At 37.5% G+C, this 72089-nt stretch overlaps 1 protein-coding gene and 1 long non-coding RNA gene across 4 annotated transcripts in view; both read left to right on the top strand.

Annotated features, from left to right (window-relative positions):
• Nucleotides 1-21299: 21299 nt before the first annotated feature.
• Nucleotides 21300-48191, top strand: LOC103473982 (uncharacterized). 2 transcript variants are annotated; one of them, XR_014090353.1, is made up of 5 exons: nt 21300-21541; nt 22448-22547; nt 25322-25431; nt 31764-31879; nt 47432-48191. It is a non-coding gene; the product is annotated as an uncharacterized LOC103473982 (long non-coding RNA). The 2 variants fall into 2 exon arrangements; XR_535100.2 differs by lacking the exon at nt 47432-48191 and adding an exon at nt 33796-34273 and having other exon boundaries at nt 21302-21541.
• Nucleotides 48192-61339: 13148 nt separating this feature from the next.
• LOC103473983 (leucine-rich repeat transmembrane neuronal protein 4) overlaps nt 61340-72089 on the top strand; it is a 263387-nt gene continuing 252637 nt past the window's right edge. Inside the window, exon 1 of one of the 2 annotated variants that reach the window (XM_081613631.1) lies at nt 61340-62196. In XM_081613631.1, the coding sequence (XP_081469757.1) occupies nt 62193-62196 (4 nt within the window). In that variant the 5' untranslated portion in view covers nt 61340-62192. The remainder of the gene's footprint in view (nt 62197-72089) is intronic. The other variant, XM_008424681.3, reaches the window with a different exon arrangement.

The raw sequence follows: 72089 nt of genomic DNA, 5'->3' as shown, positions 1-72089 counted from the left end.
TACTTTTCATCTGACTTAGCGAGCAAACTGTCACTTCACTCTCTTCAGTTGAGTATAAAGCACTTTTTGATCATGGTGCAATATCATGTAACAAGGCAGGGAGCACATGGCTGTACTTCCAACACCGAGTGAACCATTGACAGCTTTTGTCACTTTGTATTTGTTATGGTCTGGTCATTGTCAGCTGCAGGCCAGGTCTAAAAAAAACGAACATTTTGTGTTTTTTTATGTGTTGCTTCATTTTGTCTTATTCTGGAACACAGAAGAGAAAGTGTGCCAAATTGCCATAAGATAATAACAGATCTGCTTCGAAATAATTTTTTTTTCAAATTAGGAAATCCATCTTTCATATACTACATCCAGATACTTACAAAAAAAATGCAACAGTAAAGACTTCTACAAATGACATGACTGTAAACATCTTTTATACAGGCTAGCCTACGTTTAATTTCTCGATCTGATTATAGGTTGAAATGTAGACACATCTTTACAAAGCCATATATTATGTATGCCTTCATAATTAGGCCAAAGTCCAAAACCACAATGACAACAAAAAAAAAACGCTCTGAATGCAACATTTCAAAGAGGCTCAAAGATCAACAATCCTCTTTGTGGTGAGTTATTAACTCTCAAATATATTGGAGGTTTAGAAATTCTTCCAGCAAAAGTTTCTCTTGCCCATTTGAACTTGATTTGAACTTGATGTTGAGTGTGCATCAGAAAGTGTTTTCTGTAACACTTTATTAGAAGGGGTGTGCATAAGACTGACATAACATCTGTAATGAAAATAAAGAAGTCTTTATGAATGTATATGACAGTTGTCATGAAGTGTCAAACGGTAAATAATGTCACTTTTAATGCAAAGTTGCTGTGAAAGTTGCATTAAAAGTCCATTAAAAATGCCAACTTTGCATGATTTTGTAAATGATGATAATTTAATGGAAAGTTGGCATTTTTAATGGACTTTCAATGCAACTTTTAGAGCAACTTTGCATTAAAAGTGTCATTATTTACCAAATGACACTTCATGACAACAGTCATAAAGTCTTCTTTATGTTCATGACAGATGTTATGTCATGTTTATGAGTGTCATGTCAGTCTTATGCACACCCCTTCAAATAAAGTGTTACCATGTTTTCCTGGCAAAAGTGTTCAAACTCAATCTTAATGGACATGTCTTTAGATATTCTACACTAAAGTATGACTGATTAAAGTAATGCATTAAAATGTTGATTTCATTTGGCCTTTTCTTTGACAGTCCTTTTACTATAGTGTTTTTGCTAATGTTTGACATTTTGTACCCATTTCAAGTGGCAAGATTTTATACTTTTCTGCCATTTTACCTGCATTTTTCTGATTTTTATTTCAACAACACATCCACATCCCACTAAGGATGGATGTGATTTTTTTTTCTTTTTAATATCTGGTTCTACATAAACAAAACCTACAGTGGGCTACATCAAAGTTTTAAAATGGAACGAAGGCAAGAGCAATAAAGAAAGTCTGAGTGAAATCTCACAGAGAAGTAACTGTCAGCTCTTATCCTGGTGGAGAGTGGACCATGTTGAGGAGCATTAGGTCTGATGTTTAAGAGAACACTGACCTGACACATTGTGGTGAGTAACTGTGATCTGCTGAGCTTGATAAATTTAAGAGCAGAATTTGTGCTGGTAGAGATAAAGGCCCTGAACTTGCTCTCTGTATCTATCCTAGTCTCCTGTGGCTTTTATGAATCCTTGGTATCTCAGATATGATCTGATTTAATCTGTTTTATTTAATATACTGAGGTAAAATATCCATTCTTGCTGTGACAATAAACCTTAATGGAAAACCTTAAACTTTACTTCTTGGCTTCTTGGCTTGATGTTGTTTTGACATATGGTTTACTTCCTAAAATCCTTTCCTTGTCCTTTTCCTTTTATTGTGTTTCAAGAAGGACTTTGTGCTCCTGCACTCTACAAGAAAAAAAAAAACAGCAGAAAGAAGGATAAGAACCCAACATGCAAACCTATTTAGTACCAGGATACTGTAAGCAACCGAGTTATCAAGTCATCATTTACCTACTTTACACTGAAGATGTGTTGGAAATGTGTTAGCTATATATTACATGCGTAATTAAAAGTAAAAGCTGTAAATTAAAATTTAAAGTCATGTGGTAAAATTATGTTTCAGCATTTAGTCTATGCCAGATGTGTGATGTATTTATATATCTGGTGTATAGTATGTATATTTATTTAACGTACAAGCATTAGACAAATACACAAAAGGTCCCATCTTACACTTAACTGGCAGACAAAGTTTAAGATTATGTCCAAGCTGCAGGGTTTATGCATTGAAGTTCATGTTGCAATGGAAGTAAAGCATTCATGATATCAGGGAGGCATTTTGATGCAGTGAAATGCCTGCCTGACAATCAAAAGTCAACTTTTGATTGTCAGCTAACGATGCTTCTTAAGTCCCCAAAGAAAAAAAAAAAACACTACAATTTAAATTAATCTTTGAACTAAATAGGACTAGTGCAACATTGGAAATTAAGGTGATTCTGCTCATTTAAAAAAAAATAAAAGAAAAAAGAATGAGATAATTTTTTACTTATTCCACATAACTTATATTTATATTTTTAGGAAAGCAGATGGTGTGTTTTCCCACTGCTGGTGTTGTACAAAGACCGATTAATTGTGTGAGGATTGTCAAAGGTATCATTTGTAAGACAACTTAGCAGAGAGATGCAGGAACTGTAAAATAGATACAAAATGAGTTTTAGGTTGAAGGGTTGTTTTAGTACAGCAAAACCTAACCGGTTTATTACTGTGGACATTTTGGGTCAAATTCAGTATGTTTGAATATACAAGAACCAGAACAGCTCCAATCTAATACAACCCACTTTGTGCACAACAACTGAGGTCGCAAAATGGACAGATATAAACAGGTGAGAGTCAAATAATTTTTGTCTGTTACCTTCTTTCCACTTGATTTTTACAACAAAAGAAACACATACCACTGGTGCAAAAAAGCCTGTCAGTGAAAGAAATCCTTACACTTTCTGACCATATACGGAAGAGATGCTGTAAATAGTCTAACATGCTCTGATGCAAACTGATGAACAAACAGTTTAAAGAGGAAATCTCTTTGTTGTGTCATTTTGCATGATTATAACATTAAACTTAATGCATGTGTGGGGTGACACAAATTGTAGTTTGCTTTTTTTTTTTCTTTTACACAATTATCTATAAAACATACAGTAAAATTTTCCACCTCTTGCTAGAACATGCATTAACAAAAAATAAATACAAAAATGTAGAAAATGCATGAGATGTGTCAGTAAACAGAAGTTATTGTTATGGTGGGAGAATTCAAGTAAGATAAAATGTGTATTTGCAATATTACAATGGTATTAGTTTTTACTTTTAGTAAAGTAAAAACTAAATGCTCTAATTATGGGCTGTTTTTGTGAATTGTCACATCACCTGCAGAGCATCTGTAGTTCACAACGTTACACAAGATGACAGAACCCTCGAGTCTTCTTGGAACATTTTTTCAGCACATGTGAGTAAAATGTCTGTGAGGATCACATGAATGCCACGGTCAATACTGATCCAGCAATATTAACATTATTTTCACAGGCAATAAAAGGAAATGCCACCGGAATACTTCAGATGTACTCAATAACTTTCGTAAGCGTCGCACAACTCTTCAAATGCTATAAAGAAACGCAGCCCTGACAATTACCTTAACCACCACTTTCAGAGCAAATGTCAGCTTGTGGCAGAAAACTGATCACATACTTACTTAGTCACAAAATAGTTTGCAAAAAAAATGTGTTGAAACCCTAGTAATTATGAACAGTTTATGACAAAATAAAATGTAACTAGAAACCTCAATTCAACTTTGCAGAGATGGAAATCTGAACCTCATCTTTTTGTTCTGTTCCCAAACTTTAACTTTTGTTACTATGGGATATGGTGTTCACCAAAGACCTTAAACACAATGTGTTTGAATAAAAATTGCTTTAATTGTCCGTTCTTCTTTCCAAAACAAAGAGCACTTGTCCCAGCATCATTAACTACCACTTAATTTATATCCTCCGGCATGGAAATAATCAGAGTCAAAGATCCTATCTTTAAAGACTCGTACATTTGACATATTTGCGAGATTGGAAGAGTTGCAAAGTGTGTTCCGATGAAAGGCGAATGACTTTTAGCTCAAAAACAGTGATTAAAATATGCATATTTAAATATTTTGAAGACAACAGCTGTGGTATGGTCACATATGTACCCATGTTCTGTCCGCCTGTGAAATATTACCCAAAACCTGCAGAGATTCAAAAACTGCTAGATGTCTTAATTAGCTTTCAGTATAAAAAGTCTTGCATGAGATAGTCACTGCTCAACGTAGACAAATTTAATGTTTTCCATCTCACCAATTCTAACTGTTTGAAATCTAACAAGGCAAATGTAATTTTTTATTAACTCACTGTAGGCCGGTTATTGGGGTGAAGGCACACTGTTGGTGAGGGATTTAAAAACGAAAGATGTCTACTAAAAAGAAAATGTTCTCTGTTGATACAAGTTTAGTTTATTTGACAACTTATCTATATTTCTATAGTAAATCAACATTGTTAAACATCTTTTTAAATAAAAACCTAAAAAGATCAAGTGGATAAAGGTGGAAAAACAAGTTCAATCCTCTAAGTCATCAAATGGCTCATGCTTTTCTGAAATATATATATTTTTATATATATATCATGTATTTTTAAGACTTTTTTAGGCTGACGGTTGCAAATATAGAGTTGAAAACCTTCAAAACTTCTGCTCTGATAACATACAAACAAGTTGATCCACATGGGCTTAAATGTCTATTAAAGATAACATCCTCCCCTGTGATCTGTGTGGTTGTAACTGGTGTGTGTGCATAAACAGTCAGTATGATTCTGCATTCCTGATAGATCCTTGCATATTTCATTTAGTGGATAAAACATGCTGGATTCGGAGCTAAGAATCATCAAAGGACCCGCAGAAGAAGATTGTTAAACTTTACGAAAAAAAAGTACAAAAATATATATATATAAAAATATATCCAGACTTTAAAATGTCAGTCAGCAATATTCAACCTCTAATGAAGACGTAAAAGCATAGAGACTATGTTGAAGCAACAAAGATTTCAGCAACAACTGTCCACAAAATAGTTCTGAATCCAAAGAAAGCCCCACAAATAACTTCAGCTAGAATCTAACTTTCTGAAAAAAGAAAGTGTTACAAAATGGATGACAATGAAACACAAGGCCACATCTACCTGTCAGTGCGTACAGCAGGAAAAAGTGAGGGTTCTGGAATCACCATCTTAGTATTAAGAGCTCAGCATCACTGAGCCACTTTGGGGAGAACTCAGTTAATGCTCCACAGCTTAAGAATGAACTGGAACTCGAGGCTTTTTACCCAGTACAATGTGCAGCTCAATACCTGGAAAAATAAAAAATAAAAAAATGCCTCCACTGCAGCCACCACAAAAGATGTAATTTAACAGCAATGAAAGCAACAATGAAAAAACTGGAATTTCCCAGGGTATGTAAACTTATGAACACAAATGTAAGCTCATAAAATATGTTGCCGGCCAAACAGTTTAAGATTTATGCAGCTTATATTGATTGTTTTGTATTTGCTTAGTTTGACATTTACTTTGTAAATGGTTTAATGATTAGAGCCATTTTGCTGGTGCAATTTGACCTTTTATGTGAGTAAAAGTACATGATTTCTAATCACTTCTTCAGTTAGCCACACTCCTACTGTCACACAGTGAAGAACTAACACTTTCTCTTAGCTTCCCATTCTACTATCCATACTATCCATTCAGTGTGTCTTCTGAGTTTTCTTTAGGCTACAATTTATTTTCACTCTTAATTTACCATAATTATCTCGGGCAGTCCAGCTCAGCACATTCTGGAGTCGACCAGGTTCATATTAAAGATGGAAAGATACTTGAGGCTATGTGCGATTAAGTTCTAGTTGGGGGACTGGTGTCATGTGTAAAGCACATGGTGTAAGAGAAACAATGTTCTCTGACACAGTGATATATATATATATATATATATATATATATATATATATATATATATATATATATATATATATATATATATATGTGTGTTCTTTTTATTTACGTTGAAGGATTTGGAAAACGTTTATCACTCAGAGTTTTGATTGCAATAGTTGAGTGTAACAAATATTGCTACTAACAGACGTCCTGTGTCTGTTATTGTTTTGTAACCATTAAGCCTATTTATTATCTAGATGAATAAAAATAAAACTCCTGTGACTGTAGCAAAATCGTTACTGCATTTGGATTTAAATTGGACCTAATCATGGGTAATGGTCAGAGATTACATTTTGCTGCAAGTTGGCATGGCGGTGTCTTGCAGAAGTCTAAATACCACTCTTTCAATTTCGTTACATCACAAGCTTTTTAAGGGATGCCCATGCTTTTCCAAACTTTTTAAATCTAAAGTCTGACGTGTGATTATGCTTTGATCTAAACCATTTTATCGTCGCTCTGGCTGAATGTTTCTGGTGGTTGCACCACTAGAAGGTCAAACACGTTTTTTTTCTCCATCTCAAACATTTTAAACAGTTTATTATTGTATTCCTTCTTCTAATGAAAGACTAATTTTTGTTGGTTTACTAGAAAATCCTTTGAAAAAATCAGTTTGGTTTTGCAAATAAAGGTAAATTAATAAACTAAACTGAAAGAAATGGATGTTTAATTCATTTACTTGTATTACGATTTCATGTAGTTAAGTAAATAGTAAATTAAATACCTTCATCTACTAAGGATATAGTATGTGTAGTCATGTTTGTACAAAATTACACACACATATTATAAATGGAGTACATTATGACTGTTACTCTGGTTTAATTGTCTCTGCAACACATTTGAATCACCTCATGATTTTTCGCCATCAAGCTAAATACAACTTTATCTAAAATCTTAAATGACTTGCTGCATGACAAACACAACAGGCTATTTAATTTGTTTAACACATAAGAACACCAGCTGCTGTTTTCACCATTTACCTATCAGTGTTTGTTTGGCTTTGTGAACTTCAAAGAATTCAAACATATGCATGGTTATGTAACTTATGCAGTGACTCAGACATGTTCAGTTAGGTCAGGGTGTGTTTGTTGTGTTTTTTCTGCTGTACATGTGACAGTTCCACAGAGAAGTAATTAGTCTACCTTGTCTCGTCAGCTCTGCTTTACGTCCCTCTGTGCCTTATCGAGGTGGCGGCTTTCTGGTAAATTGCTTTTTTTTAAAGTAACTGAATGTCTCAGCGGACTCTTTATAGTCATATCCAAGTTTTAATCTGGACTCACCAGGTTTCTGGTCTTTCTTTTTTTAGCACCGGTGCTAAAGAATCAGTTGTAATGTGGAGGGATTGCAAACAGTTAGAGTAGAGGGCAATTTAAAGAAGAGAAAAAGTGTACAACGGAAAAAAAAACAAAAACATTTGTATAAAATTATATCAAGAGAAAAAGCTCATCGATATATTTGAATTTTTAGGGGGGTAAACATGTCAATACTTGGTGCACACAAGAGTTTTGACGTGGTAAATGGGGCAACTGAATATTTGCAATAAATTTCTAACTTTGTTATTAATAAACAATTTTGTACCAAATATCCATCTTGCATTTGCCCTTAGGCTGGATGGAAATAGTAACTCAATACAAAGCCAGTGTATTTGACACACACGGTCCTTCTCTCCCCAGCATATTCTGAATCTGCTAACCGTCGCCATTTGCTTAAATCAATATTTGCCCTCTGTTCATCTTCCAGCCCTTGACCCAAACTTTTTGAATTTGCTAAATGTTTGCATAACCAAGAGACTTGCTGACATTTTGTAATGGTCGCCCTCACTGAATTGTCAAGCAGAACAAGATTATATTAGTGACCATGACCCAGTCACCTGGACCAGCCTTGAATGGTAATACTTTGAAATATCATGTTTTTAATTGCCAATTAGTGCGAGAAACCAACAGCAAGGGTTTTTTTGTTAAATGAATTTTACTTTGCAGCAACACAAAGAAACAAATAATGTTTCACAAATTGTGGCAATCATTTTTATTCAGCTGCTTTTAATCAGACACTCCTAATAAAATGTCTTCAGAAGTCACCTATTCACTAAAATACAATGCCCATACTGCATGTAGTTTAGTCACTGCACATGGGTTAAAGCTCAAAGATTTGTTAATGTCAGTGGTCAAACAGTAACTCAAGCAGGAGGTAACTATTGTTTATCCACACTATAAAGATGGTCTTTGTGGAAAAGTATCAAAAAGACAGTCATTGCTCAAAGTAAGATGTAAGAAGTTCATTTCATAGTTTGCCCTAGAGAAAAAGGTGCTTTGATCAAAGGAATCAAAAAATAAACTCTTTGGTCTACGCACATAATCTAATCTCATGGTGACATGAATGGTGGCAGTAATATGCTGTTTGATGCTTTCATTCCTGAGGGAGAGGGAAACATACAGCTTGAAAATATAGAGCAATCATGAAACAAAAATCTTTTGAAAGCTGCAAAAATCTTGGGACTGGCGCAGAAGTTCACCAAGAAACCGACGCTAAACGTACGACTAGACTTGTAAAGAAATGGTTTTAAGTTAAAACATGGGCAGTCCAGAAGGAATACAGTTCAAAATTGAATTGAATATATGGCAAGATTTAAATATGTGATCTCATGTTTTCTTTTCTGTTTTTTTTTGCAAAATAAATTTTAAGTAAAGCAACATTTTAATTCATCTAAAAAAATAATGATCTATGTCTATAAACCATATTGTAGTTTGCCATTGTATCATGAAAAAATGTGACCAAGAACAAGTAAATGGTACAACTTCCAAGTCCCTTTAGATATATTTGCTTTTGGCTTTACTCTTTGTTGTTTAGTATGCAGTTATAACGTTAAAACTTTTGCAATACAGAATGTCTGAATTTTAGGATATAACTAAATGCTTTTTTTCTCAAAGTTGTTTTCCACTCTCCTAGTGTCCATGTAATCAATTTTAGTATTCTTGTTTACAAGCGTTTCAGCCTTTAAAGTCACTTGGTACATGCTTCTTCATACAAGTCTTTTATCTTTTCTGGAGGAAATGATAACTGACAGAGTGTTATCATTAGAGCAACAGAAAGCCATAGAGTAATCAGCATCAAATTACCCATCTGAAGTGGCAATTGCCTTTCAGAGACTTGAAGAAAGCACAAAGTTTGGGGAGCCTCAAGCATGTGTTGCTGTGTTGAACTTTTTTTCTTGCTATGTTCTCTGTACAAGCAAGCGTTGGATTAAAGGGATTTATATCCTAAAGCAAGAGCATCTCTGTTAAAAGTTAAAAATGACTCAGCCTTTATTGCATCCTGCCTGAAGAGTGTGTAAACATCAGAGGCAGGACTGAAGTGTTTAATGGAGGCTCCCTTTAAACAGCTCAAACCAATTTTGCTCCTTTCACATAAAGTGCTTCATCTAATTTACCGTCTCATCACACAGATGGAGATTCTTTCCACTGGACCCTTATTGACTCTTTTTATTAAACTGCTGGGTTTTTGCCACAGACTTGGTTTGCATTCCTAGCGTGCCTGGTTGTGTCAAGCGTTTCAATTTTCAGGCTATGTACTCGAATTTCTTTTTTTTTAGTATTTGTTGAGAGATGTTGTCCTTAAATATAATAATGGATTAATTTCTTCCCTCATTTTCTTTTTCTTCTATTAAGGTTCAGTGTATTTTATTGAGATTTCTTGTGATGGAACAACACAAAGAAAGGAGTTGTACGCATTCTCTTGCTTAGTGGTTGCTGGAAATAGACACCGGCTTTTCTTCAACACTGCAAGGATGGATGGATGGATGGATGGATGGATGGATGGATGGATGGATGGATGGATGGATGGATGGATGGATGGATGGATGGATGGATGGATGGATGGATGGATGGATGGATGGATGGATGGATGGATGGATGGATGGATGGATGGATGGATGGAAATGTTTTTTCTGATTATTTGAAAAAAAAAAAAGCTAAACCATGAATCTTTTTTTTTTTTTAATCAATTTCACAGTTATTCTCATTCTCTCATGTTGTATTTTTTCACAAAAAATCCTATTAAATTATACCAAACTTTGTAGTTGTAATATGACAAAATCAGAAAAGGATATTTGGCCTCAAATATGAATAGGTAAGAAATATTGCTGATTACATTCGGCCATTTCCTTTTTTCCTAATTCACTTCAGAACACGTCTTTGACTTTGAAAGAAATTGAAATTAAAGTATTCAGATCAAAATGAATTTCTTCTAATCCAGTAACTTTGAATTTTCGTCATACCTTGCTCATCCCTAAACTTCATTATTCATACCTGCAAGCTTTTAACATGCTCTTAGGTAATAAGGAAAAAGGGTGTAATTCTAGTCATTAACATTGCCGCTGCTTCGTCCTCCTTGCTGATTGTGTTGAGGAGGCAAAGTCATTTCAATAAACGCTGCTCTCTCCTTGTGCGCCTGATGAAGATTTCCCTGCCTCTTTATATTGTTCTTTCAGGAGTTCACTCTCCCCTCTGTCCCATAATTAAGTCAATATATGAGCCGTAAAGACTAAACTCTGAAATAAACCCTGAGAATTTTTCACCATCTGCTCCACTCGCCTCCCTCGACACTGTGGGCTCCAGTCATCACAGGGCTGGCCACCCTTGCAAAACTCCTTCCCACACATCTACAGGAGGGAAAACAAATGTGTTGGCCACAAAAAGTGCTTATTTTGTGCATTGTGCACAGGTAGGGCTGTAAGAAAATGGATGTCGTATCTTTTTTTTAATAAAAAACTCTGTCCATCCTAATGTACCTTCCAATTGTGCTTGTAGAAATTGTTTTTTTATCACCTCGAGCAACAAAGAAAAAAAGAGAACAAAACTGACAAAAGTGCTGTCGGCTTAATAGTCTGTATTCATTAATTAATCATTCTCTTCATTTCAAACCATTGAGTGCAAACCAAGTGCATTACAGAAGGTGTCAAGGGAGCTTGCTTTGGGTGGCCTATTTCATTCTAACACTTTAATTTTAATACCCTTGCACTTTCTGTGGGGATCCTAACAGGAATTAATTCCGTGTATCTGCATTGCCACAGTCAGATGTCACACCCCTACATATTGCCATGTGGGAAGGGGAGGCACCAAAAACAGGACAAGGGCGTTAAACAAAATCATAACGCAAATAGATAACAACGTGAAGGTTGGGTGTTTGGAAACCAAAAAGGAGGCAGTAGGAGAGACGGGTACCGTATTTATTCAATTTATCTGATGAGACACAGTTGGAAGCAACAAAAGCAATGACAGAAGGAGCCAACTAGTCGGGACTGGGATAAATCACAACCTGACGCAGCACAGAAGCTTAAATCAGAATAAAACCACTGAAATGAAATTTAAGGCTTTCAAGAGGCTTTCAATGTCCATCTGGCTAACAAAATATGATTCATGATTTGAGACGATACCCAATATTGGGTTCAAAAGTTAAAATGTTAGCAGTTTTTTTTTGTAAAGCTAAGAATCCTCAAGAAGTACTGCTAGTTTCACATAAACTCTTTTGAAGAATCATCCAGTCCCGTTTTAACCAGTCTACATTTTGATGTTTTATGCACCAGGCCTCAGCCCCCACGGCCTCTGGTCCATCCACCGTACCATGGATGCCAGAGAAACACACTCCCACGCTACGCACAAGCAGCCACCTCATTGGGAGCCAGATCAGGCCCCGAGCCACCCATGGACCCAGCCCCAAACCCACCCACACCAGCTGGAAGCGGCAGCAGGCCGGACAAGACGGTACAGTGGTCCACGGTCCAAAGCTGCCCCAGTGCCAGTAGCCGCTGCACCCCCACCCTACCTCCACACCTCCACTGCCATCCCAAGGCATCACTCAAATACCCAAAAATTCAGAACCTCCCTGGTGCCAACATTACGCTACCTCTTGGCCCCAGGAGCCAAAACGGCAAAGCTCACAAGCCGTATGCCACAATGAGACATGTTTTATTGTCAAAGACCAAACCATTTCTCCTGTTGCTTTTTCTTACAAGCAAACATTTGTTCAATAGAGAGAAAATCTGAAAAAAAGATGGAAATTTAAACTCTTTTTATCTTCCATTTCTTAAGTATTATATTCTTAAGAATCTCCTTAATTATGTTTCCATTCATTGAAAGAAAACAATGGAGATTCAACTTTAAGAAATGGGTTAATTTGTTACACGACAACTTAATAAACTAAATATATTAAGTTGGATGGTCTTTATTAGATTACTTGTAACCAATTAACTCCATTTTTTAAAGTTGGATCACTTGTTTCCTTTTCTCATTGTTCTTCTGCTGTGGAAGAACCATGAACATCCCCGCAGCAGGATTCAAACACCGTCCACAAGATTACCACAACAACAAAAAGTGATGACGAGTTGTTCGATTGCACTTCTATGCTGAGTTTCTCTCAGGCAATGCTGCTACGATTTTTATTTTTCATCATGCATCTAAGCTGATGCCTCCCTCGAATGTCTTTGTTGCTTACTCTTAGCCTGGCTATACGTTTTGTCAGGAGTTTCGCTTATCATTGATGTTGCAGAGATGAGTCCACAGTTGCCTTTATGAGGGTAAAAGTAGTACAAAGTGAAAAAGCCTTTATTCTGAGGGTGAAGGCTGAGCTCTTTGTACTGCTGCTGCTGCAGATTTCTCCAGTATCACTTTTGTGAAAAAATAAAATTTTATAGACCAGCCCTTTGATGACGACTGTAAAGAAGATGAAAATGAAAAAAGGAAAAGCTAATTAAAGTGCAGACTTTGTTTCTGACAATACTGTCCCCCTACCGCCTCATGCAAATGCCTTTTGTTTGCCTGCAGAGATAAATAAGAATATTTTGGGTGTGGGTCGGGATTTGGGAGGGTAGCACTGTCCTGCAACCTTCAGATATGCCCCAATCCAGCTGAATCAAATGGCTAAATTACCTCATTAACATGCAATCACATTCCACAGGGTTCTGCTAATAACCAAATGATTTAACTTTGGTATGTTGGAACAAAGACACAACTAAGAGTTGCTGGAAATCGGCTCCCAAAGACTGGCCGGTGACACACCTGGTGAAGACATGTATTAACGTCTAACACCGTTGTATCCTACTAACTATTAGCCTCCAGCTGCTCTAAGGATTTCTTCACTCTTCTGCAAATTCAAATGTCATCAGGTAAGGAAACTTTTAACTAATTATAACTTCAAAGAGCCTCATAAATTCTGAACTATTGGTTTTAGTACATATCAAAAAGTGCTTTTTAATCATAAGCTGTTCCAGTGAGGGACAGAAATGTTCCTTGATTTGGAGGGGAAAAAATAGAAATCCCTTTGTACTTCGGATTCTAAGAATGAATTTGTTTTAAAGATTTTGACAGTTTTCTCATTAGTTCCTTTCATCACAATAGTTACTGGAATCTATCCATCCATTGTCCGTACCCAATTTCTCTTGCAGAATTGCAGGAGGGCTGGTGGCTCATCTCCAGGGATCCTTAGGTGAGAGGCGGGGTACAGGCTGGGCAGGTTGCCATTCCAGCACATGGCAACACAACAACAGGCTTATAAGGACAATTATTCAGAAACCAATTGTCTAACAGTCTAGTTTTTGGACTGTGGGAAGAAGCAGAAACACCTTGGAAAAAAACTATGTTTGCATGAAGAGAACATACAAACTAAACTGTGCTCAGAACATCAATCCAATTAAATCTAAGCACATGTATGCTATTCGGACTTTTCTTCATAACATTCAAAACTGCGGCTTCCATTGATAGTCACACCCATTCATTCATGTTCAGTGGAAGGTCAGTATGAGTACGGATGTTCTTTGAAGGCTTTCGAGGTTTGCTAGAAAACTTTAATAAACAAGCGGCATCATAAAAGCCTGGGAACACATCAGAGGTCAGGAATAAAGCTGTGGTTTTGTTCTAAAAATAACATCCAAACTTCCAACATCATACATAGGACCACTCAGTCCATCCAAAGACAACCTCAGAATTTGATCAGGCCAGAATGAAAGAGATACTAAAGTATTTAGCAAAATTTATTCCACAAGTGAACTTTTGTGTGGACAACATTGTGCCCCTCAAGAAGGTACAGTGTGTCTCCAGTACTGAGCCCTGGATCAAACCGAAAAAAAAAGGGGGGGAAGGTCTCCCTAAGGAGAGGAAGAAAACCTTTAGTACAGGAAGCAAGGAAAAGCTGAGAGCTGTGTAGAAGGGAATGAGAAGGAAGATCAGCGACAAAGAAAAAAATAAAATAAAAACATCAGAGGAATGTAGAAAAACCTGAAAACAATTAAAGGTCACAAACTTAAATTGGGGTGTGGGAACTTTGCTTTCCACAACTTCAAGTCTCTCAGCTCCACAACCGCTCCTTCTTCAGAGGGATCCATCCCACAGCACCGCTACCCCACCACTATCCTGTCCCTTTCAACACTCAATGTGAGAAACACGCTACTAAAGTTCAAACTGCGACAGGCGGCAAGACAACAGAAGCTTGAAATTCGAGAAGCTACCACAGCTGAGGACGATCTACTTTGTGATACCAGTCCTGGAGACCACAAATGTGATACCAGTGCTGAAGACCACAAATTATGTCATTGGCATGTGCAGGCAGCAGATGCCATCATCTGCTGCCTGCACTGAGCTCGGACTTGCCTGGAAAAACCTGAAAGATCCAGGTAGAACAACGAGGTCCAGTTCAAAACTGTTTTTACCCATTCCAACATCTAAATTTGAATCTTGAGCCTTTTCTATGGCCGGTCCCTGATTTTGTAGTAGACTGCCTTTAAGCATTAGACCTGCACAGAGTTTTAAAATCTCACTGGAATAAACTATTTTTTTCCTTACAGCTGTTTAGTTTTTGTTTGGTTAACGTTCTTTTGAATATGATTGTACTATTTCCATGTATTTGACTTACTTTTAAATGCATCTACCTTGTGAAGAACTTTGCAGTTGAAAATGTGCCGGATAGATAAATTTGACATCGACAAATACTCCAATTTGACTGAGCTTGAGCAAGTTATCAAAAAATAGAATGGGTAAGGATTTATCTCTGTAGGCTGGTACAGACATCCTCTGTGTTTGTAGGGCTGTTTTACAAGTATTGACTCAAGGTCTGAATATAAGGCACCCCACAATTTTCAACCTTTTATTTTATTTTTTAAAAATGGATGATATACTGCACCTATGCTCCACTACTTTGTGCTGGTGTATCACAGTAACCCATAAAATATAAATATAACTGAAGTCATGATATGTGAAAAAGCACAAGGAGCATTCACACTTTTACGAGGCACTTTAAAAGTCTCCATATTTAAGGATTTTTCATATTTAAACACAAATTACCAAACTTTTCACATAAACCAATAATTGCCATCCCTGCAGCTCATTTGATTGAAACTTAGATATTTCTACTCCCTTTGCATTATGCTAAAGAGCTCCAATATGATATGAATTGATTTACAGTTGAAGCAAATACATAGGAGGAGGAGTGGTGGCACTTATGCATAAGTATGGAGAGCACGCTCAAAAGGCAATCGAATGATTCACAAATCATGAAAGTTCATTTTTTATGTTGTCAATATGCGATATGCTGCTGTATATTTCCACATGGTCTCCAGTGCCCTGCTAAAATGTCCTCAGCCTTGACTTGCATTTGCAGTTTAAATGCAGTTAAAAGTAAAGAATGTATTCAGTGGTAAATAATATGTAGAGTAAATAGGCCATGCAGCAAAAAGTCTTCTCATGAGAGCCTTCCTGTGTGTCTGAACTTGTTCAGCTTTCTCAAGATTCTAAGCTTCAGTTTGGAGCGTTTCCTTCTTCCCAGATGAAGCTGTTTCATCCATGATACTACGTCGAAGGCGAACAACTGCCCAAGAAGTCCACATGGATTCATGTTCAGAGGCAAACAAGTAACCAAATGTCTTACAGTCTTACACAGACACTTTCACACAGATCCCAGATGCAAAGGAGCTGGAGTTTCTCACAGACCAGGCTTGATCTGTGATAAAATAAGTTCTAATTTAATCTTATTTCCTTGTAAAGAAATTGTGTCTCTACTTCGACAATAATCTCTACAATTTTGGACTTATTCAAGCTTAATTTCTAACAAAATATCAAAACATATTGTATTTTAGAGATTTGTTTTGCATTCGTTTGTAATACTAGATTAATTTCAGACAGAAGTCTTAACTCCCCAAATTATCTTTCTTATGTAAATTTACTTTGTTTAATCTTTTTGATCCTTTTCATCATATGCATGTGAAACCACAGAGTGATTAAGAGTTGTTTTTGCCAGAAAAAAAAATCTAAAATGTTGAAAAAAAACCCAAAAATGTTTCACCTGTTTTATTACTCACACACTGATATTTTTCCAGCCACTTCTAGCTAATGAAAACTATAAATCCACTCTCTGAAGAAAGTATATTACATAGGCTCAAGAAATATATATATATTTCTAAGACAGGAACATAAGCTTAAAAGTGAAAAGTATGTCCATGTACTGAACAGCATGTGCAGTTATAACTTTTTCAGGTCTCTTTTGTGCATGAATCTGTGGCATAACAGCAGTCAGACAATGGCCCTCCTGAGGTGTTAATGAAGCCCAGGTTACTTTAATAGCCGACCATTATTGGCTCTGGTCTCTTTCTCCTTGACAAAACTCTATAGATTCTCTGTGGGGTTCGGGTCAGGTCAGTTTGCTGACCTAAGCATAGTGATACCCAGTCATTAAAGTAACCACTGGAACTTTTGGCAGTGTGGGAAAGTACTGTAAAAAAATACTGCCCAATATTAAACAAAAATGTAGCTACATCCTGTTCAGTTGCTTTTATTGTCACACCAAACTTGCCTGGCATATGCACATCACTATGTGTGTAAAAGATCTATATGTGGGATATTATAAACAAAATTCAAATAAAGTGCAACTTTCGCAATAGCAGAAGATAATTAATGCCTTTAGTATAAGATATATTTGCCATAAGGATACTTTATGGTTTGGGACTCCTCAATTTCAAAAGTTGTCATTCCACCACAATCCTCTCCTACAGCAAAACAGAAGCTCAACACAACAAGCTCGCACAAAAACATACCTACAATTTCTGAATGTGGTTATCAAAAATGCATAGGTGAAAAGAGACAAAAAATAAATTCACCAGTTTGCCTCCCCAGAGGTTTTTAGCTTCAGATTGAAGGAAGGTCAAACAAGTCAAAGTCTAAACTTAAATTTAAGTGAAAGAACTAAAAGCCTTGATAAAGTCAAATATATGATGTGAAGTGTAGAGTAAAGTTTGTTCAAACGTAATTAGATGAATGATTTCAATACAATTAAGCAACATCTTGTTCATACTCACTGACGTGCTTAAAGTAACTTAATAATTTTGTTTTGACTTGTATGAAAAATAGTTCAGTCTTCTCTAATCATCTAATACATAACAAACACCACATGCTAATTACTGTCCCCAAAGTTGCTGTTTTTTATTGACACTTATACACACATATCTTAAAAAATATTTTGCATGGGTACAAAGGTGACAAATAAAGAGCATTTTGTTAAACAATCTGTTATACCTGTGGAGCATTTATGCACCTTATTCTCAAGAAATGTCTACTGTGTATAAAAGCTCACTCTAACCAATTTTGAAGAGCTCTATCATTTTTGAAAATAGAAAAGATTAATTCTCCAGCCACAATTATGCTAACAGAAATGGCTATTGTTGGCCACAAAAAGTGTGTTTTATTTTCAGCTTGCAGTGGGAATGGTTTTTGAGCCACTGTGTGTGTAATCTTTACCCTTTTCAAATAACAAAAAATCAACAGTGAATTAAAACTCAGGCAATTCATTTGAAACATTTATTTTAATTTTGTATATTTTCAATCACAGTACTTAGAAGAAAGGTTTGAAATGCAACAATAGTAGCAAAAAGAAGTAACAAGAGAATGAGTGGATGTAAGTGTCTCGAGAAAACTGAAGTAGTTTAATTAACAGCAAAGCACTGTAACATCAAAATAAGCTATTTTTTTAATTATCCTTGACTGTGACTAGATAAGCATCAGAATAATGATGATCACAAATATACAACAAAAAAACAATTTCATGTTGTGCAAATGGAAGAAACCCAGCTTAATGCATTGTCTTTATCTACAGAAGAGTAAGAAAATATCCTTTTTCTGGCTAACTCAAATCCTGTGACAAACCGCAGTGCTAATGTTTCAAAGTAATTCTGTTTCTCAACTTTAACGTAAATGACTCAATGAATTGATCTCCCGCCCCCTAAGAGAACTAGGGGAATCTGGCACTACAGCAAGAATGGATCCAAAAAATTACACTGCTGGTTGAAAACATGACACACCAGTCCTTACAATAAAAGAACTTGTTGACTCACGCAGACGAGCCGGAGCCGGGCAGTGTTGTTGGAGATGGAGGATAAGGGGCTTGTCTGTAGATAGAGGAGGCGTCAGACAAACATAGACAGGTCATTTCCCATCCATGCAGGGGGCCAGAGTTGTGGACTCAGCAATCTTGGATTCAGATGATGATGACAGCTATGGATGCACCCGGTTGGCTCCTCTGCAAGGCCATTCTTCCTCATCAGCCTCTCAGAGGGAGAGTTCAGCCGAGTCAGCACAGCATAGATGAAAGTGTTGCTGTGTGGCCTCCTCTCACTGCCTCTTTTTTTCCCCTCTTTCATTCTCCTTTGTGAAGCAAGCCATTGTGTGCACACAGGAGAAAATCGGAATGGTACAAAAATAAAAAGACAGAAGAAGAATAACAGAACAGGAAGTCTATTGCGGTGGAAGTCATCCCTATTCTATCTGTCTCAGTGTTTTGCAGCTCCTGTTGCAAGAGGGTCCCTGGCATTGGATTGCATTTCCAATTTTCTTCCAACCAATATTTTCAAGAAACGCTGGTCACAGCGTGAGGCAGTAATGGAATTCAAATGACAATGAACCACACAGAGTATTTCTATGGTTGCACTTATGAATTCACGTCTCAACCTGTGCAGTCAATCACATTTACTCCACAAAAGCTCCTTCCTCAGAGCTCCCCAGTCAAGCCTGTTTGATTAAAGACAGCTTATTGAAGGCTTAATTTAGTTCAGTTTCAATAGGATAAACTTGAATATATATTTTTTTCTGAATATTAATTTTGTTGATAGCTTTGACAAGAAAACTGTTCCCACCAGTGGCAATTCGAGCATAAATTGCCGCTGGAGTGATTCTGAAAACCAAGACTCCTTTTTGTTTTCTTCTGACTAAAGATTCCACTAATCATAAAGTGTGGTATAAATGATTCAGAATCAACGTAAAATAATTTAGTTCACCTTTGACCAAAATAGATATTGCAATATTCATGCTAGTCGTACACTAAAGTGGTCCTGATGCCTTTGGATTCAGTACAACAAAGGTGTCATAAATTACTGTTTTTTAAGAATGTCTGTTGTGTTTAGAAAGTATGTTTTTTTTTCAACTTTGACCAGTCCAAGTAATTCAGATTTTGAAGAATATTTGATCAAATATGGCAATAGGCCTTTTCTGAAGCTGAGAAGCTAAAAATTCGGCACCCTCTTTACCATCACTAGCCTTATTAGTCATTAATTGGTAATTTTTGTTCCTCTGGTATTTTTTTCTGCTGTGTACCCAACAATGTTGCTACACTGAACATGTTAAAAAATTCTGGAGAACTTTTTCCTTAACTGTTGATTACATCAGAAAACAGGGCAGCAACCAAATTACCTTTCTTACTTTTAAACTAGTGCAAACATTAGTTTAAAAGTTTGAACTTTTAAACTAATAACATTGGCATATAGTAATAGCTTGGACTTGTATCACAAGAAAACGTCACATGATGACATCATCTGGACATCATCTTTATTATTGAATTAATTTAAAAAAAAAACTGTGCATAACCATCGTTCATCATGGTCTGTTTCCATTGCTCTGATCTGATTATTGTGTTTGTTTCATTTTATGGTGATTTGTCAGCTGAGATCTCTCCTAACAGAAATACTAGACCTAGAAGCACTCCTGTCGGAGGTGAATAATGTTGGCTCAGTATTGACTGAGCTTGTCACATCCTTTGATGTCTCACGTTAAAGCGTTTTTTTTTGTGTATTTTTTACTAAAGGTATTGGTGAAGACGTGTCACTCACTGAGCGTTTCTACTCCCCTGGTCCTGGTGGCGGACCTGCTTTCGACAGGAAGAATCAACCCATTATCTTTTTACTTTTATTGATAGGATGCTGGACGAGAGCTAAATGGAGGTTAGCCAATCATAGCTATTAAGGTCAAGCACATAAATATACACTTCTCTGACATGCTGATAGGCAGTGCATGGGGCCAGATTTTATTCCCAACTGGTCTCACATGGGGATCAAAGCATTTCACTCTCTGATTGATCTAGTCTTATTGAGAAAACTAGTCTTTTGATGTCAGGAGACAAAGATGAGGACAGCTCAGGGAGAATATTTGGCAGTGCACACGAGTGAGTGGAAAACCCCATTTATAAAAGTTGACAGTCTGCCATTGTACTGAGATCTGTGATGAGTCAAGTTCACTGCAGGGTGCCCCGCTCTGCTTATTGAAGCAGCTGATATACAATTTAACCTTGCTCTTAGATTTCTCTAATTTTATTCCATTTCTAATTACCGCCCTCACAATTTTTTATTTTTTTTAAGATTGAAAAATGCAGCGGCTAAAAGATGAAAATTCTACGCTACACAACCACTTTGCATTTTGGAATAATAAACTTGGTTCATACTTCCAGATTTGTCCCTTATTATATTCACAAGTATTATAATAAGAAACATTTCAATTTAAATGTTTACTTTACATAAATTAGCTACCCAATTTTCAATGAAAAAATAATTTTTACAATTCATATTTTTTCATGTATTGTGGTCTATATAACCAGTCAAAAAAAATAAAAATAAAAAAAAATCAATCACTGCAGCCACTTGCATTCTGACTATCATTCTCATTCTGAAGCTGCAACTTGGTGGATAGAGATGGATGGAGTGGCGCTTGAACCAGCAAACCCACCGATTACAGGACACATTTCTGCCACCAACACAACCATTATAATGTATCACCCATAAATATGTGTAATACCATCACACATGTGGTGATGGTATCTGATATGTTTTGTTTCGACTGGTTTATTTAGTCTTTAATTTAATGCAACAACAAATGGGTTTGTACTTTGGTTGTTTTTTTGCTACCAGAAACCGCCAGTAGGTGGCCCAGATGTTTACACTCTGTGGTTTACACACAACAACAACAATAACAAAAAGAGTAGAAGAAGTAGGCGTAGCTGGCTGCAGCATAGGTTGTGCTAAGCTATTTCATTTTCAGAAAAACAAAGAAAGCATGTTATATGATAAACGCTCATAAATCCCAGTCATGATTAATGGAAGAGAAGATAAGTGATCTGACCCTTGCAGTTAGATCTGTTTCTGCTGTGATTTTTTCTGGTGAGTGATAAATGTTTGCAAACTGAAATGAAGCTAATGCTAACTTGTGCTTGGAATAAAACCAACGGAGAAATGTGTAACTTTTGAAACATAGGTTTTCACTGTATTTCACTGTTTTTTGTTTTGTACAACTTTATAGTGGTCATGGAAAGTGTGGTAAATATAGTTTGTGCTTATTATCCTCCTTTTTGAATTTTTGAATTTACTTAAACTACAACATTTGTCTGACAACGAAATTTCTCTGCGTACTTGCTTAGTTACACATATTGGTCATAGTTTTACTGCAGATTATCTTGCTGCTGCATTGGTAACTTTTGTGCAATCTATACCTTTCCTGAGATCTATTATTAAGTTTCTGCTTGACAAAACATCCTGGAACCATCTGTAAATTTTTCATGACTCAAACTTTCAAATAACTTTACAAACTGTGTCAGGCATTTCAAGACCTCCAGAGATTGTCTTGTGAGGATTCTGGATGTAATATTTTCTGCTAATAGATTTTCTTTTTCTGTTTCACCTCGACAGCGGTGCTGTAATATTGGACAACAAAGCTCCTTGTTTCCAGTATTTTCCTGAACATTGGTTCTGTTCTGAAACGATGGCCTTTCTCTTGTTGCTCAATAACTACCTGTTGGTTGTGGTTATAGGAACCCGCTGGCAGTTTTCTGTATAAAGCCCAAAGAATGTGATTAGATTTTATGTTTACGATGCCATATTGGAGGTTGGTATCGAGACTAATTGAAGAAATTAGTGCATAATGTTACATGGAAAAATGTTTTTGACAGAAAACATTTTGGTTGGGTCTTTTTTTTTTTAATGATTTCCAGAAAGTTTTTTGCCCTTAACTTGACTTCATGATCTCTGATAAAGAATAAATAAAGACAAATAACTTTCTGACTTTAACAGATGGCCCATTGTCTCCAGAACCCCTTCGTGTCCCAGTTGCATGTTACAGTATAGGCAGATGGCAGGGGACAAAGTTCCATCAAGCAGAAAATGATACAAGGTATTTCACATAGTAGCTACAAACAGATGTTTTGCACTGTTGTCACCAGCAATGACCTCCTCATGCACATTATCATTAGATGCCCGCTCTTCTGACTGTGGTTGCCATCTTGAATTAGTGATGGCCGAGTGTGCGCAGGGCCTTCCTGTCTCCCTGTCATCTCTATGGAGACTTAGGAAGTGTATCTCGCCCACAGCTTGTGCCCACATTTCACATCTACTCAGCTTCATGACACACCATTCCTGTAGGCTGCCACAGAGCACTATTCAGCACATGAAGCCAGGCAGACTTAATAAACATGATCAACCCTCTCATTCCTCTTTATTTAGAGATTTAAAAGTCCTCTGTTGCTCAAAGTACGACAGCGGGGGAAGCTATTTTCCTCAATATGACATTTTAAATTGAGGTGCAAGTGCAGGCCAGCATATTTGTAATTCAAATTTCAGAGGATTGCACAGAACATTTCTTAAGCTGTTAACTGGCATGCTGCAAAAGTCAAGTAATGGGAAACTGAGTGCCCCCCCCCCACCCCCTGCTCTTAGTGTGTTCACTGTTGAAGACTGTTGGAACCAATAAGATCATGGTTTGGTTCTAAATTGAGATACTTAACAAAGCTTTTAAGTTTAATGAAATGAAAGTGGTGTTTCTAAGTTATAAGAAAACCACTTATAACTTATAACAATACCATGTATGTATTGGATACATACATGGACACATGGCATATGGCAGAGTAGGAAAACTGCACATAAAAAGGGGAACTTAACGAAACGGGGAAACGTAATAAAGGCTTGTTTTAAGCTATCTATTGAGGTGTACTGGTTAGGACTGTTGTAAACGAATATTTTAGTAATCGAGTAATCTATCGATTATTCTTGCGATTAATCGAGTAATCGGATAAAAATATTGGAATTACAAACATTTCAATTACAAATTTTAGAACGTGTTAAAAGCTGAGAACCTTTTTTTCTTGTTACCACAATGATTTGCAGGCAACGTTTTTAGTTGATTTAAAATATTGCGTTTTGCGTTTATTGTTTATTGTTGAGAATAAAAAAACAGCTCCTTTTGCATTCTTATAAAATGATACAATCCAATACTTTGTGTTCCACAAGTACTTTATTTTGTGTATTCATAGCTGTATTCAAGCATGTTAATGGAAACTTGAGTGGATAGAAAAAGTGAGTTTGCAGGAACCCCCCCCCCCAAAAAAAACCCCAAACAGTTCTACCCACAGCTGGTCTTCATCTGCTGGGTTTTATCAAGAGAAAAGCCAGCGCAGCAATCTACCAGGAAAAGCACTTCATGCTTCCCTCTGCTGACAAGCTTTATGGAGATGCTATCATAGCAGGACTTGGCTCCTGCTCACAAAGCCAAAAGCACCAATATCTGGTTTATTATGCTATCACTGTGCTTGATTGGCCAGAAAACTGGCTAGATATAATATGTGGAAGGATTTATCAGAAACTCTTGCCCAACAGTTCAAATCCTTAATACTTCAGCAGCATCACAGCATGATCTCCTTGCAATTCAGCATTGATGGAGTCAATAATGCAAAATAAGCCCTGATCATGTATTTTGTGTATATACTGTACAGTGCATGAACATACTAGTAGCCTGACAGTTCTGTGCTATAAATGTTTCTCCTTTTATCGGTCCCATGTAACGATCTACATTTCCAATACGCTAATTTGTGGGTTTTCATGAGCCATCATCAAAATTAACATTTTGTTTTTGTGATTATTATTATTATTTTTTATCTGCACAGTGTGTACATACAATATATTTACTAACACTACCATTGCATTGGCTTGTTATTTGGATAAAAGAAAAAAATACAATCAGTTGAAATAGGGAACATTTTAAAACCACGAGAAAACACGACGATGCACAAATTAACATTTTTATGATTGCTTATCTCAACAGTTAGTCGAAAGGACGTAGGTAAAACTACTCTACCTTTACTTACAAACCTGTGAAAAGCTTTTATCAAAATGTTTTCTTGATTGAAATGGTTTTATCAGTTATTTAAATTAAACATCAAACAGAAGAAGTGAACAAGGAGGAATTTAGGAGGAATATGACAAACTTTATTTGACGCACCAACCAGAAAAAAAAACAAACAAGCAAATTATCATTTTGACAGCAGCTGTGTGATGAAAGTCAAACGAAGAGAAGATTGATGTACAGATGACACCAGTCATACCATAGGTATATATCCATCATGACATTTAGCTCCGCTCAGTTGGAAAACTTCCTCACTTCTGTTCCCGTCAAGGAATTTTCCCTTATTCCCTTTGGAGAGTTTACCTTGTTTGACATTTAAAGTCAGCTCAGCGCAGAACACCAGGTGAAAAAGGCCTATTGGGGGTGTGAGTGGGTGAACTGTGCAGGGAGGGGAACTTCAGTGCGTGCCATAGCAGTTATGATTATGCAACTGCTTGCAAAATAAATGATATAATACCTGCAGCATATTTGAAATTACAGCTTGTGTGACTGGGGGAAAAAAAAAAATGATTGTAGAGGACACACTGTAGGATGGAGAAATGACAGTGAAGGACAAGTGCTATAGTTTACTGTTAGCTCTAAGAGAACAAAACGGGCAAAAGCAACAGGAAAACAAGCTGTTTTATTCAGCAAAATACTCATTGATAAGCCACCATTCACAGCTGCAGCAGACAGACTGCAAGCAAACCCATTATTCAAGGCTGACATCTTTTTGTATGCAATTTTTCATTATCACCCCTCACGCTATCGTGTCATCTTTTCCTTGCCAGATCACGTCATCTTATCATCGTGAGCCTCTGTGAGCTGTTTCTGCAGCCCAGCCTTGCTAGCGCAGCTTGAGTGGATATCTCAAACTTTCCTTATTAAAACCCAAACAGAGGTGAGCCCAAAGGAAGACAGACCTGTCAGAGCAGCTGGGTTTGTTCATCATCACACTCACATATTGAGCAAATAAGTGTCAGTGGACTTAAAATGAGTTAACAAAGATATTTTTGTTTGGGGTTTGGGGTGTGCTTATGTGTTTCACATCTTCTTTGCTCACTACTTTTGTTATTTGGGACCACTATCTTTTACCTGTTTTTCTTCAAATGATTGTTTATTGAAGCTTTTTCTAAAAGATTGGACATGTACAGTATTTCCTAACTGGACCCATGCATAACAACTTGACAGCATTTAGTTTTAGAATATGGAACGTATCTGTTGGCTCCTGTTTATCAGTTTATTTTAAATTAAATTCCAGATATTCTGGTGGGCACTGTCTACACCACTGTGGATATTATTTTAAGTGATATATTTACTTATTTACAAATACACTTACATATGTGGTTAATTGGTATGTGAGATCTGCAAATATAAAACAGAAAAAAGCAAAAATTGTCCTTGAAACTACATCTTATCACCGAAGCAACCGTTGCTGATGTAATTTGATGCATTCTGATGTATCCTCCTGCCTCCTGTTGACCTCTGTTCATTTTTAATAGTTGGTATTTTTTGCTGAACTCCTTTGCTTGGGTTTTCATCCAGCTGTGCTGCATTCTCCTGATTAATTTCACCTGGTTCAGTAGTTATAAGCCAGCCGGTTGCATTTCGTCCTTGTCAGATCCTTCAGTTTCCATTCAATTTTTCCTGCCATGACTGCTGCCTGACCTCCTACTACCGTTGATTTTTCTGTTATCATATGGCATCATCATCATCATCCATAAATGTTACGATTTTTCATTAGTCTTACGTTTTCTTGCCTGCTCTTGAATCCTACTCAAAATATGACATTGTAATTATTATTGATACTACTGTACATCTACAGTTTTCCTTATTGGGGACGCAGCCAATCGGGAACAAGGAAAATGAATGCTGCTTCTGGATTGTGCCTGGGTATTTTAGTGTCTCAAGCTGAGCTTTTATTTTAGAATATTTTAGAAATGCTCATTCTAGAAATGTGCAAATTTTCCCAAATATTTTGGAGTTATGTTTTACAAAAAAAAATAAAAAATCTGCAAATAGGTGAAACCTGAAACACTGAACTGCAAAAAGACGAGAGTCCACTGTAGATAGATACAAAAAATACTCATGGGGTTAAAACAACAGGTACAGCTTGCACCTAAGCCGTCAGTGAGAAGGCTTAAAAATTAAGAAAACAGCACTACACCAAAATCACACCAACAGCTATATTTAACTTTTCACTTGCACCACGCCTGTGTTTGTGCTGTCTATAGCTGTCCTAACACTGTCTGTAACTGCCTTCAGCAGAAACAGCACAATCCTCAAGACTTTTTTTTTTTTTCTTTTTTCCAGCTGTTTTCCTTCTCCTGTCTCTTTTCTGTGTGTGTGGGCACTTACACATGTGCATACATATGTGTACCAGACAGGAGCATGGTCATTATCCGTGGGGAAGTTGTGCGATAGCAGTGAAGCATGATGAGTGGGAGGTGTATGATGCTGGCGTGCCACATCCATTCTTCTGGCTTTCCAGATGACTTTGGCCCCGGAGCCAAAGTCTCAATACTGGACATCTCAGAGTCATGGGGCAGAGGGTCACAGTGAGATGAGATCTCTACTTCTTCACTGAGGCAAATGACCCTCCTCCCTTTCCCCACACACACAAAGACACACACAGACATACACATGCATACATACAGATGCAAACCTCTTAAGACAGGGGTGTCGGCATCCTGCACGTATTAGTTCTGAACTCCCTGGTGGTAGTAACAACCTTTCCAGCTTGTCAATGTTCCTCTTAGGGCTTCTAACGAGCCATCATTTGATCCAGGTGCATTAAACCAGGGACACCCATGCTCTAAGATGAAAGTAGAGAATGTCCCTTTGCAGACCTGTATGTGTGCAATAAAATCTTTAGAATCAATGGATTTCGTAAAGTATAGTTCAGCAGTCTGTGATAGAGGTATGATGTCACAGCATGACTTTGTACACACAAGCACATAAATGACCACTACCACTGTTTAAAATGTTTAAAACTTCATTTCAAGTCAAGGCACATTTTATTTTACATGATTTTCTATTACTGAGGCCATCAAATGAAAAATGCAACGGGCCATTAGTCAAGACTCAAATATTGTAAAACTCCAACATACTCTAAAAAATAATGTTTGCTACTTAATTATCCAGAAGTCTAAAAGGCTCAAACTGCCTAAATGTTGATGGGTGAAAATGCCTAAGGTCTTTATTCAAGAGAGACTGAATCAGTTTAGGTTATTGATAAATGGATATTTGTTTTAAAGAATTTTCTTCAGACTATATTTACGAGATATATTATTTTCTTGATCAAACAAGAAAAAAATGTTATTCCATCAAAAAGACACTGCGTTTTGATTGCATGTAAATTAAACCAGTAAACCAATAAAATCTCTTTTTTAAAATACATGGAAAAAACCTAGGCATGTACCTCACTGGCTGAAGTGCAAGCTAGTGTATATATATATATATATATATATATATATATATATATATATATATATATATATATATATGTTTTATGTTGCAGCTGAAACCAAGTCAGTTTTTACTTTTATTACACAGAACCCATTTTTGTGTTTGGAATGAAATAAGTTTAGCACTGTAACATTTACCCATCCATTTTTCAGTAAGGTCAGACGGGTAGAAATTCTCATCAGGCAACAGACGAAGTATGAGGTACAACTTGAAAATTACTTTTTAAATCACCTAAACCAAAACTGAAAGACTTTGATCTTTTCAGTCCCCAAGCTATTCTATGGGGATGCTGTTGAGAAAAGGAATTATATTTTTGGGAGGTGGTATTATCATAAAAGAGTCACATCAAAGACAGTAAAATTACAAGGAGCAGAACACAAAAGAAAACCATTTTGTTTGTGTGCGTACTCCGGGTTTTGAAGGAAGTTGCTGTTTCTGACAAATGATTGTGATTTCCAAGGTGCTCATTGTATGAAATTCAACCAGTGATTGATTCCCACTTGTAGAAGGGGGATGACAGTTGGAAGATTATCGGTTTGCTTGCTCCTTCCCTTCCCTTCTCCTCAAGTAATTTTCATGTTGTAAATTGAGTTATTGATTCAGGCCCTACTCTGTTTGTCCTCACCCCAGTTCATCATCTTTGGGAAAAAAAAGCAGGAGCAGAAACCTCAGTGAGTGTGACATCGCATAGGGGAGTATGATCAATGGCTGAAATATGGCATGGTGTTTTTAAAATGACATTTATTTGATATTTGGGCTTTGATTTGAATTTCACTCTTCTCTATTGATTTGTCTATTGACTAAAAATAGCGTTCCCTAAAAATGTTTTCATTCTCATGTTAAATATTTGTGTACAAATGCTAATTTATAAATGGCAATTTGTCACTTTGTGATATTAAAGTTACAAAATGTGAAGACATATTACCAAAAGCCAGGCTACTTTTGAAACTGATGCAATGCTTTTTTAAAAATGAACATCTGGAGTTTGGAGGAATTAGATCCAATATTGGTACTAAACATGGTTTTTCTATGAAGCACTTTAACTTGCCTCGTTGCTGAAATGTGCTACACAAACAAACTCGATTGATTCACATACACTGTAAAACACATAGCCTTGGTGTGTCTCCATGTCTTTAGATGTTGTGAAGTTGAGATATTGTAACATAACAAATTTATTACCAATCAACAGCGTAGTAACCACATGTCCTCTATCCCGAAAGCTTTGTCTGATTACCCAACATCCTTATCTGCTATTTGCTGCTGCTTGTTCTTTATTATTCCCCATGTCCTTCCTCTCTTTACCCTCATGATTTCAGCTATCATTAATTCTCTTTTGTCACACAATACTCATTACAATTTGTCTTATCAGCTGCATGTCCTTTGGGTCCAAGTGCCCTTTTTGAATAAACAATGCACCCTGGAAACACTTCGAGAATACTAGCTTCAAACGGTTTGTTCTTGTTTTATATGTAATAAGCTTGGTGTATTTTATTTGGTAAACAGATACATTTAATTTTACAAATATGTAATAAATGTAAGGTGAAATTAGAAAGACCTTTGGATTTTTACAAATAAAAGCATTACGATTTGTGGATGCATTTCTTCATCAGATGTCTTCTTCTGGATGGAGCTTTATTCAAGGCAATCCTGATAAAAAATCATTAAATGTTGCAACAGTCTTGAGACTGGAACAAAAATGTACATTCTGGAAAAAAAAAGTCTGATATGTTCTTCCTTCACCAACAAGCCATTATTCTAAATAATATATTCATGTGTTAGAATGTCCAAGTCATAGTCCTGACTTCCTTCTCAGAAAAACTAAAAGCCATATTTTGATCTATCACCTAAAATCCTAAATACATTGCATACTTCAGCAAGGCACTATGGATCCAGACATGTTAGTAAAAAAACAAAAAAATAAACATTTATTTGTTTAAATAAACACAAGTTTTGTAAAATATCTTTACTCCACATTTTCTGGAAGATATTTCTGTGAGTGCAACTGCTTGTTTATTATTCCTGAGATCACAAGCAATGTTTAAAATTAATGTTACAGTTTAATGCTTTGCAGCGGGGTTAGCCCAGAGCTAATTTTCATCTACGGTCCCCTGGGTGATCATCAAAACTTCAACTCTCTGACACAACAACAAAGCAAATTAGACAAGCAAGATAAACCACATAACATGAATTACACACAGATATGCACAGCTCAGAAGTACGCTCACACACACCTTATTATACCACAGTTTCCTCTGGCAGTAAGACACTAAAAATAAAGGCAGAGAAGAAAAGTTCACCTCATGTCAGCCTTCTGCTTAAAGATGTTTCTGAAATCTGTTAAATGAAAATCTAAATTGCGTCCAAACGCCACTGAACGGTACTAGCCTGGGTGTGACTGTGGCCAAGTGGCCATCCAGCAGACTGTAATGTCATGCTCCAGCAAAGCTGCTGCTGTCAGATCAGTCAGCAGTGGACAACAGCACTAGTGAGAATATTTGTCATAGTCAGTTCTGTCTTCAAGAGTTTGTGACGCTCTCTCATAATAAATTTATCCAGACGCCCGTTTCAAAATGGCTTTGAACTGCGTTTTTATTCTGGGACAAATTAAACATCACACCGATTTAGGCTTCTAAGAAAAGAGATGCTAAGTGGAAGAAGGGTAACTTTGTAATTGCTGAGAAGTTTTTCATCCATTGATCTCTTCAGGGAGTAAAATTAGCACCGACTGTTGTCTCTTTGCACATTCTGTTGCTATTTGAAAACACGACAGCTTAGTCTGTGAAGTCACCGGCATTAATGCTGGTGTTAAATTTATGCCCAGTTGTTTAAATCTATTTAAAGTAAGCTTGTCTTTCAGCTCAGTCCTGCTCTATTGGATTTACTCACTAAATGTGCCATCTTGCATGAGCTACAAATCCACAGTTGCGCAGCACACCAACCTTTCTAGAAATGAGATTTGTAGTGGGACATTTTTTTTTTTCATTATCATTGCTGTATTTTTCATTAATTCAAAGCCATGTGTTGTAGGCTTTCCACAGAGGTCATGGACTGTTCTTTATGACCGTCGCTGCACTGAGGGAAATGTCTGCTTTTCAACACAGTAAAGAAACCAGGAACACTGTATTCAATGCAACATTAAAGGACATATATAGTAATATTTTAGATAAAGAAAACTATTAGATTGTAAGCGTCAAACGGAGAACAACCACAACCAGCATTTCTGTTTGAAACAAATGTATAAATTTAAAATATAGTTTTCAGTACCTAAAAAGCTTTTTGAGTCTCCCACAGAAAACAAGGAGGTCTGAATGTAAATGGATGACCAGATGTCTAGAATTGGGAGTATCCTCGTACAATTTTTTTCACTTCCAATACCATACCGATATTTCAGCTTTGAGTATTGTCTGATATTGATATTAACCAATACGATACCATAACAAATCATACATTATTTTACTTATTCTGTAGTGTGGAGTGTTGGAAAAGGCTTCATCAATTGATGCTTCTCAAACAGTCAACAACAATAGGTATGAGAACAACTTACCCATATATTATTAACCAATGGGTCTGTGTGTGGGACACAAGTACTGCCTGATAGGAATGTTTTGGGGGGACAAAATACTGGACTGGGATTCTAAAGCATACTCAACCATACTAAACCGCCAGACCACGATGTGACCGTTAGAGATGTGACGGTCACTGATAAAACCTTTTTTCAAGTAAAAACATGTGAACTGGAACCACTTCTTTTTCCTCGTCTTTCAGTCGAAGCCTCACTTGAATGGAGTCTGTGTTTGCACTGAGAAAGAGTGGATGTAGCAGACAGAAGAGAGTGAAGCAGAAGTGAGAGAGAAGCCACTACAGATCATCTTTCTGGACAGGTAAAATAGCTGACCTCAGGATAGACAATACCATTTGATGTATTTCTGCGGGTTCAACAGCAAAGTGCTGGAATAGCCAAGGGTAAAAACCTGCAAAACGGATTCAAATTTCTTTGCGTTCACTAAACATTTTATGTATTGTATGTTCGTACAGTAATCGCTGCATTTAAAACCACATTTTTAATTATTTAATAATTGTATATCAGCAACTAAAATATGAGCAGTCATCTGGGAGGTGAAAAAGCCTTTTTGGTGAGCAAAGCCATGCGATACATCTCTCTTTAAGGAGACAATTCTCATCAATAGTAACCATAAAAATTGTTACTAAGCATTTTTTCCAGTAAAATATTGCTTCCTTTTAGGAATCTTTAATTTTAGCACATTGTTGTTTTTTTGTTTCTGAGTGATATAAATATAAGAAGAATGAATTAACGTTTCTTTCAACCCCCACATGTGTATCATTTACTTGAGGCAAAATATGTTGATCTGAGAAAGTTTAGTCTAGACAAACTTGCATTTTTAGCAGTATGGGTTGCTGTAGAATAGCTTAAAACAGATATGTAGATAAAGTTCGATATGTGCAGTCAAGGCTGCACAGTGGCGCAGTTGGTAGAGCTGTTGCCTTGCAGCAAGAAGGTTCTGGGTTCGATTCCCAGCTTGGGGTCTTTCTGCATGGAGTTTGCATGTTCTCCCTGTGCGTTGCGTGGGTTTTCTCCGGGTACTCCGGTTTCTTCCCACAGTCCAAAAACATGACTGTCAGGTTAATTGGCCTCTCCAAATTGCCCCTAGGTGTGAGTGTGTGTGTGCATGGTTGTGTGTCCTGTGTGTCTCTGTGTTGCCCTGCGACAGACTGGCGACCTGTCCAGGGTGTACCCCGCCTCTCGCCCGAAACGTTGGCTGGAGATGGGCACCAGCACCCCTCCCGACCCCACTGAGGGAAAAAGGGTGCAAGAAAATGAATGAAAAATGAATGAATGTGCAGTCAATGGGTACATTTGCAGCATTTGTTGACACATGCAAAATGGGAGAGCTGACCATGTGGAGGTTGTACAGGAGTGACTTGAAAAGGCTCAGGTTGGAGACGTCTCACTTAAATGATTGGACTGAAAGGCACTTTTAAATTCCTACTGTAGGATGCTGGTTAGCTGGGTCTCTAAGCTACTGCTCTGTCAAATTCTGAATACTTTCGTGGTGAATACATCTCTATAAATGTTCACTTTACGAACTCAAGTTTCAGTATGAAGTTGTGCGATCAGTATTTTATTGGTGGCCATTGTTGTAGGCATTGGATACAAAATAGATGACTGCTCTTTGGCAACTTTTTCCTGTCATGTTTTCACTTTTTTCTTTCACACTTTTCCCCATATTTATCAGCTTTGGATATGAAAATAAACATAACTCAACACAGTTGAAGAAAACATTTGTAAATGTAATATGCTACTGCCCACATCTAATGCAAAATGCACTCTTAGATATTTTAGCTGAAGTTATTGATTAGATACGTAAAATATTTATTTTCTAAATCAAGAGAAAGATATGGATTCATATGGTGTCAGTTTTGCAAAAGTAACTCAGAATTTTGAAGACAACATTGGCAAAAAGATTCATGTCTGCAGAAATGTATCCACATATATAATGAAAATATGCAGCATGTAGTTGGCTTTCATTTAAAGAAGTCATATTTACATTTCCAGCTTAACGCATGGTCTATCACAGCTGCATTTAACTGATAAGGCACTTAAGGAACAAACCTGATGGCAGCTCTGAGACCAAAGACTAGTAAAATAGATTGACTGAATAAATCCTACGTCAAGCTTTCCATATCTTAATAGACCAGGGAGAGGGCAATGATTTACAACACAACAAGCCATGCAAGTCGTTCATGTGTTGATGAAGCGTGCTTGTGTGTTTGCCAGGCTCTGGATTTTCCTGTGCAGGAAGTCGTATTACTTTTTGCCTGAGTTTAAGAAATACGGCGCCTGCACAACACATCTGCTCAGAGCCACAGAAGGACCCAATGAGAAATCAAATGAAGCTGTCTGCTGAGCCACCTTTTTCCACCCACTCACATATTTCCAGCTTTCAACTGCTGACAATCTCCTGACTGTTCTTACCCTTAAGTAACTACCTGAATCCAAGCAAAGTCACTTCACTATATACAGGCTTTAGAAGGTATACGGGTTTAAAACCTCTTAGCTTTTCCAAATTAAAGGCTAAATATTTTGCCTCAAAATTAATTCAAAAGTGACATTTAAATAGCGAACATTAAATTTGATATATTTATTCAAGATAGTGTTGAAGAATGCTGAAATAAGACTGTTTATATAAATTGGCAAGATAATTGTGTTTTTTTCCCCACTTCTTCTGTGATTAAATTAAATATTGTGGAACATTTTATCTTTGTGATTTTCTCTTCCAAGGAAGCGTTGTGCCAGAAATCAACCTTGTAAACTTTTTAAGTGTTCAAGTGTTTCTTTCTGTGTGGAGTATACCTCACTTTTCAGCAACCAAGGCAGAAATTATCTCTCAAATGCATATTAATTTGAGCTCATTATGTTTGAAAATGTGTTCTTTTTGTCTCTTAAATGTTAAAATATTAAATCTAACTATGTTATGACTAGTTTATGGACTTAATGGTTTGGGGATAATGAAGTAGCTGATGAAAAAGAGAAAAAAAAAATCAAACGTAATATATAAATTTATTAAGAGCTGACCTGCAGGAGAAAGATCAAAAAAGAAGAGAAAAAATACAGTCTCATATCACTTATGCTGCCGCTACCCATGAAAATCTGTCCTGATTTTCTAAGACCTTTGATCTGGGATTACATTTGGAAGCTGAGGAGAGAAGTAAGTGATCGGCCAGGGAGAACTCATGGTTCAGCCCGAGGTAGTCCGGGCCTCTGAAGTCAATGCTGCCGCTGAAACTACTGAAAAGATTAAAAAAAGGTTAAAGTGTAAAATATATTCAGAAAACTGACTTGGAACACTTATGTGAGCTGAATCATAATAAACACAGACTGTTTTTTTACTGGTGTATGTCAGTCCTTCTTCATTTTTCTTTTTTTGGAATAGTTTTAAATTAAAATCAGCAGGTTGAGTGTAAAAAGCGACGCAGTAACAGTGGCGCGCGGCTGCATAACTCGCCTCTTTCAGTTGCACTAAAGGAACTCTGGCAGAACAGCATTAAAAGTGATGTAGCAACCATTCTCACCCAGCCTCGGGCCTGACAGCTCACTGTACTTTAAGAAGATGTCACCTCCCCTCCAAGCGAATGCGTTATAGGAAAAAAATTGCACCATATGTGTGCCACACGCCTCGCCTCGGGTCTTTACACTGAAAGGTGAGATGCCTGCTGAGCTCCCCTTTAGCTTACTGCTCTGACCAACCTCAGCAGTTCTTTCTCTTCCACCTAATATCCTCGGTGATTTAAATAAAGTCTCAGACATCTGCCATATATTTTTATTCACTTGTCAATTAGTCTGGAATAAATTGTCTGATTCTATTTTATCACGAGGATATTTTTTTTCTCTCCTCTTCCCCCTCTCTCTTTTCCCATCAAAACACTTTGAATCAATTTCATGCCCTAAAATTGCTGTTTACCCTCTTGGGTGAGAAATCTCTCCGGATCCCACATGCTTCTTGAGCTTTCTCTTGCACTCTTACAGAATATTTTTTTAACTGATTTAGAAAGAAGCTTGTTCCTGTTCAGGGAAGATGTGGAGCCGATCGATTGCTCATGATACGCCATAAAGAACATCCATTTCCGGAAATAATGAAGGAGAAGCCTAAGATAAGCTTTAAGGAAGATTTGAATTACATTCAAAATATATTCGGATATCTATTTTTTTTTCTTTGCAGGTATGTAAAGATTGTATTTATTTCAGTAATTTCAGTTAAATATTCAAACTCATTTAGATCAATACCACACAGAACAGTGTATTTCAAGATTTTTTTTAATGTTTTCTGAAGATTAAGATATTACACTAGACCTAAACAAAACATGTTTGTTTTGAAGGAATGACGTGAATGTGTTATGGTCAGTGTAGCTTGAGGTGGGCAGTTGTCAACAGGGAAACTGGCAACTTTCACGTAGAGTGCAAGTAAGAAAAGTTTATTGCCATGAAAGATCAACCATTTCAACTCAAAAGTTTAATGGAAGGGAACGAGTGATAGGAAAAAGTTGAACAAGCAACAAGGATGACCAAATTGTTGGGAAAACTGTGAAGCAAAGCTTACTGCAGCATGCAGTCAGTGCTTCAAGTCACATAGATATATAGAGAACACTGGCTTCGAGTTCTGTTAACCGTCTTACCTGAAAGTAAGGTCTGAACTGTAGCTCAACATCTCTTAGATAAAAAAATTAAATCATTTTCTAATTCTTTTTGAAACCTGAATCTGGAGGAAGAGTGGTAAGGCTCAGAATTCAAGTTTCTTCAAATTCGGTGTGAAGTTTCCACAGTTGGTGATGATTTGAGGAGCAATTTCATCTTCTGCTGTGTTTTATCAAATCCGATGTCAGCACAGGGAATTTTAGATCACTTCATGCTTCCCTCTAGTGAAAAGCCCAATGGAAATACTGATTTTATTTTTCAGCAGGACCTGCCTATAGCTAAAAGTACCAAAACCTCCTTTCATGCTCATGGTATTATTGTTCTAGATTGGTCAATCTGAACTTAACCCGTCCGGAAGTTTATGGACCACTGTCAAAAAAAAAATCTGAAAGACATCAGCTAAATGAAAGTCATAACTAAAACAACCAGGGTTGGCTGATTGCTTCCATGCCACGTCACACTCATGTAGTAATTCATGCAAAATGAGCTATTTCTAAAATATTAATTTCTACTAGACATTACATGAAAATGTTTTTGAATAATTTCAACATGAAAATAAAAACATGGCATGCATCCCCTCCATGTGTTATGAATCTTTGTCATTTAGGGGTTTCACTTTTCAATTGGATTTTTCAAACAAATACATGAAATATATAATTTTGCACGTGTACAAACTCTACATCAAACATCCAGAGCATTTAAAGTAGAAATTTCCACCACTAAAAAGACCCCAAAAACATAAAGTTTTGAAGAAATAATATCGCTGCCCATCTTCTACATTTATCCGTTTTTTTTTTATTCATCCCACACTGGGGACTGTCAGTTGGAGTGATTTTGAAAAGCTCTAAATTACTCATGCACCCCAGGGTTTCAGTGCAGTGCCACACTAACAAGTGAAAAGCAAATCCTTCCGCAGCATGCACCCTTAGCAGGAGGTTTTTTTGTCTCTATAAAATCCTTTAATGTCCAGTAATCTATGCTGACATAGGATGACTATTATTTGTGTCTATGCTCAGTGATTTATTGGGGTATTGTGAATGGCACTAATGAATCTAGCAGTAAATCCTGTAATCCACCGCATGTTTTCACTGAGAAATAGATTTTTTAAAATCTCCCTCTGGAAGTTGTAGCCATAAAAGAGTCGATGGGTTTTACAATGCGTGTTATTTCCTTCTGAAGCTGTTGCTCTATTCAGGCAATAATATCAAGCTAAATCTCATTGTTTACCAAGTGCAAGTAAAAACAACATGGATTTTTTAAATGCTGTCCTCAGTAGACATTCTGTTATTATCAACACAAATTAATACATAATTTTTTTTCTCTCCCCTTCTGAAAATCCCTGTATTTTGGCATCAAGACATATTATAATTGTTTACTTTTCAGGTTTCAAATGCACAAAAAAAGTCATCGCACCTTTTCTATATTTAAAAGTCATTTTTATTAGGTGTCTTAGAAAGTGTTTGAGTGACTAGAGTTTTCTCTTAGTAAGAAGTACAGAATAAGACTTTTCTCCTTCTGACCCACTTTTCAAATAATAGTGCTAATCAGTAAACTAAAACATGGCTGACAAGAAGGAAGACAAATTTGGCTATTTGGACATTTTTTTCCATGTGGGAGTAAACTGAAGGAGCGCCACCCATTTATGTGGGTGTTTATGTTTTTGCAAGAACTAACTGTGAATCAAAAATAGACAACAATCAAGCTTCTCCTGGCCATTTTGGCAAATGTATTCTTATATTTAGTTCTTTATTCTAACAGCTAAGGTGAAAAAACTGCTCTGCAGATTCTATGACTATGTTAGAGATTTAAATTCCAACAAATATGAAGGCTACAAGATTATTCCCAATTATGTACCATGCCTTTGTTTCTAATCTGTATTTATTTTTTTAAAATAAAAAAAAGTGTCCTTAACCTCATGCTGTCGATGGATTTTGTGTATAGACAAAAAGAGTGGAATTACAGGTGAGAACCAATCTATGAAAAAGTCTCATTCCGTCTATGGGCTGTTGGTTAGCGCATATTTAATCAAAACAAACAATGATTATTGGAATAATCCAGTGTTCTTTAGTAATAATTTGTCTCTGTTGGTTTAGAAAGAAAGCAGTGCTATCATTTTATGTATTTTTGTTAGTTCCTTTGCATAAATGTTTTTGCTTACGGTTGTACTGTGAGGAGCAAACCCCACCCCACAATGTTCAGTTCCATGCACAGTGCTTTTGAAAAAACTGCTGACAGTCACACTTTACCAGCGTAATGCTGTCAGGTGAAACATTTTAACTTTGACATTTTGACCAACCTACTTCCTCTCTAACCTCACAGACATACTGCCATTTTACAAATCTTCTTGAAAACAAAAAAATTGCTTTTTTGACAATAGACATTTTGTTTTCAATCATACATAAGAGCTGTGGTCATTTTGAGCATGTTTTGCATTTGACACTTTGTTGCAAAACCGTTTCCCCTGACCTTTATTTTGTGTTGTAGAAAAAAAACATAGCTGACTCGTATTATTGCAAAAGAAAAAGAAGCATTTCATGGTTAGCACTGCAGTTTTAGGTTGAAAGATGTTGAAAACCAAACTACAAGAGAAAGTTGAGTAGGAAGAAGAAGTGAGCACTGGAAAACTGGAAAAAGAAATGGAAGTTGAGGGAGATTTGAAGCCTGGAGCTGTAGAGGTCACAGCTGCTGCTGTTTTGGTTACAGCTTCTGAAAAGGACAGTGATGTGTCTGATGGTAATAAATCTGATGTATGATATAAGAGCTGTGATGAAAAGGACCTTGAGGCCAACAGTACCTACTTTTAAACAAATGCAAATTGGTTCCATGCAAGTACATTCTTTCTTTTTAAAAAACGGTCCCATGTTTGCCAGTTTGAAAGGAGTTGCTATTATTTCTTTTTTTTTTTTGCAAACACTACTATTTGTGTTACTAACAATGTAGGATATACGCTTTCATAGCTACAGATAAAACGTTCAAAATATATAGTACATATTGGTGCCACATCAGGTCATCAGTCTGGGAGAGGTGAGACATTTCCAACTACAGTTTCTATTTGAAAGACGTATCAAGTTTAAATTGTGTAATTGTTTTTTTTTTTCTGTCTTTATAAATCTTTTAGGACATTTAATCCAACGGTCGTTAAAAACGATCTCTTGTCCTAGTTTCTCCATGGTTCAAAGTCAACTCCAGTGATGTTGAAAGGTGAAAGGTTTCACTCCACGTCTACTGATTCCCCCCCCCCCAAGACTGTGACTGGAAAAGGGCAGTATTTATTTATTTTTTTTCCCACACAAAGATTTGACCTTTTGCGCTCCCAGCCGGTCTCCCCTATGAGTCTTCTATTACCTCAGCAAGAGATTACCTGAGTTTCAAACTGGAAAGATAAATATTTCCACAGTTATCGCAATCACTCTGTACAGAAAGACAGCAACCTGGCCTGTATTATATAGTTCTTTCCAAGCCATTTAAGTTAGATAAGCTGATGTTGCGTTGTCATGTTAACAAAAAGACACAGGAAATCATATCATCTGTCATGTGCAACATGAGCCCCAAAAGAGCATATGGTGACATTCAAGAACAAAAGCCCTTTAGGTGAGTAAACAACACAGCAGACCTTCACACAGGACACATTTTTCTGTGTTTTGTCATTTAATTAAAACGAGTTTTCTCCAGCAACACCTTCTGCTGAACACTTCACTAACAATAACTGTGAGTACGGTTTGTCTCTAATAAGAGAAAAATGATAATAATCTCCATATAATATTCAGTACAAGATTCCAGTGCCCTCTGCCATAAATACACATTTTTGTCAAAGTCGTATGTTTGTTAAAGCTAACATTAACATTCTTTCTGTAAACGGATACAGCTTGCTTTCTAGTGTCATCCAAAACATTTTGTTCAGGGCAATTTTGTGTCTCAGTTTTGATAATAGAATATGATTGATGACATCTGGTATGACAGATCGTGACCCCCTAATCAAATCTAAAGATTAATGAGCATCCTTCTGCTGGGAGATGTTGGTTTTATACGATCCTTTATGGTAAAAAATGTTGGTAGTTTTTTTTTTTTAGTTTTTAATGGGGGAATAAAACATTTTCTTTGTGGGTATGGACAGTGTGAAATCTCATCTTAAGACTTCTCTTTCATAACTAAATATTTGTGCATAAAAAACTATGGGAAGATGAGTGGGCAGAATGACTAGAACACATTTTCAACTACTCATCCTGTGAACAAATATATTTCATTATTGGCAACATAAAGTAATTTTATGAAATTTAGAAGCAAAACAACATCAACGTCTCTACCAATACATTTTGAAAAAAATAAATTAGAAATTGTCTGAAAAAAACAAAGTTTTTTGAGTTAGACAAAAAAGACTAAATCAAAATCTCCATAATGTAAATATGATTGATTACATAGGCTGGAATTCATAACTTTTCAATGGAAACACAAAACTCAACTCCTGGCTGGTTGATACTAAAGTCATAACCCAGGAGTCTCAACAAAAGCCCTCACTTCCTTTACTTCCAGAAAATATAACAAAATCCACAAAGCAAATATAAAAAAGAGGGGACTTGAAGAGATCGTCCATCACACCAGTACTGTGAATCCATTTCAATTCATTTTTAAAGAAGAAAAAAAATCACATAATGCACAGTATAATCCCAGTGAGTATGACTGCAAAGTGCATGTGATAAGGCTATTATTCAGTAGATTAAGGTCAACAGATTTGCATGTGCCAACAAGCTAAACTGGATCAAGACGTTTATTCAGTGCAAATAATGTTCAAAAAAATAATAATAGGGAAATTATACCCTTCAAAGGACTTAAGTATAAAAAGCTCTTCAAACAATGTCAGGAAATTGCACTGAACTTCAAAATGTCACTATATGTGGCAAGGCCACAACACATTGTGCTTAGTTTCTCAGAGGACTGTTATTATGAAAACCGAATGGTTCATTACTGAATGCCCGCTGTGTTTTGTGCTGTTAGAGTTCTGTTGGTACATCTAAGGTGGGCTGTTTTTGTTAATCCTTACCTGTACAATAAACAGGTCACCACTCTTGGGAAGCGATTATGCTCTAGCTCAGTTAATGGTCCTTGCTGACAGCCTTTAATGAAAATTAATGGCCTGCTTTAGAATACCATGCAAACAAGCAGGACAGCGTCTGTATTTCTCTGGCTCTAAGATGCTTTTCACTTTAAAGATAAAGCCACATAAAACAAATAAATAGATGAACCAATACTGCAAATTAACTCAACAAAATGAATTCAAAGATACATTTCTTTCTAATTACAGTAATTAAAGAAGTCTCACGCTTACCAAGCATCTGATAAATGAGACAGCCAAAGTTTTTCCTTCCTCATACTTGGTTGGATCAGAAACAGAGAAGATCTTATTCTATGCTGCGAGAATATTATTAATGAGTATTAATTGAGCCACACAGCATGGAGGGAATCATTGATATTCTGACTTAAAATTGTAAATTACATCTACGAGATGCAAACCCAAAACAATATGATCAGCAGTGTGCATGAACTAGATTAACAGAGAGAAGTATGTGGCATGTGTTTTCATTTGGTCAAATGGATTCTTCCTTTTTCTTTTAACTTAAACTAAAATAATACCTGCTGTTACAGTTGGAGGAAATCAGACTTTTGCAGAGTTTCTATACATTTTTCCTGGGCAATTTCTGAACGTACTTTTTTGACGTTTGACTGCAAAAGTTGATTTGTAAAATATGTGTACAGAAGACAAAAAAATATATATCTTTGTTTCACAAATATTGCAATTAAAATCATTATGGCACTGAATAGATCAGATGTAGAAGTCTGGTGAAGGACTGGTCCACTGAACTTAGATCAGTTCAGTTTCACAAGGGATTCTTTCAGACGCCTCGAATTAGGGTGGCTCCTTACAAACACTATTTGTAATCTTTGATACCTTTATTCTGTTTGAAAAGATTTTAAACCTGTAGCTCATGACTAATTTGCTTTGCATATAAACTACCACAGATATTGATCCGTTAAGGAAGATCAAAAGCGGTCGAAATGCCAAGAAATCAGAGAAATGGGCCTTTTTGTTGAATAATTGAAACTGATAAATCCGTGATGCAGAATATCAAAGCTCAAGGATGTGACTTTAAATAAAGATAACTGAAAAAGCACTCTACATACAGTGGCGCAAAAAGTGGGCATGCAGCGCATGCAACGCATAGGGGCGCAGCACCAGAGGGGGTGCCAAAACCCCGTCTGGAGGGGGCGGCGTGCCAATGATGTTTTCCCTTACACTTCCCATACACCTCGCACACATAACGAGGTAAATGTAGCGAGTTTTACCTTTCACGTATCCTTAGCCCTGACCTGACGTACCTTTCTTCCGGGACGGGGCGGGCGTGTGTTATGTTTTCGCATCCACCTGAATAATGTGTAGTTGCGCCACTGTCTGCATATAGATTTTTTTTTATATGGATTTTCATCTTTTAGACTATAAAACAGACAAGAACGTTTGGAACACAAACATTATTTTTTACTCTGGGCATTTTTAATACAATTTCCCTGAGGGAAAATCCCAAAGGGATTAATAAAGTTTTTATCTATCTAAAATAACCACAATGTCAAAAAAATTCTTTGTGGTCAATGCAGAGACGATTTTATAAAATCTTGATACTGTTTTCATTTTGAAAAGCATTATTTCTAATAGTAATTTATTTACATAAAAGTCAAAATTGAACTAATGCATGATCAAGATCTTATTTCTCAGCCAGATTAACCTCAGTTCAAGGCCAATGAAAAGACATTGTCTGAATTAATTTTTTAATGCAAATGTGAATGTGGTAATAGATCTAGCTAAACATGCAGTTACGTTATTGGTGACATTTTTGATACTGGAGTACATTTAAGAAGGCAAAAACCTGCTTTGAAACAGAATGTGTTCTGCCTGGGGTTGCTCTTCAGTTCAGAACAGGAACTGTTGCCTATTGCTGCATGTAAGATATTGACCACTAGTAACTGCACAGTACTGCACTTCAAAACTCCAATGTATGAATTTGATTATTTATACATTTATCCATTCACCATATCTGAAATTCAACTTTACCACTCAATTCCTAAAGGTGAAACATAATTTGTTTTGTCCAAGAAAACAATATCATCATGATTGCTTGAATACGGATTTGTTTTTATGTGTTAGATCATTCCCTGCGTATATTTTTTAAATCGACAACTTAATCATCATCTTCAGTCTTTTCTTTTTTTTTCTGCTTTGGGAATATACTCTCCCTAGTACACAGTCCCAGCTTGAGTGAGGCCATGGCCAAGATGCATTTTTAACAATGTGCTGCTCTTTTAATTAAGATTGATTTTTTTTCTTCTGTGTAGTGCATTTAAAGCATTGCATAAATTGTTAACCAGTCTGCAAATCATGCATAATATTATACATTCCCTGAGGTGTTCCTGCTGCACAGAATTAAAGGAACTTTGGTGACTGTGCAGAATTTGTAAATATTTAGACAGGGATAGTAAAAGTACAGAAAGAAATGTCTCATTCAGCAGCTAGATCACTTTTTCACTGCATGCTTTACGATTCAGAGTATGGAAATATATCAGATCACAAAATAACAGTGAGATGTGTTATAGATGTCATTTTAATGTGTTCCAGCTTCACTGTAGAAACATGCACATTTATTGCACTTCAGACTAATAACACATAAAACGATCAGCCAATTTATCATAAATCATTCATCTATTATCTGGCTTCTCATGTTACCTGGTTAGAATCTGACATCCCCTCTTCTTACCTTAAGTCCACAGAATCCATGAAGGTTTTTCAAAATCCTTTGCACCCATCAGTGTTTTTGTGCAGGTAAAGAGTCAACAATAAATGCTCTTAATTTTATAAACTCATTCATAAATGTATACAATTAAACTAAAATTGTTGTGACCCACTTTTTTTTTTTTTACATAAATAAATCATAAGTACATTTCAGCTTCAGAACAATTGTAACAAGCAGATCCACATGTTTCACTCTCACTTCTAACATAAACGCTGATGTTAAAACATGCTATTCCCAGATGGTGGACCAGCCAGCACACCAATAAAAGGCTGGGTGTCTTAAACTATCCCTGAGTGCATGTGAGGAAACAACAATCCATATCTCCTGACCTAGCATTGTAGGGATGGCTGCTCTGCGCCGTTAAATAATCGGAAGCATGGCGACTTGTCCTACAAGACTCTCCACTGAGGATACTTCAGGCTTGTCAGTCACTGCCTTACTAATCAGAATCCCCTCCTTTACATTGTCTTCCTCTGTGGGTCGGCACTGATTAATACAACCCCTTAGCCTGAAGAATGCTCTGGTTAAACAGTTACAGCAAAATCTATCTCATGAAAAATCGCTGCACGTTTCTGAGGTAAGGCACATCCCTCTGTACCAGGTCTGTTTGCATTCTATTCCCAGTCATCATATTAGCAGGCAATGCTTGCACTGAGCATTCAAAACCATTGCAAGCCATAGGTCTTGTTTTTGCTGATGCAGCCTGGCTGTCAGAATCATCAGTGTGTGCACACAAACAGCGGTCCTTCTGGAGGCACGGAAATGCGTACGGAGAAGACACACCACATGCGCATATAGAAGAAGGCAGGAAAGAGTCTCCCTGTGTTCCTCTTTCTCTCTGCCGCTCTTTCTTTCTTTTCTCTGACTGTTTATCTTTCTCGGCGTCTCCCACTCGTCAGCACCTCATGCAATTCAGAGATTATCCTGTTTTCCTCCTCTTCCAAATGCTCCGAGCCCCACCAAGCTGGGATTTGTGTCACTCCAAACCTTTTTAGCCGTGTCCCAGCCGTGCAAATGGCGACGACGACTTTTATCGCATATCACAATACATGCGAGAAGAGTCTGATGAGTTAGACGTTAAATTAATAAGTAGTACCACCACCGAACAAAATTTGCAGTGGAGTTACAGGGAGTTACATGGTTCTTGCAACAGAAGCAATCCATATTTCTGCCAATATATGACTTTAATTTGACTGACCCGGATCCGTTCTATGTGTTCTTTTTTTTGTCTTTTTCTCTTAGTTTTAGTGCTTATATGTTATCCTCAGCATTTATGTCTCTCTGTATAACCACTCTTCTTTTGCTCCAACTCAACAAAGTCCCAAAGGAATTATGTGTTCATGTTAACCCTCTTCATATTTATCAACCACATATTTCAATTACTCACAAATGGATATGCCCAAATCCTATAGCTGGAGATAAACATGGAGCACAGAGGTTTTAAAGCTATCTAGGACTGATGATTAAAACTGATAAACTCCTCAGTTGCTCCTCTCGCCGTCCGACCTAACCTACCTGTTTGTATCAAGCCTACATTGTCAATAGCTCAAACTGTGATTTGATCTCTGCCTCTAGGTCCTGTGATAATTACACTGCTGGAACATCAATAAGGATTTATTGGGCTTTGCTCCACGGTGCACAAAAGCGCTCCCCCTTAATCTTTGTGAGGCGAGAGCCTTTGACTTGTTAGCAACACGTGCAAAGCTCCAACGTTCCTTTATCCTCAGCTAATCATTAGTGGAAATTAACATGAACTGGGGCGAAGCGAGAGTGCGGGTTCTGTGTGAAGGAAAAAGGAAAAAAAAACGTGAATGGGAGAAATGTTCGGTCTCCAGAAGAAATGAATGTCGTCTGACCCGTTAGGGGGAGAGGGAGAAATGCATTGTAAACCAAATGTTGACGGTGCAAAAGCTGCACCGCAGGTGGAAGAGAAGTACCCCTGCAGTATTGTTGGTATACATAGTGTTGTTTTTACTCTTGAACAGAAAGCGTAATTTACTTACATGATTCCTAAAGTCGGTATGCTAAACTCATTGTTTAGAGAATGATTTTCAGTTTTGAGTGGAAAAACCCAGAGAGTTTTATATCAAAGCTCTTTGAAGAGATTTAATCCGGTGCCCTGGAGTCTCTACAGATGGAGCCCAGTTTGGCCTCCCCTGACGTCAGCTACTGCTTAGTAGATACAATCTTGTGCTGCTCACTGAAGGAACTTAAGATTTATGTTGCAAGCAAGGAACTTTTTGTCCGCCAAATACGGTGCAGAGTGATTCTATGACGCAAAATGAACGAGCTATATATGAGATAAACTGGTACCTAACCAGGCTATAACATACAAACTCTATGTTTTTCTCCTTGTTGTTTTGATATTATTTTCTGGCATTTTCTAAAATATTTATAAAGTACACATAATTTGCACTTCACTGATGACAGCTTTCAGATGAGGGTAATTTTACAGATTGGTCCCTTTGTGTATTACTCGTCTGTTACCAATTCAGAGTCTTATCAAGTTCTTAAGTTTGTCTTAACCTTCTGACTTTTGAGGCTGCTCGTCATGACGAGCAGCCTCCTGGGAGGTTCTGCTTGGGACTTTTTCCTTGACAGTGTGGAGAAAAAGAAGTTGTTCCATCTTTTAATACATTTCTAAACTTCCACTTGTTTTTTTTTCTGCAATTCCACTGAGCAGATACCAGGTGTAAAAAAAAAAAAAAATTTTATATATATATATATATATATATATATATATATATATATATATATATATTGCTGTACACTGCTGTGGCTATAGTTGCACATTTTATTGCATTAGTGTCCTCTATTGACAGCTACCAGACAGGAAATGAGTAGAACGAGAAGGGGGAAGTGATGCAGCAAAGGTCTCAAGGTCGGGAATAGAAACCAGGACAACTAGGGACTATACTGTCTGCATATGGGGCAATTTATCTATGGCTTCTGATGCAGCACTAAGATAACAATTTTTATGGTTACGTTTTTACAATTTTTAAAACTTAATTGCTTTTTATTTGCCTTTTATACTGAAACACTTTTCAGGTGGATATTTATAGCCTGAATTTATTTATTTTTTTTCCCAGACCATGAATGTTGGGCACCAAATAGCTGAATTTTTCTTTCCCATTAATGTGGGAAAAGTGCAGTAACAAGTGGGAGGCAGGCAGTAGTGCATGGATTCATGCTCTCAGGCCCTTTTGGCTTATTTTTGAAAAGAACTTTCCAGGTATGTCATTCCTGCAGCTTATAGAAAGTTTTAAAACCTTGCTATAGCTAATTAAATGTAACTGGCTTATGCCAAGTTTGTTTTTGGTCAGTATATGTTTTTATATTTGATCATTGAAACTGCTGCTTCTTCATGTCTTTGCATCTATTTCCAGACTATCCAGACTGAGGTCATAGAAATCAGAATGTGGTGCCCTCGGTTTTCCCTCAGTTTGAGCAAGGTGACTCCCGCAGCATGTAATTAAACAGAAAACGACCTCACTAAACACATTGCTGACCTGCTGAGCGGCTACACGCGCTGGCATCTGCGTTTGTCACCACGACCGGCTTCCTTTTTGTCCATTTTTCAAGGAACTCTCCACACTGTCAAGGAAGCCAACAAACAAAATGAGGAAATGTTGTTTTTTGACACCCACCAGCCTAACTGGTCACAAGTTAGAAACTCTGCATGATCCAGTCTTGCAAACAAAAAGTTTGTAACATATCAAACAGCCTCATTATAAAGTATATGCCAGAACACTGATGTGTCTGTTATTAGACAGCAGCACAGAGCATGATTTGAAGTTTTGGTATTCTTTGGAGAGAAAAAATGTAAGGAAATCCCCAAAAATGTCTAAGACAAAAAATCTGAAAAAGGAGGTTATGTTCTTTCAATTTTATTGTCTTATCTTTTTAGCATCTAAGTGTGGCTTATAGAAGAACTGGAACTACAGTGCCTTGCACTGCTAAAAAATGTATCTAGATAAAAATGTTAAAGTGTAATGTGCATTTGTATTCAGCACTAATGAGCCAATGCTTTACCTACTTTGAATTATGCAATTCAATTCACAATTCACAACAAATTTAATCTCAACCAACTGTACAATGAAACGATCTAAGCTAGACATGTAGATATAGACAAATTAAAATGTAAAAATTAATCATTGTTATTAAGCAAAGCACTCAATCTTACTTTATTTCTCAAATTGTTTTTAAAGTTTACTTACTAAAGAATCACAGCCAATTGCATTAAGCCACTAACTTTGGAGCAATCGCTCTTCCTCGAGCAATCAGTCTTCCTGAACCAGCATGTTCCAACATTGGACAGTTGATTGCATTGAGTTGCTTGAGACCATAAGACCTGGAATGTTTTTGTGGATCTTTCATTTACCACGTTTTTGTGAATGTTTGCTCTGAAGAGGTTCTTGAGACAGTGAGCCGGTAAGTCCCCCTACGGCCACAACTCTGACTGATATCTAGTTCATCAGCTAAATAAGTGGGAGATGCTCCCGTTGTGAAAATAACACCTGTGACTTTCAGCATTAAAACAATTTTCGCTATTTTTAACACAGCGATTATCCCTTTGTAATCGATAGAGTCACTATACAAAGTCCACAGAAAGGTGCAGCCTTAAATTTTGAAGATATTTACATTGTGAAGCTAAATTATGATATGATCACTAATTATGATTACGGCTTTACATCATGTTATAAGGTTATTCCCTTATCAAAAACATACCTGACAAACCTTACAGAGCAGCCCTCTCCTTCCACTCCCCCACTCAGCTCCTTCAGACTAGCCAGCAGCAATTAGCCAACACCTGGTGGAACTGCGCATCTGCTGGGCTCATTATACGAGCTACTACTCAATGCAACGCTGGTAAACACGTTGTTAAAGGGTTAATAGAGGAGACATGTTGTGATGACTTGCTGAAGGTGGAGTTAAAGAGCAGGCGACATTAAAGAGACAGAAGCCCAATTCCAAAGCTTTAAATTCCAAAGTAAACTTTCCTTTAAGTCATATTTGATATTTATAGATTTTTCTTTATAACAACTGAAGTTAATATAGTTACTTGGCTGTGCTATAAAATGGCAGTATGTGCCTGATTATAATTACAACTCCCTCACCAGAACCTATTTTTACTCTAAATTTCTAGCGTTATAGCTGCAGGTCTTTTGGGTTTGCTTCTACCAGCTTTCCTCATCTAGATTCTAAATTTATTTGCTCACTTTTCTCCTTCTCAAAATAGCTCATGCTCAGTCAGTCTCAACTGAACATACACATCTGCACTTTGTGTGATTCTAACATATGAATCGAATCACTTTAAAGGCTCGGCAACAAAATACATTAAAATCTGTTGTTACCGTGTGAACAATATGGGGTTATGTTTTTGTCATGTGCAACACTGAACCATCTTGTTTCTGAAATGTACACATGAACATGACTTAGGGCAAATTGCGAAAAAGTTCAAGGGGTAGGAACACTTTCACAAGGCAAATACACACTTCACAGTTTCGCGAAGCACACACGTTTGAGTTTGAAACAGGGATGCATTTCGTATTCCCATAACAGACATCCTGCAGGGTAATCGTTTTCTTCTGCCTGTGTTTTGCCAACTTGAGCTGCAGGTATCATCAATACAGCCTAAAAATGATTTTAACAAGGCTCTTCAGCTCATGCCCTGCAAGTTCACAGTTTGATGCTTTAAATTGTACTTTTATTTACAGAGAAGAAGGTAGGCAGAGGGAAACAGCAAGTGATAAAGCTGTTTAGAGAGATTTGACATGTTTTGCATTCATTGACAGTGATTTAACCTCTGCCAAAGTGTTCTTTGAAGTCGAGCAAGAAATCGGAGGTGCTGAACATGTCACATGCTACGAGCTGAACAGAGCCAATCTGAGCCCAACAAAAAGCCTGACTGCATGAGCTCGGAATCAAAACACTTTCTCGCTGAGCTACAAGTAATGAAACCTTATATTTGTGTGGGTTTGAAAATGATTCTGTGCATTGGTGTTTAACCACAGTCACCCGCATGAAATAGCCTGAGACCATCTGCGATTTATGATTCGCTCCCAGCCTCTGGCAAGCCAGGCTGAATAATTTACATTGTGCTGAGGCCTACGTGCCCAGAATGTCTGATACCAAAAATAGAGGAAGAAGGAGAGAGAATGGGATGGGGGCTGTGGTGGGAGCTAATACACATTCAAACGAGACACCACTATGGTTGGAATATGGCACAAAGTGGACATGTTGAGGGAAATGGAGCAGGTAGCACGCTGTGTGATTGCCCTAACCTGCTGAGTCATATAGAAGTCCTCCTGTGAGCCTTACTAATCAGTGAGGCTCTGCTGTGTCACCAAGACATGACAAACACAACATGCAGGACACTTCCCGCTTCCTCTCTCCTGCCAGAAAATGATGTTTTTTTTTGCACTCACTCTGCAATCAGCTGGAGGAAGGGATTGATTTCGTTCCTTGCCGTTGTTAAATTGTATTCATTCAGCTTTGATCAAAGCCGAGAATAAAATTATCAATGAATAAATGAAAAGAAGGAAAGGATCTGACAGGAAATGAGCTTTTGGCGGGGGGGTTCTATGTGGGCAGTACGGGTCATGTGTCATGTTTACTGGCAGCTTTAACAGAGATGTTAAAGCTGGAAACAGAAACCAATGCATTACTAATTCAATGTTACCATCTGTTTTGTTATTTTGTAATGTTGTTCCCACTGAATAAATGCACTCAAATTAGTTGTTGGATAAAAAAAAAACAATCTATGTGATGTTAAAGAGAAGAAAAATAAAGTTCAATTTGTTTCAAGACTTTTACACGTCATTAGAAGTGCTGATAAAATGTGGCTGACTCAGTGTCTGTGTGTGTACTAATTTACTCAAAGGCTTGTTTTCCTTGCTGCATCTTCTGGCAATACTGTTAGATGGTTTTTGACTCTCACAGGTGAATGCACTTTAACAAATGTGCAGACCCACAACTCACAGTTCTCCCAACGGGCCGCAAAAAAAAAAAAAAAAAAAACCTGCAAGATGAAGGAGAAACATAAAACATGATAATAGCCACATTTTAAACAGTTGCATGCACCCATTTAAAAAAAGGTCAAAAGCAAAAAAGAGTCACTAACATTGCTAGAATTACAGAAAATAATGAGATACAAATAATGGCTGCGACAAGAAAAGCTATTTGGCTCTGTCATAAAATTTGTCCTTGAGGATGCTTTCCCAGTGTCTTTGAACACAAAAGTAAGCAGGCAAACAGAGATTGCATTGTGTGATAATCTTCAACTGTGCCAATCAAGTGGCTTAATCACATTGGGGTTTTTAATGAAAGTGGAAGACCAAAGGCAGCAAAAAGTTGTACGGAGCCAGATAAGAAACTCCAGTGGCCTATAATTGCACCTCATTGATCTGCAGAGTTTAAAGATCTTTATCATCTCACACTATGTAAATTCTTCCCTCTCACAATAGGATTAGTAGACTCTCTTCTGTCTGTGCTTTTGACCCTAAGTGTTTGTAAAAGGTTCTTGTTATCTGAACACAATATTTATTCCAATAAATATTTCTATCTATTGAAATGTCAGCAAAACAATCTACTTGCTTTTGCAATTTGCTTTCATTGTTCGAATTTTTGTCAGACATTGTGAACTAAACAAGAGACTCTGATCCTACCCATGTTCTGCCCATGTGAGCCTATGTCCACAGAGAACCCATGGGCAGATGACAGATGGCGAGGCACCGCCATTCACAGATGCCCACCTCTTATGTCTCATGTCTTTGCCAAGACAAAACACATGAAGCAGGCATGGGATCAAGTAGTTTGTGAGGAGAAAATCAAATGAGAAACACTTGACACAGTAACACACCACAGAACGATTCAGTGAAGATTCTCAGCAAAGTTCTAAATCATATGTGTAGGAATGTGTCGAAGAGTTTAGAACCACAAACGACTTGCGTATCTGATTATTTTAATTCATTAAATGTATCGCATCTTTATGTATTTTTTTTATTTTCAGTTCAATGCAATTTACTGTATTTAAATTTAAAGGCACATGATGGAAATTACTTCAGCCGTGTCCAGTTTATCCATCAGTTGTATTATTATGTATCCATTCTGTATTTACATTTAATAGGTCACACTGTGCTTGCGAGAGGTGGCACGCTACAGTGCAAGGGAAGACCATTCCTTAAAGGAAGGGACTAACAGGAACACAGGGAACAGAGACCGGCCATCTGTTACGGCTGGCTGGGGGTTGACAACAAAACAGTTATGCAATATAATAAGGATGCCCCTGGATGGGGGTATAGGTATGGTAGGGGAAACAAATAGTTATAAGAAAGAAAAAGGAAAAAAAAACCCTACAAAGTTAATGAAAAGAAAAAAAAACATAAAATGAGAAAACACAGCACACTGTGAGTCTCACAAACACAACATTTTGGATTTTTTTTTAAGTTGGTTTAATGATATGTCGGAGTAATCTGTCTGACGGCATGAAGTAAGACAAAATATATCAAAAATAACAGCACAGATGCGCAATCTGCACTGAAAAACATTTACTTCTCTACATCTTGCGAACTGAACGAAGCACCGGCTAGATTCTAAATAATTCATCCAATTATTTTTTTGGACATTTGGAAGCATCCATTTATAGAACGCAATCCTTGCAGGGTGGCAGAGGACTGACGTCGCTCTCCAGTGGCCAGTACGAATACTTTAGGTTGTAAGTCCATCATTAGGCCACAAAGACACACACAGTACAGAGAAACATTTCCACGTACAACCACACCAATTTAAAGTAGCTGATTAAGCTGAAATACATGTTTTTGGCTGGTGACAGGAAGCAGGCGTTGCAGGAGAACCTACACACAGACAGACCCTGACTGTAAGTCAAACCTGGGATCTGTTTGCAGTGATGTACGGTTGATCCACTGTGCAGCCCTCAGTTAAATCATGGCATACATTTTCATTTTTACCCTTTTGGGTTAATACCACTGTTGTTTTGCTCAAGGTTGTGATATCTTTCAAACAGATTCCAAGCAACTGGAAGCTGGTTCTAAATCACAGGGGCCTGTCACCTAAAAAATATTTCCTCTATTTCTATATTTAAAACACAAAGGTAACCCTGCAGTCTGACACCAAGTCACCCTGTCAGGATAGTATAGAACCATAGGGTCTTTGGGAAGTTGGTCATTAACAGTGTTAAACTGAAGAGGACTCTTATATCTTGGATTTTGCAGGTAGCTCATGAATAGAAGCTAAAACTAGAGAATTGTAATCTCTTTAACTAATTCTCAACAGAGCTCCCACTAATCCATTACTCATTATTATTCATTTTTAATTAAGTCATTTATTCATTATTCAGTAAGTCATTTATGCAAGACATCTGCTGCAGAAACTAAAAGAGAAAATTGAACTGACAACTACTTAGTATGTAGTCTTCCAGTCGATTCTTCTTTGCATTTTTAACTAAAAGTTTATTTACAGTGCAACTACTAAAAAACAGATTTTTTTTTTTAACTTTAGCTGAAGCTCTGGCAATCATACTAAGATCTGCTTAAGTAATATTTTTCGTTCCCTTCAAAATCATTCACACCTACTGAAAGTTTCTACCTCTTGATTTTACAACCACAAGCATCAATGGATTTTACTGGGATTGTATGCGATAAACCACCACAAAGCAGGGCAGACTAATAAGTAAATGGACATAAATACACCATTTCACTTTTTTACAACTAAAAGTCATCATATTTTGGCATGCATTGAATTCACTCCATGTCTCCAGCACTTTCTACATGTCTAGAGATATTGTTTTCTATTGAAAAGGTCTGCAAACATCAGTTTTTCACAGTCTTGCCATAGTTTTCCAATTAGATTTAGCTTTGGTCTTTGACTGAGCCTTTCAAACACGTAATAGTTTCAGCTGAGCTCTCCCATGGTCTCTCTTGCTGTATATTGAGGGTTGTTTTCCTGCTGTAACTTGAAACTCCACCCTAATCTCAGCACCTCTTTGCAGCATCTAACAGCTTTTCCTCCATGACTGTTAAATATTTAGCTCTGTCCATCCTCCAATCAACTCTGAGCAGCTCCACCATCCAACCTACACCATCCAACCTATGTTGTGTTGTTCTGTTGTGTAGCATCTAATTGAACAACACTGAAGTTGTTTTTTTTAATGTGATTCATGTCTTGTATACCTCCACGAACTCAAATCCAAACCTGAGTTTATTTAAGATTGCCACTTTTTATGAGTGCTGCAGTTACTACAACTTCCTTGCTACAAGTGTGTTCTACTCAGCAGTTCTTGCATCTTCACTTGCCCAAATGGAAAACTGTAATCTTAGACACTGAGCAATGACATAGATCACTGTTAAGACAAGAGCGTCTAATATGAGTCAATGAGGGCTGCTCCCTTGGCGACTGGCTTTATGTTTTCTTACAGTAAGCCTTTCTAGATAATTAGCAATTAGTTGTAGAATACCTGCCCCCTGAGCATTGATCATTCTCTTACTTCATGCTGTTTTCACCTGTTGACAAAGCGAATCTAAAAAGAACCAGACATTCTCTCGGACTGTCGTAGGATGCAGCATCCTCTCACTGCAGCTCAGCGTCTGTTTCAGCTTCCATGCAATTTGGCTGATGACTTTACTTCTGGAATGAGTTCAACAAGCAGAGGCCATTCTGCTGACGGCGGTGAAACAATTAATACTGTGTGAAGTTATGGAAATACACACTATGCCATAGCCTCCACGTAACAGCGCTGGTTTCTCCTAAAGAGACATAACTGCATAGTAAAAATACTGTTGGTTCATTAAGTCTCTGTAGGGCTTGAGTGTCAGTGGATTGCTCTGGAGGAGATGCAGAAATCTACAGTTTGTGTGGAAGAGTAGTTCTTGATTGTGCAATCTACAACTTTGACCTCATAGCACGAAGAAAGTCGCTGCAGAAAGAAAGCAATAAGAAATCTGGTCTGAGGTTTGGACACATGAGACCAAACCTGAACATTCTGGTCTAAATGAATGATGCTACATGTGGTGCCTGGAGACACCATCCCCACCATGAAACATTATAGTTTTTTTTTGGCAGAAAGATGACAAAATGTGAAAAAAAATTCTAAGGGGATTGAATTATTGTGCAATACAATCAACATAAAAAAAACAAGTCGTAGGTGGACAAAAATGTTTTGCCGTGCTCAGGTGTAGCATATTTTTTAATTTAGTGAAATAATGCAATAAATAATAAATAAAAAGTTCCTTTCATTACGAATCCTGAAACATTTCAGGAGCAACATTTATCAAATATCTTCTTTGACTCTAAATGTGCTTGTTGCCTGGCAACTTTCATAAATAATGTTGAATAAGCTTTCAGGTTGCAACTATTGAGGCCTTCTGTGATTCAATGTCACTGCTGACAATATGCTGCTGTTGTCTCTTAGTGGGCTAATTTTGTATTTATTGTCTATTTGGACTGTAAATGTAAAAAAAAACAAAACAAAAAAAACTCGAGAGTTAGAAAAGGTTGTTGTACACTATGTTCAGTCATGAATCTGTGTGCATAACATATAGCTTCCTGATCCCAAACATTAATAAATTACTTTACATGATAATCTGATGAGTGTAATGCACGACACAGATATTAAAAATGTACTGTTCTTTCTTGAACACACATGACATGTTAGAGAAATAAGAGCAAGATCAATGTTTGGAAAAAAATAAAAAATAAAAAATAAATAAATAAATATATATATATATATATATATATATATATATATATATATATATATATATATATATATATATATATATATTGGGGAAAATAGAGCTGTGTGTAATATTAATAATATACAAACCAATCTGCAAAGAGAAATCAGAAGTCATCCTCAGGTAATCTCCTGGGCTGAGAGACAGTTGTGTTGTGTCCCACCTGTGCTCACATTAGGACTGATTCTTCCTGGAGTTTATTTTCATCCCCTTTGATCCCGACGCGCCTTGAGGCGGTTTTCAACTCGAGTTTCACAGGTTCTCATGAGAACGTGAATCATCAAACAGACATCCAGAGACAGCTTAGTTGATGATTTCTGAGGCATGTAAAAGAGAAAGAGGGGGGGGAAAATACTCCTGTATACCCCACAAAATAATATTGGCATCTTAGATAGAGGTGTGTAGAAAGCGTGACAATGAATGCAAAGTTCTACTGCAGTAGCATAGTTTCACAATTAAAAAATAAATAAAATCTATGCACATTTTAAATCTGTGTACGTCCAATCAGCAGAGGGAAAAACAACAATTGCTTTCACTTAAATCAGCAATGGTACATCTATTGATAGTGTGTGCAAGTGAAGATACAATTTGTTTTATTCAGTGAGTTTTTTACATGTTCAGGATGATTTAAACAGAAGTTATTTATTAATCCTTGGCTTTGTGTTTACCTGGTCAATAAAACCAAATTGGAAGAGATGCCACTCAAAGCTGCTCTTCAAACAGAGCACATGACATTTAAGTAAAACCATCTTCCATTGATGTCTGTAAGTCAGGAAACAGGAAATAGTTAATGTACTTGACTTGCTCATGACATGCACAGATCAGTTATTTTAAAATGAGAAAACAACTCTGAAGGACAACAATTGGTGAGTGTAAAATTATGCTACTGCAAAACAAAAGCAATGTTGAATTTAAATAATTTAGCCAGTGTTGACTTTTAATACCTTAAAAATGTATTCTTCTCCCCTATGAAACGCCATAAATACTTAAATTATAATTTGGATTATTTTAAGCTTTACACTACTGGAATGAAATGCTAATTTATTTTAAGTTGTTTCATTTTATTATTTTTTTGTTACAGATAGGGAGGAGGATGTTAATAAATCACTGGGATTCCGTAGCTGCTTCCCTACTTGTAAGTCTCCTTTTTGCAGGTCGCATCCATTAACCTTTACCTCAAGCTGCTTTACAATCTGGAGTGTTGTGTTTCATATAGTGTTGCTCAGGTGTCCGGATTTAAAGAGTTTCAGACATAATGAGGACATGAAGGGTGTAAACAAGCATGATAAAATATTTCTTCAGGAACTACTGGGAATACATTCAAATACCATGTCTGTTACATTTTATCATTAAAGGGGTTACATGTTGTGAAGGTATTTTTTTTTCTGTCACATTATGGTGTTCAGATATTAAAAGCTAGCATGAAAAAGTACTTTGGCGCAAACTGGACTTAATGACTAACAGTGCTTTTTGCTGCTTGCCGTTGATATTGGTTTGCTTATTTTTTGCCAATCAAGTCCTCTACCTAACAGACCTTCACAAATAAAGCTTTCCCATCTGTGTCTCCAGAACAGAACCATCTTTAAATAGTCTTATTATTGTTTTTCACATTCTTAACAAGGAGCTCGTTTAATTGGAACATGAAAAGAACCTGTGGGGAAGCATCTGCATTTGTTGTGACTCTTCCATTCATCTTTATTTTATTTGAATGTTTAATATATATATTTTTTATTTTTCCATTTGTTACCCATTTTAAAAGCAGGGAAAACACGGATTGGTAAGCCAGCGCAGATGAAATGCACATAAAAAATTCAGCTGCCTATTTCATCCTTTCTAAAGTGCATCGGCTGACTCAGCGGGAGGCGTTGCATTCCTAATGCAAGTTTCTGCAGAATATTAAGCAGTGCAGAAGCAAAATTCAATTATTCTTATTGTTGTTATTACGAATGCAACATTTAATTTGAACAAATTGCCTAGTAGGAGAAAAAAATTGCATGTTAAGAAATAATTGTTATTAACAAATTTGCCAGATGGACAATTATTGTTGCCTCCCGGATTATGGGAACCTAACAATTCTTTAAAAAATTGAATTTTATTTTTTGTAATTATTTCTTTCCTTATTCAGAGAAATGAGCGTTTCCCAAAGCTTTGAAGTAGTAATCCACCACTTCATTTTAACCTAAACTTTCAAGTTAGATGACAAAAGACAAAAATGACAATGTACAACAAAAATGAATACTAATAAGTGAGGCTATGATCTAGTTGGTTATTTAAAGTGAAAATATTATCTGTCGTTAGATATAACGTCAACTCAGTGAAACAAATATGAACAATTACTGAAGTTTATCTTATAGGATTGTGAGATAGCGAAAAACAATACATCCAAAATGTGCTGTTTGAGAATTTCAATTAAAAAATGACCTCTTGGGGTCAACAAGTTTCTATTCCGACCATTGGGTTTTATGTCCATGCCCAACAGCTGAGTGGGAGGTATGCCAGAAAGCAAACTCGAACACTCAAACAAACATAAAGGAGGTTCCTAAACTCTACTGTGACTGTGACTGGAGCAACATCCTTTGATAGATTGATAATAAGGCTGACAGTTCTGCTGTGGAACAAATGATGGGCAAGTAGAAATACACTTGGTGGAGGATCTCTGATGTTTTGCTTCTTTCTTTTTCAAACATCCCTGAAGACTTGTTAGAATGCATGACATTGTGACCTTTCAGAAATGCCAGTAGATTTTAAATCAAATCTGATGTGTTCTGCCTGCTTAAAGTGGGACAATAAAGTAGCAGGACAATAATCCAAAACACATGCTGAAGTTAACGAGACAGTACTCGGCCTGCTCATGAGGCCATTTCAGATCCCAGACCTGAATTTTAAGGAGAACCTACAGGGGTGAGCGCAACAGAACCGAGTCTAAGAAAAAGAGGTTGACGACAATAATTTTATATTGTGAGATTCCCCAATACATATATTTACTCAAACTAAAGGTTGAGTTTTTTTTTTTACACTTTCACTGTAAGATTATACATCTGGAAAAAATAAAAATAAAATGCCCGCGAGACATTATACACATCTTTTTTTCGGGGTGCCAGGGGATTTGTCTGCATGAACTCAGTCATCCAAATTGCAGCATTTCAGCACCACGGACAGTTCTGTGTAGTCTTTGGCTGCCTTATTCTCAGCGGTCTGACAGCTTCTTGTTAACTTTTACGCTAAAATACAGATAGTTATTGGAAGTCACAAAAAAAAAACACAACTCTGCAGCATATATATATATATATATATATATATATATATATATATATATATATATATATATATATATATATATATGATGCCTGACATCATCATCATATCATCATATCATCATCATATCATATCAACATCGAAGGGTTCAGTCCCATCCAACTATCGGCCAATAACCTGTCTCTCTACAACATGGAAGCTCATGTCAGGCATCATAGCGGCTAAGATAAGTGGGCACATGGATAAATACATGAGCAAGGCACAGAAGGGCATAGGCATAAATAGCAGAGGAGCCAAACACCAACTCCTTGTAGACCACACAGTCGCCCGAGACTGCAAAACCCGACCGACACACCAACCTGTGTACCGCTTGGATTGATTACAAGAAAGCCTATGACTCAATGCCACACACTTGGATCATTGAATGCTTAGAGATGTACAACATCAATAGGACTCTAAGAGCCTTCATTGCAAACTCGATGGGGCTGTGGAAAACTACCCTTGAAGCCAACTGCAAACCACTTGCACAAGTGTCCATCAAATGGGGCATATACCAAGGAGATGCTCTGTCCCCACTGCTGTTCTGCATAGGCAGCCAAATCATCAACAAGACTGGCTACGGATACCGACTCAAGAATGGGGCCACGATCAGTCACCTCCTCTACATGGATGACATCAAGCTGTACGCCAAGAGCGAGCGAGACATCGACTCACTGATCCACACCACCAGGATCTACAGCACTGACATTGGGATGTCATTCGGACTAGAGAAGTGTGGTCGGATGGTTACAAAGAGAGGGAAGGTCGCCCACACAGAAGGGGTCTCACTCCCAGAAGGAACAATAGCAGACATAGAGCACAGCTACAAGTACCTGGGAATACCACAAGCAAATGGCAACCTCGATGAGGTCACAAGGAAAGGAGCCACAGCCAAATACCTCCAACGAATAAGGCAAGTCCTGAGAAGCCAGCTCAATGGCAAGAACAAGATCCGTGCAATAAACAGCTATGCCTTACCAGTCTTCAGATACCCTGCCGGAATAATTAGCTGGCCAATGGAAGAGATGAAGGCCACGGATGTTAAGACTAGGAAGCTACTAACCATGCATGGAGGATTCCACCCCAAATCCAGCACCCTGAGACTGTACACGAGCCGTAAGGAAGGAGGCAAAGGACTAGTGAGTGTGAGAGCCACTGTCCAGGATGAAACATCCAAGATCCATAAATACATCAAGGACAAAGCCTCAACGGACGATGTGCTCAGCGAATGTCTCAGGCAATGGGGAACAGAAGACAAGGTGCTGGAAGTACCATCATGGGAGGACAAGCCCCTACATGGGATGTACCACCGACAAATAACTGAAATGGCTGATGTCAGGAAAACCTACCAATGGCTGGAGAAAGCTGGACTCAAGGACAGCACAGAGGCTCTCATCCTGGCCGCCCAGGAACAGGCCCTAAACACCAGAGCAATAGAGGCTCAGATCTACCACACCAGACAAGACCCAAGGTGTAGGTTGTGCAAGGAGGCCCCTGAGACAGTCCAGCACATAATAGCAGGGTGCAAGATGCTGGCAGGGAAAGCATACATGGAACGACATAACCAAGTGGCGGGCATAGTGTACAGGAACATCTGTGCAGAATATGGACTGGAAGCCCCGAGATCAAAGTGGGGAACACCCCCAAAGGTGGTGGAGAATGACCGAGGTAAGATCCTGTGGGACTTCCAGATCCAGACAGACACGATGGTAATGGCGAACCAACCGGACATTGTGGTGGTGGATAAAGAACAGAGGAAAGCCGTTGTGGTGGATGTAGCAATACCAAGTGACTACAACATCAGGAAAAAGGAGCATGAGAAATTGGAGAAGTACCAGGGCCTCAGGGAGGAACTGGAAAAGACCTGGAAGGTGAAGACCACAGTGGTGCCTGTGGTCATCGGGGCCCTCGGGGCAGTCACCCCCAAACTGGAGCAGTGGCTCAAACAGATCCCAGGAACAACATCAGACATCTCAGTCCAGAAATGTGCAGTTCTAGGCACAGCCAAGATACTGCGCAGAACCCTCAAGCTCCCAGGCCTCTTGATAGAGGACCCGAGCTCAGAGGATGAAACAGACCATCCGCGGAGGGCGAGAAGGGAATTTATTTATTTTTATATATATATATATATATATATATATATATATATATATATATATATAACTGAAAGATATAGATAAGCTGATATTTTCTAAGAACTGTTGCTGAATAGTTATCTTTCCTTTCTGGGGGTGACCGTCCCTCCCTGACGTGTAGTGCGCGATGAACCCTTCGGACTAGCGCCCTGATCGCGGTCTGACCAGAAGAGGGCATTCCGCTTCTGCCTGACAAAGTTGCTTTGACATGCAGACGTGATTAACGGCGGCGTCATGCTGTATTTCAAACCCAGCAGCAGCGAGAGGGAAGGGAACGGTTGAGCAGGAAAAAAGAAAAGAAAGGGGGGAGGATGTTTGGATGACTTTCCCGAGAGACTCGTTGACAGCGCTTCACACTCACTTGGGAATAAACCTGCTGCTTACTTTCTTTCGGTGTGCCGCGCAGAACACAGACGAACAAGGTCTTTTACCAGAAATATTTATGGGGACTAACGGCCTGCTTTTTTATACCACGCTGACGCTTGTGTGAAGTTCCAGACGGGATTTTCGCGGAATTTCCGTGCGCATGTGAGACTGACATGACTTACTTGGATGTGATATTGTTACCGTCTGCGCCAGCTGCAGTGCTCTTTCTGGCTGTTACTTAAAAGAAAAAAAAAAAAGAAAAGAAGAAGCTGATTCTTCGCTCTGCTTCTGAGACATGGATAGAGAGTTCTGAAGCCGGATTTTTGCCAGCCTTTAATCTGGAGTCGGGAAGTAAATGACATTCTCTGCGGTTCGCTGGGACGGGAAAAGGTGCAGAGCCAAACCGGATAAAGCATCGCAGGTCCGGGAGAGTGAAAAAGGGCAGGTGCGCTTTGGAGTCAGCGACTGCGCGGAGAGAGCGGACCGGTGGATTAGGACGGTACCTGCGTGTGCTGTGGAGAGCGCATCATGCGGACTCGGATGTCGCGCACAATGAGCCATTAAAACCTGTAGGCTGGAGCGAAAACAGATAAGCGGATATGGGTAAGTTTTTTTTTCTCCCCCTTTTTTAATGTGTTTGCTGAACGTAGGTGGTTGCCTCCATTTCTCACAATGCAGATCAAATTGTGTCTTCTTTCAATAGTAGAAGCTGATGAAAACCGGACGATTGCGTCAAAAAAATGTCACTTCAGACGCACCGTTCTGAATTTGTATTTTTAATATTTTTCATTTAAGTGATTGGAAAAGCTTCTGAAATGTGGCTGCCAGTTAGTCGCAGAGCTGCAATGTGATTTTCTATTTTTTTTTTAAAATCTCCTGATCTCCATTTCACTGTCCTTCGCTTTCTTAGAAAACTGGCTTTTAAATCACATTTTCAAATAATGCGATTAGAAATTCCGCCCCTAAAATATGCAGAAAGCAAATCCGCCTGCTTGTTTTAATTAAAGAACACCCCCTTGTTTTTCTCCGACTAGTTCGGGTGCACGGTTGCACTGATTGACATGGATCGGAATGCAAATGCGCGGCGCATTTTGGAAGCCAGTCAACTTTATAAAACGTGCCTCTGCATAATCATTTATTGTCCTGTTTGGAGGCGCGTCGCACGGATCCTGCTGTCCTGCCTCACGCCAAAGCTGTGTGGCTCTGAGAGGACCAGTCGTGCAGGACTTGCTTTATCAGATTGATTTTTCATTCAGCAAACCCCATCGTGTTCTGCACCTGCTATCAGCAGACTCAAATTTAGCATAAAGAGCATGAAGCATGTGTGTGTGTGTGTGTGCGTGTGTGTGTGTGTGTGTGTGTGTGTGTGTGTGTGTGTGTGTGCTTGTTGTCTTTCTGTAGCAATGAAACGGGCTATTATGCCACTGTATCTAACCTACCCACTCTTACTCTCACTTCTAATTAGTATTTACCATTTGCCCCTTCTGTTACCCACACGCGTGCGCACTACTACTTACCCACAGGCCACCCTGTGTCACACTCTTGATCCCAACTGAGAGAGCTTCTGATGGAAATTAAAAAAAAAAAATCCTATTTTGATCAACACTTTTAAAAAATATATATATTTCTGCAATGATTTTCATCTTTTTCGTTCTAGACTTAACCAGTTGCTTGAGTTTATTGGGGGAGTTGTACCATTAATTGTAAAACAGCATGATATATTGATCCACAGCAGGTTACTGCACCACATCAATATGAACTGTACATACCAGTACACTACAGTCTATAGGAGCTGCAATTCCTGCACAGGGCCAGGCTTAAGAGGATATGAGCCCCTGGGCTCAAGCCTGTTTTTTCTAGGTTTATGCTCATTGTGGTGCCTTATGTATGCACACACGTTTCTTTCACTCATTTAGCCATCCCAATTCTATGTGCGCATATTATTCACCCTTATCAGTCAGAAGGTAAGAAGTGGAGCACACCTTGGACAGGTCAGCAGTCCATCAAAGAGCTACAGGTAGATCTACTACACACAGATCAGCCATACTTGCACACATATGTTCCCTTTTATCTTTTTGTAGACCAATTTTGTACCCACACTTTACAATTCCATTTCTTCTTGCTCCTATTTCATGTCTATGTAAACCATTTTGTACCCGTATAGTTAAAATATTTTTTTTTCTTGTCTTTGTGTTATTTACAGATTTAAATTGCCATTAAAATCCTCCAGTCTTGCATGTATTTTCATTCAGTTTTACATTATTTTCTAACACCTATGTTACTGGGCCAACCAAGAACTGCACACAGCCATTTTTTATATGTGTCTCACTAATGTAGGTTGAAGCATACTCCATATATTCTATCAATGGTTTTGGACGACCTTTGTTACCTTTGTTGCCATCTTTCAGTTGGAGTTCTTCCCAATTCTGCCTCATTTCATCAGTTTAAATACTAATTACCTAGGTAAAATCCATGATATCTCTGATCTCTTTAATTTAGCACCTGTTCAAAAGAGAAAACACAAATGAATGTTTATTTTGAATTAAATCCCTGCTAATGTAAAATCATCTCTTGGGCTCAAGCCCAAGCTAGTGTAGGCAACCTCCTGTTGATAGATATTAAATCTTGGACCCACATAATCATTTTTTATTTATTTAATTATTTCACACATCCTAACATTCCCTTGGAATTTATGAGAAGCACAGGAACAATGACCGTGACCAAGGACAGTATAGTGCAAACAAATAACCTAACATATATTTAGATTTTCCAGGGAAACATGTATAAGGGGGACATGCAAGCTACATGCAGATCTTTGTTATTTAACTAGGAGTTATGGATATACTCCATATTGAAGTTGCTGCAAGTCAGTGATGCATTTTTTTTTCACTCAAACACCTCCCATCCAGAAATCAATATCAGCTGAGTTGAGTTTTGCCATATATTTTGTTTTCCTGAAGGAAGTTGTCATCAGAAGATGGTACACTGTGGTCAGAAACCAATACTCAGGTTGGCCTTGGAGTTTCATTGAATGAGGCTAAGACGGTTAGAGGCTTAAGTGTGTAAAGAAGAAAATCCCAGAAGAAAAAATCTGAACTGGTGCTGAAAGGCAGGGCAAATTCATGATTTTATGTTATTTATGCCAAATTCCAATCCTACCAGCTGTAAGGTGCAGCTGAAATCAACACCGATTTTCAATCTGTTGTTTTCCAGTTTTAGTAAGCAGAAAACTTGAGCTTCAGTTTTCTGTTGCTAATTAACAAAGGTGACACCTACGTTCTGCTCCTGTAGCCCATCTGATTGAAGGTTTTTACAAGTTGTTTGTTCAGAGATGTATTCTGCTTATCTTTTTAATATTTACCGTTCATTTAATTATTTTTTCCTTTTTTTTTTTTTGCTTTTCCATCATGTCCAATCAGTCTGGGTGTTCTCTGAGCTCCGACATCAACAAGTTATATCCGACCACATCCCACTGCCGATGATTCGTTATGTTCTCTTTCTCAGAACATTTTGTGTAAACTAGTTGTGTTAAAATTATAGTAAATTTAATTAAATAGTTAGACTATCTATAAGTGACTGCCTGACCATTTCTTGATGGTCGTCTTGTTCTTCAGCAAGTTGCCTCCACCATGTCTAGATACCTAAACACATCGATTTCCTGCCAGGAGATTCCCTGATGAGCTCTTTGTTTTAACAAGCTATTGAACAGATAAAGTTACTAGTGAGGGCAAACAGGAAATTCCTGCACATCTGATGTGAAGTGAGTGAAACCGAGGTTCACAAAATCCAAGCTGTCAATGCAACACACCGTTGTGCATTTTGCTCACAAGTATTTGATGATTGCGCTGTGTCTTAGTCTTCGTTTTTCCGCCAGAACAGCTGATTGTGAGCCTCTTCATTAACAGCATGCAATGCACTTATGTTTCATGGACCATGTCATTAGAGATGTGCCTCACAGGAGGAGGATGTTAAAGTGGAGAGAGAGTACGGAGCTCAGAAATGAATTTAGATGCAAATGACATTTCACACAACCTCTCAGCATCTAAACACAATATGTTTCCTGTTATAGAATCAGTGACCACGGACTACTCTGCACTGTTTATATGTACAGACTACTTCAATAGTATCAACAGATGGCTTTCTGCTGGCCTTCTAGCATCACACAGGCAGCACTCTACAAATGTCAGGTGAAGCAGGTGCATAGTGAGATCAACTAGCCCTTTGAGGGCAATATCTCTCCCCTCTGTTTACATTGGGGAGGAAAAAATCAACTGCTTGTGTGGAAGTTCAAAAAAGTATCCAAATACTGAGGCATTTTTAATTATTTTTCACAAAGTTTGTGATGAACCATTTCAGTGCCAATTATTAGCTTTTTATTTTTATCTGCACAACCTAATTTCACCCAAGTCAGTCAACATAGTTAGTGTTATGATTTCAAAAAAGATTAAGAAAACGCCAGTGAACGGTTGATTTAAAATCTTTTTTCATCCTGTTTCTTCAGACACTGCCCTTATAGACTCTAGTAAATAGCAAAGGAGACGCTAACTGTTTGCTTTTTTGGTATTTTATTTTACATCATAACTGTTACCTTCTTTTTTAATAGTTATGTATACACAGTGGTGACTATCTGTTTGTGCTATTTGGCTCTCTGCCCAGGGCATCCTTTTGCTAGTCGGTGGCTCAACCAGGGAAACTGAAAGAAACCATTTAATCACCCTGTGCAATTTTATCTTGCTTATTTGCATATTGAGTCAGTGAGAACTGGGTGTGCCCCAGTCTCTAAAACACATTGTGTGGTCATGCATGAACTGGATTATTCTAACAAATAGACCAATAAATAGATATTTAAACAATCGGCTCTGATGTGGACTTGCATAGTTTTGCTGTGATTCTTGATAATGGATGCTGTTGCTAACAGAAGCTCACAGCAGTATGTTTTGCAATGAGGTGATTTTGTTGGTGTAAATTGGTTGTGATTGCAATAATCAACAAATCCTGTGCACATGCTTCGTGGGTGTCAAACAAAATTTAGGTGCATTCCCGCCACTTACTGGGCCAGAGTGTGTGCATCAGTCATACCCGTGAGCCAAAACTGAGAGAACTGAGAGAGGTGTAATCACTGAAATTAATCAAGATTTGATGTGCTAATCAGAAGGATGAATACCTTTCTGGTTGATGGAAAGTCATGACAGAGTCTCTCTGGTCCTTCTTATTAAAACAAGTTTGGACTGAACTGTAAAAGCATGTTAGTAACTAGGCAACCACATAGAAACGGTCGAGGCTTCTGTAATTTAGGCTCTGAATAGCAGATTGAGATCGAAATTAGTATAGTTACAAAATTCAGGTAATTGGTAGACAGCTGTTTGATTGCATGGTTTGTGTAAACCCGGCTTGATAACGTCCTAATTCATAGATGTTCCTGTGATAAAAAAATAAAAAAAAGTCGTCGTCTTTATATATTTTCTGTCATTGCTAAACAACAGTGTGCTGTGTTACAGTCACCCTTATTGGCGTGCGGAGTCACTGGAGGTGACATTAATGCTATCTTCTTATATAACAGTGGTTATATATCAGGCAAACTTTGGCAGCAATGCAACCCGAGCGTATTTCTGTACAATCATGATCGTAATCCTTCCTGTGTAGTTCCACCTAACAGGACTAGGAAGCACAAGGAAGCAACAAAATGACACAGTATTTCCAAGCTTTTGTTTCATCGGTTCTGGCTTGGCTGGCTTTGGTATGATCCCACAGATAATTGGAGACTAATGAGTTGGCTTAGGCTGATTTGGGGACATCCGTCCTTATGTTTTAGGCTGCTGTCCAGCCTCTATGGAGTCAAGACTGAATCTGGTAGCAGTTTTGTCAATGACAGGCAGCAAATAGCAATGAGCCACTCATGTGCGCTCAAAGTGCACCAGTTAGTGAGTCCATTTGCCAAGTTATTAAGCTGCATTTGGTTTTATTTTAGGTCAGCAGTAAAGTGCACTTACTCTTTCTATGTGTTAGGGTTGAGAGGCAGAAATAGCCATCTTCTGCTGCTGAGGACAGCAGGGCTGTCTGCTTTATAACAAAGCATCGCGCACATGCCTTTAGACAAACTTGGGCTTTTATTATCCATGCCCAGAAAGCATTGGATTACGAGAAATAACTGTAGAAGGTAAAGTGGTAAAATAATAAGCATTGATGCATATAATTCTAAAAAAAATGTTTAACATAAAAAATGGATTTTAGCAAAACAAAGAAGGGAAACCATAGAGCACCTTCATACAAATAACTCTTGAATTTATATTGCAGTATAGAACTGCAATATATTCCAGTGGGACTTTGTGTGATAGACTAATACAAAATTGTGTATATTTATTAAGTAAATAATAACTATATTCCAGTGGGATTTTATGTGATAGATCAATGCAAAGCTGTGTACATCTGTGTACAAAATACATCTGAAATGTTTGGTGTGCTTTGGAAAACTACCACGTCTTACTGCAATTACATCTGCAAGTTAGACATTTTAAACTTTGATAATTCTTCTTTCAAACTATTACTCAAGCTCAGTCAGATGGAGAGCCTCTGTGAATGCACCTTTTCAAGTCTTTGCACAAATTTTGTTTGAATTTATGCAGGTCTTAACTTTTACTTGGATATTCTACCACTTGAATAGGCTTTGATGGAAGCTGTCCCATTGTAGTTCTGATTTTATTTTGAGGTTTCCAAACCGTCAACCCATTCTAAGGTGTTTTGCAGCTTCTGATGTTTCTATGGCAACCATTCAGGGCTGATTAAAGGCTTGCTCATATGAGGATTTAGCCAAAGCTCCTCCCAGGAACTGCAGTCTCAAGCCGAGCTTCCGCATGACAAAGCAGCCTTCCACTGCGCCTTCCCTACACAGTTCCACCAGACTAGCGGCAGCAGCAATTAGCCAACACCTGGTGGAACTGTGCATGTGCTGAGCTCTTCATATGAACTGCTTTTCAGCCTGATGCTGCTAAGAATGGCCATCATGGACAAGAACTGTTATGATGATGTGCTGAAGGCAGAGTGTCGGAAAGAGCAGGAGCTTCTTAAGACCAGTTTCAAAGTATAAAATGTTTTTTAAAGTTATTTTTGACATGCACATAATCTTAATAACAACTAGTTTACTTGTTTGTGGTATAAAATGGCACTATATACGTGGAAAACACATAAATACTCCCTATAAATTTTGGTCACATCTGAGTGTATTTCTTGTCAACAATGTGATTGTCATTCACTGCAGTCACATTGTTGCAGGAGCTCTAATGGCAAAACTTGAAACTGCATCCACATTCTCACACTTGCTGTGTGTATTCTGTGAACTGTGCCGACTATGCACACACTGTCCACTGTCCTTCATTTCCCACAATCAAATTAAACCAAACTGGTTTGACTACAAATGCATCTGACATTGACTTTTTATTCGTGAAAAACTTCAAAAACCATCATTAAATTTCTTTCCACTTCACAAATTGTTGTGACCTCATGTTGTTCCAGCTCAATGTACAACACATTGAATTGGGGGCAAAATGCAAAAAAAAAAAAAAAGGTTTTGCCAGTTACTGTAGATAATGACTTCAGATGGGAATAAACAAAAGTTGCAAAGGAATGAAGAAGACTTTTTTTTTCCATGCTCAAAAATAGGTTTTGAGTTACAAAAACATCCTGATGGCTGCAGGGTTCAAGGGCATGCAAAATTTAATGTGTGCTAGACGAAAGGAGAAATTTCTTTCAAATGAAAGAGCAAAAAAAAAATAAAAAAATGGTAACGATGAAAAGGACCTCAGCTGGGAGGTAATAGAGACACAAACCCTTTGAGTGACACCTAGGAGGGTGACTTGTGCTGCTTTGTGAATAAGATTAGAGGAAGGAGTGGGGCAGAAGATGGCCTACAGAGGCCTTAGCTCACAGATGTCTCATTAAACTGCATGCCATGTCAGTCAGAGGGAAAGGGGTGTTTTGTGAGCCAGCCTCAATCTGTAGGTGATCCAGGAGTCACTTCTAATAAAGCAAGCGTACTTTGCAAATGGGAAGAATGCAGAGTAGAAGTCTTGTTTTGCGCGTCCTCGTGGGATGCAAGGCCGAGCGAAAGTTCACATTCGTGTTTAGTGGAAACTGCCCACACATTTTAGTCCACTCTTGAACATGCATTTGGTTCTAAGTATTTTAAATGGACATGGGAGATTATGCACCCGCCATTTGTCTACATCACTTTTCTTACCTTGTCTCCTCTTAGACTTTGATACGCATTATGCGCCTTAGACAAAAATAAATCGACTACTCTCACAAATCTTGTGATCCTCATCTTTCAATCTCTACAGTGTGTGTATGTTAAAGTAGCACAATTGTTGGACCCAGAATGAAGAAATATGATGGATGGAGCTGTTGGTATAATCAATAGCCAGCACAAATTATCTTTGCGGCTCCACAGTTCCCTCCATCTGTAAGGGATGATGAAAGAATCTTCTGAAAACAAACACTAAGTGTTTCTCTTTCAATCACACTGCAAGACACAGACAAATACACATACAATCCCCATATGGGATCGGCAGATGCTTGGCAGTGAACTAAATGGCTATGTTAGACACCATATGCTGTATGATGCCTCTCAGCCACACTATGTCAGGCACTTACATCTGACAAATCCCCAGAAGATTATTGAGACAAAATCGAAGTTATGCCTTTGACCGCAATAGAGGTATTCCCAAAGTCTGGAGATTCCCATGTTTCAAAGTGAGGTTCGTCGTCAGTGTAACATACTAAACATATGGCACGATCAGTCTGGACTCTCGGTAGTACCTGTCACCATATTGTAATCTAATTAGAAGATGGATCACTTCTATCTCCATGTATTAATCTTATCTCAGTTCTGATCATGGCAATAAATTTCATACTTGATGATATTGCCTTGAGAAGCAGACTGAGGTGAGCATTCTCTCTTACTATCTATTCCAGCAGAAATCAATGTATCTTAATGACAGATCATTAGTTGCTGGGCAAAAGGGAGAGAGGAATGAGGGGTGGGGGGTTAAGTGGAAATAACTGATTCCAAGCTAACAAGAAAACAGGTTTGTTGAAGGAAGTTGCATACCCTTTTTTGTTATCTTTATACCACAAATCATTATTTTGATGTTTTACCAAAACTTCAAACCCCATTAAACTATTTTCACATTTTGTCACTTTTAACACCACGAACCTCAATGGATTTTATTGGCATTTTACATGATAGACATATATAAATTTAATAAACCAACACAAAACACAAAGAGAAAGTTTGCTGTGTGTTTCTATTCATTAAACTTCTGCTTTGAAATCTCTAATTATTTCCATACTAACCTCCAGTATTCAGCAGATTGATTTGCTTGTGCAAACCACAGCTATATGTATTTTTTATTTTTTTTAACAATGTGATAGAAACTGTGTATCATCCTCACAACATTATGGTGCCTCTGCTTTTCCCCATGATCTTATCACCATACACCATGTCTGGTGTAAAAAAAAAAAAAAAAAAAAAAAATTTTTTTTTTTTAATTACATTTTAAATGTGCTACTTTGTTTTTGTCCAAAACAGAAAACTCTACTAAATCCACTAAAGTTTGTCACTGTAAGGTTATTAAATGTAAAATAAAATATATGTATGCTAGCTACTATGTCTTGTGTCTATGGGATTATGCCTTCCCCTTCTCCAAGCTCCAGCCCTTATGAAAACCAAAATGTACATTCCAGTTTCCTGCTCTTCCTAATTCCAAGTCTGCTTGGAATTATCTTTCAAGTTCTAAATATTTAATTAATCTTAGAACTAATCCTACAACTAAACTTAAAAACGATGAACACCCTCAGTCCATATTTTCTGGTTTCTTCATCAGTTTCTCTGTCGCTGCAGTAGTGTAATAAATGTAATTCACACACTTGAATTTCATGCTCCAAATTTATCACGCCCAGCTCTTACAGTATGTCTTCACAAGCGGCTTGTGTTCATTATTCCTACAGTTTTGTTAAATTGCAGAATTTCTAAGAAAAGTGCACTTGATGGTACTTTATCAAGCCACGAATCGTAAAACCTTCTTTGGGATCTGCAGGTGCAGCAACCAGGGTGTAAAATGTAGCTGTTCTTAATAAAGGAACACCTGTACACCAACTTACCTGAACAACCATTAAAGCAGACATGTGGGATCAGTATTCAGCACAGAATCGAAAAAAAAAGATGGGGACTTTTGTTAAAGTACGTGTTGAATACACAAATCTGATATGTTGCATTATTAGACTAAGTTCTGTGACCTGTTTTGGGTATGTGTATGTTTACTAACTATCCATGTGTAAAATATCTGATTTTCTGAGTAGTTTTATATGCTTTATTGAACTAAAAATCTGGAGTATAAAATCTGTGTTTTTGAAAAAAAGTCTTCTGAGCTTCTGTTCCCGTGAACACCTTTCACCGAATTCCATGGCATCCAGTTTTGTCTCCTCTGTAGTAAATATAGCCC

The sequence above is a fragment of the Poecilia reticulata genome, chromosome 12 (assembly GCF_904066995.2).
Source record: "Poecilia reticulata chromosome 12, P_reticulata-male-v2, whole genome shotgun sequence".
In the NCBI taxonomy this organism is placed as follows: domain Eukaryota; kingdom Metazoa; phylum Chordata; class Actinopteri; order Cyprinodontiformes; family Poeciliidae; genus Poecilia; species Poecilia reticulata.
This window is presented reverse-complemented; position numbering and strand designations above follow the sequence as displayed.